Here is a 55,063-nt window from a genome sequence, read left to right on the forward strand (position 1 = left end):
ACATTATTGTATTTATTAAAAAAAAAAAATTAAAATAAGCATCTTGAAAAAAAAAGTTGTATAATTTTTTTTAAAAATCAACATATTTCTATAAGAATGAATTTTGATAAAAAAATATTTATATATATATTTATATTTAATATCGTAAGATCGAAAATTCGTATATCGGATATTATCCGGGTATGCTATTATACCTGGATATTATGCTTTTGTTCTGGCACATAAAGAAATCACACAAAATGCATTGAAATTGCAATAATTTTTGGCGTGACCCAATACCTAATGATCTAATACCTGTCCTTAGTATGGTCATTTTATATCATATCATTAATGCTACAAAATGTACAATAGATAACTATATGCACAGATTATAAACCTCAGTTCTAAAACACAGATTGTTCAGTCAAGGCAGTTGTAATAATAGGCATCACAGTGTCAAATACATATAATACAACTGAAAATATTGGCCATTTATGATTTTGATATATTTTTCATTCATTAAAATCATCATAGAAGTTCTGATCAAAGTTTTCCTCCATATAGGGTTCTTCTACCATCTCCACTTCAGGATCTGCACTATCTGAGACTTGTCCACTTCCACTCCCCGTAGTCCCGTGGTATTCCTTCTGCTGAATGAATAAGGTGAAGTTTTGATATTTTTCATTGATTATTTCTTCTACTATCTGCTGTATGGCGACTCTTTGTTCGGCAATTTCCATATTTTTTATATCCGAGACATCTTCGCTTTCGTGTTTCTTCTCCAATAATTTTTTCAATACTTCGTCCACGATTTCTTGAATGGAAGTATTTTGAAGATAATTTTTAAAATCGTTTTCTTTTAATGTCGAATCTCCTACCCCTTCTGAATCTGCGTGATGCGTATATTTGTCTACACCGCTACCTCCGTTATCTTTGAAAGTATCCACACTTTTGAATTCTTTCTTCGTTTCCACATTCAGTTTCTTGGGTACAGAGTCATCTACTTTAGTGAGGATGTGCTGATGAATGGTCTGCTGTTTATGGCTTATAATAAGTTCCTTAAGTTTCTGTTTTGCCGAAGCCATTAATTTCTTTTTGGCCTTTTCCGACGGCCACTTTTTTCGTAGTTGTTTTCGCGGATACTCATTACTGCCGGCTTGAGTCTCGTTTATGTCTTTGGTTAGCAAGCCTGGCAACTTGACATCTTCATCATCCAATTCATCAATATCCTTATATTTTTCGATAATGTTTTTGATATTATCTCGAACATGAACAGTTGTATCCGGAGTAGTTTCTACAGGCTCCTTGACTTCATCATCTGAACTCTCTCCATCCTGCGAAATGTCATCTTCAAACTGATCTGTCATTTCTTCCATAGAATTGTCGCCAAATTCTATATCACGAAGATGTTTGAAATGTTCTGGAAGTTCTAGATCCATATTGAGAGGTTCATCTCTCCAAGATATCCTTTCCAAAATGAACAAATAAGGTTTTGTTCTCACTTTGAATGGTGGAATGCTCTGGTAATTGAAGTTGATGTGCGAAAATCCTTCGATAGAATCCAGGACTGCGTGGGTTTCGATGAAAGGTTTTAATTTAGAAGAGTATTTGCTCTTACCTTCAATTATTAAATGAGAAAATCTGTACAAATCCTCAGGCTGAAGGTGTTCAGTTTTGTTATAAATCCAGTTATCGTTTAATTGGGTGAATCTTGTAACGCCAGTTTGCGCCGCCAAGTTATCTATATGAACATTTATAAATGGTTGTCCTTTTAAAAGTCGATGGAATCTGGAAAACAATAACAAACATACATGTATAACAATCTGCCAAAGGTCCATTTATTTAAAATATATTGTAAAAATCAGAATAATTAAAACTTAAATAATATTTTGGGTAATCACCTTGATACAGCAGTGCCTCCGGGATAATTAACACCAGCCACGGTCAGGAAAGCTAGTAACAGGACAATATTTCCCAACAGACAACCCACAGCACCCCATGAAAGTGTCGCAAATAAAACTGTCTTTCCTCTCCGCTCCCACCTACAATGTAATGTGCAAAATTTTCATTCCCGAGATTAAACACCCATACAGGAGAAATCACACTCATATTGCAATATTGAGACTCACATGTAATTGCAAGCAGCGGCCGCAGAAATATTGAAAAGGGGGAAAACATAAATAATAAACCGGAGTTCCTTGTGTGGTAACAAGGAAAATAAAGTTACAAAGATGACTGATGGTACCAAAAATGCTAAAGTTCTTCTGTCAAAATAGGCTCCGATCGGAATCAGCAATAGACTCGGGCCCAAACCTCGAGGTAGGGCAGAATACCAATACCACAGGAATGGTGATGTCTTATCCAAATGTTAAGGAAAACCTCAAATAACAGAAATGCAAATTTGTACGAGCAATCATGTTATTACCCTAAGTATAAAAATTTTCAGCATTATATTCCCTTTAGGGGTTAGAGAAGTACTTTGCTTTAGCATGATGCAGGATGAAAAGTGTAAATTTTACCGAGTTGTGTAAATTTCACTGGTATAAATACAAATCAACATTTTTACATTGTGTATCGTCAATTCCATAGGGAAGTTTATGCATTAATTGTAGTCAGGACTTTTTTTTCCATTTTACGCGGTGGAATAGTATTGTATTCATTCCAAACTCAGGGAAAGTGTAAAATTTATACTTTTTCACAAGTGGTAGAATTTCAGATAGAGAAGTTTAAATAAAACAATATGTTCTCTTTTACTTGGGCATCAGAACATCAATGGGTTGTCAAGATCTATAAATCAAGGTTTATAAATCTGCAGCTGTGTATTTTTAGCCATTTTTACGACTGCTAATTTCGTAATACCAAAGTAATAAAAGAACATTAACTTTATGTGTCAAAGTATGTTCTAGAAACAGGGTAGTGCTAGTGTTACTTGGCTTAGTGATTGAACAAAAGCAAAAAGGATACTCCCCACTGGGAACTCTTATTAAGCACAGTGTTAAACCAAAAGACCTCCGCTTCTGGCCAAGTCAAACGAGACCAAAATATAGAATCAACGGCCACTGTTATTGTAACTAAAACACAAGCTGCTGGAATGGAAATTTTTAATAATCTGAAATAAAAGAAAGTATGTATGAAAATATAATTATGCAACGTAAAATAACATATTTATAGCAGACATTTTGTCACAGGCAAACAAACATTAAATGTAACATATTTCTTTTATAATGAATTTTAATTATATTTAAACTAGTTATTTTTTTATAAATACACATACAAAAGTGTACAAAATATACCTTAGTCTATTTTAACATAATTTTTAAACAACACAGTCTTACAAAATAATGTGATACTCTTTTTACATATATTTTTTTGTTCAACTTTTGTAAACTTAAACTTCAAAAACACTTTTTTCTTCAATTTATGTATCCACATATCTATATTTTGAGTGCGTTAATTTTTTTTATTATAATTGCTGCTATATATTTTTTTACATATTATTACAGGAATATACATTACCCTGTGTAAAAACAGAATTAGGTGCAGTAAAAGGAAACAAATATATCAATATTATTTAGGCGTACAAATATTTTACCTGAGAAATGAAATCCTTTTCAAATAAAGGTCATAAAGTAAGAATTGTCCCAAGAGTAAAGCAACCTCCGCTCTAAATATAATAATAGCTGCTCCGGATATACAAATAAAGTGTGTATGTTTTCCTTTCACCCAGTTCTCTAATGCCAAGAGTACTGAAATATAAAACCAAATCAGAGTATGAGAAGCGGTAGATATAGCACGGTCAAAAGTGAAAATAGGGTGGTCACATCGCACAAATTTAATGTGACAGATCTGATGGGCACAAACTAACATGCAGCAAGGTATTTAGGTGAGGAAAGCAAAGGATTTGACAAACAAGTACATGTACACACATATGTATAGCGATAATATTGACAATTAGTACCATTTCTTTATATTTTATTGAGTTGGCTATATACTTGTTCGAAAATCACTGTGAATTCCTCTTCTAAATACCTGATGCATACTTTTCTGCACTATAAGGTTCAGTGCAGCACTGGAATATGCAGAAAATCTTCTAAACAAGATTATATTTTTGTATTTAATGTTGTAAAATTATTTTTTCCTTAGACCCGTATCGGCACCTAAATGGTGCAAAGAGCACCACATCAAATTGGCACGGTGCTAACTCGAATATTAATTATAATTTAATGGCATATACAATCAATTTCTGTAGTAATTACCTAGTGGGAGCGCAATTATATTTGGCAAAGGTCGGCTGAGATAAAACATGAAATGGTACTGGGTAACAGTTAATGCTGTAAACCACCAACTAAATGTTCCTCCGAATATTGTTCTCAAACTGTCTCTTAGTCGACACCAGGATATGATAACACACGCTGCCAGGCAAAATCGAACTGAAAGTTTTATAATTTTTCACACATTATGGAACAATTCAATAAATAAATAACTAAATATACAATTTGTCAAACTCCGTTACCTATGTACTGGGCCCAAAACTTATTTATTTCTAAAAGTTGGACTAAAAATACAACAGGTGAAGAGAGAGCAGAAATAATCAAAGGACCCAGGAAGCTCCTCGGAACTACACCCGGAAATTCATGGTGATCGTACTGTGAAAAAATAAACAACATTTATTCTTCACAATACTTCAGCGATATCTATGTGCCGTGTTAAAAATAGAAATGTATACCAGCGAAAGGTTATGTCTATAATACAAGATATCATGCATTGCCTGGATATTAAAACTTTCCTCCACTTTTGTAAAAGGACAGTAAATTAAATGCACTCCGGCAAACAATAGCAATAATTGAGCCATAATCTCTATTTTTACATATCGCCAATTTTATATAACAAAAAAAAAACAGAACCCGGGAAACGTCAAGTCGTCGAGTATTCAAAAATAAAAATATCCAGCTCGAAAACGATGTCGATGATACGTACAGCTGACAGAAATACATTTATGGCTATTAAGTAATGTTTATTTTAGGGTAGGTACTTAATATTTATTTTATATGGCAATGTTTTATTTTTTAATCTGGCAGTTACAAATATTAACTGTCACATTTGACAAAAAGATTTGTTTTATTTTGGTTTTATTTTGTGTCCGGAGCGAGTCATTTCAGTGTTTTCAAATACCGAACAAATCTTATAAGTGATGTATTATTCTATAAAGGTAATAAATAATTTCAAAAGCATTTTTTTGAATAATTTTGCAAAACGACGTTTGAGTACGACTTCCTTGCATAATAACAAAAATGTATTGCAACGGTTGGAGAACCGAAGTCTCATCGGAGTTACTGGCGAGGAAGTTGTCCCGTATTTACAAGGTCTCATAACTAACGACATGAGACATCTAGAAGATGGAGCCGGAAGTATGTACTCCATGTTTTTAAATACCAAAGGAAGAGTTGTGTACGATTCGATAATCTACAGAACAGAAGATCCGAAGACTTTTCTCATAGAATGTGATAGTACAGTAATAAGCATTTTTCAAAAGCATCTTAAAATGTTCAAGGTCAAAAGAAGAATCGATATAGATGTCCATTCTTATAATATCTGGGTTTTATTTAAGTCGACATTGAATTCGGTAGATCATACTAAACTTGAATCTTTGAGTAGCAGCAATCCAAATCCGAAATTTGACACAAAAGAGAATCTCCAGCTGTACAAAGATCCCAGAACAAATTTACTAGGTACAAGAATACTATGCGACTCTTCGGTCAATCGCGAATGTATTATAAAAACATTGGATGTTGAAAATGTTCAACAGACTGATGAAGATTTGTATAGAACATACCGCTACCACTTGGGGGTTGGAGAAGGGGTGCACGACCTTCCCCCTGGAAATTGCTTTCCTTTAGAAGCCAACGCAGACTTCCTCCACGGTGTTAGTTTTCACAAAGGCTGTTACATCGGACAAGAACTCACAGCTAGAACACATCACACAGGCGTCGTTAGAAAGAGACTGATGCCTATCATTTTTGAAAACTGTTTAAATTCCGTAATACCCAATGAAACCGGCGTTTACAGTCCAAACGACAGTAAAACGTCGATTGGAAAAGTTAGAGGAGCAATGGACAGAGTGGGGCTCGGGTTGCTGAGAGTAGCTCAAGCGTTAGAGGTGCCCTCTCTTAATATATCGGGACATAATGCAAAAACTTACCGCCCACACTGGTGGCCCGCTGAAGCGCCTAAGGAAAAGAACACCTTGACTCAAGACAAATAATCTACCAGACACTTCTGATGTATTTCTTTCTGATCGTATAAATATTCAGAACCCACCATGTCAGGTACACCTGTACATTGAGATAGTCAAATAACTGTAATTTATTGACCAATTTAAATATCATTTTGTTATTTCAGATTTAAAATGGAACCAACACAAAAAGATGGCCAAAGCGATGAAAAGCCCGAAAATAACTTGATAATGTTTGAGTGTTTTAAATGTAAAATGCGTGAAAATGTTCACTACAAAGGAAAAAAACCTCCTTTTGCCAAGGAAATAATGCTGAAAGAAGAAAGTTACGTATTGAAAGACCCTTTTAGTGAAAGCGGCCGCGGGCAGATACTAGTTGTTGGGAACGACTGCTGTTCTTGCAATAGAATGTTTTGCTTGGGAAAAGAGTGTAGTATTTTCTATGTAAAAACGTTTTGTCTCGAGTGTGCTACTGAAAATTTAGACTCTTTACCTAGTGCAATCAAAAATAAACTTCAGCAGTGTAATAAATAATAGTGAAAATATTGTTTTATTTTGTATTTCTCAAATAAAATGTATACCACACTTTTTTTTCTTCTACATTTGTATTAATTGCATGTAAGTCCTATCTTGATCTTAAATTAATTACAGTTCTACTGTAATATTCAAACAGGAAATATTCATAATTTATAATTATAGGAAATGACTTAAGGCCTTGCTCGCAAACATAGAATTTAGTAAGTGGCCAGATGCGCGAGAGGCCACACGTCTACACATCCAATTGTTTTTAAAGAATATATATTGGCATTTGTTTTTTTTTAAGAATATACAGTGAAACCTCTATTTATCGTTCCTCGAATAATCGTTTACCCGGATGTGTCGTTTATTTCTTCTACCCCGAATTCATTTCATACAAAAATAGATCGCATCGATCGTTTTTATCCATCATTTTACCGCATTCATCGTTTGAATTATGCTACATATTTGATATAATTTGTCTGTTTTTTTACTTTTTTTTTAAACTTTCTCAATATTTCAACGTGTGGGATACAGACTATCAAAAGCTTGTGTGATGGATATAGCAGAAGAGGTCTGAAGATCTTTGGGTTCTGTTCAACTTTGTATTTTTTTTTAATAAATACATTTATTAACATCTAAAACTTGTATTCGTGAAATTTCCACCTACTAATGGTTATGCAGATTGGGAGGATGGTATCTTTACTCGATCGTATCTCCTTGTGTATTGACTTCTTTATCCCGCATTCATTGTTTTCCCGCATTCATTGTTTTCCCGCATTCATAGTTTATTTCAATAGGTCCCTTTAAAAACGATAGATAGAGGTTTCACAACCTAACCTAACCTAACCTGTATATACAAAAAAAATTATATAACTCTTTACCTTTCAATAACTATTTTTTTTAAAACCCACATAATTATTTCAAAGAAAAATTCAGTTTTTCAATACCAAAATGGTGTTTTAAAAAAGAAAAAAACAATTACGTTAAATGTTACCGGATTTAAAGAAAATTAAGATGCGGATTATTGATTACTGGACCTTAAGACAGGTTTCATATTATTTTCCACCCAACATATAAAATTAAGTGTTCATTCATATGATGATAATTCTAATTTTACTATAATTCAAACAACATTAGGGAATTATGGACCACCATATGATTTTTATACAAAACATCTGATATTTTTGCTATTTAAGATAAATAAAAGAATGTATTAAAAAATAATCATAAGTTTTTTCCCTTTATGAAAATAGCCAGTAAAAGTTTTTTTTAATCTGATATATTTACCAATCTTGGTTCTATCATTTCCTAATTCACCTGCGTTTACTGTAAAACATTATTTTGCATATTAACTAAAGACAAGAGTTCAAATTGCACTGTTTCCAGACTTATACTTTTACCCTAAATAACATGATGCAAAATTTACAAAAAAAGTCGTATTCTCTTTTTTAATGTGAAAGATTCCAACCTCATTAAATTCAATATTATCAGAAAAGATAAGTTCTAAGCTGGATTGGAGTAAATAAAAATACATATTTTTTATGTGGTTTATTTTGGTCAGTAATAGAAACATCACATTTACAAAAGAAAATGTGTTATACATTACAGTAGCATTGCATTCTTTAGTTTTGAAAATATGCCGACGAATTATCATAATTTAATTTCTTTTAGAAAAAACCAAACTCGGATAAGTTTTTTAATTATCAAATATTTTGGAATGGTATAAAAATTTAAATAAAAAATTATTTTTAGTAATTTCTTTATCTCAAATGGAGATTCAATAAAATTATATATTATTATGAAAATTTTTAACAAGACAATAATATTGTTAAAAAGGTGGCAGGCATCGACTATTATAATTATATTATTGTATCCGATGAGATTAACAATACCTAATATATATGTACTTAGGCAGGCAGAACAGAATTTATCACTACAAGCCGCAAGATGAGTCGTCTCAGTTGACCGTATATTATCCCTTGTACCATTAGAAATGTATAAACTCAGTGCGAAACTTTAGAAATAAGCAATGCGAAGGTCGGTGATTGGTAAAATATTCATACTATAATGTACACAAATAAAAAAGGGCGAATTCTTTCTATTACAAATAAAGCTTTATATAATCGGTTTTACAAAATATTTAACACAATATTACAATCTAAATACACTTTAAATTTCTATATATTAATAATATAATCAGTCACAGACATTTTTTAAACTGAAAATCGAATGATTTCCAAGTATTTTGAATGACCATGTTTGTTAATGGGCAGATCACTCTACAGATTGAGCATTACGGTTGCCTACCAGTCTACTGTAGTAATATGTATTCTTATTATTCTCGCTAGCGAAGCGATCCCCGAACGTAATCGCTTAATCAAAGTCCCAAAAGCAAAAAATTTAATATTTTTTATCAGAAAATAAAGTTAAAAGCGGACTATCCTATTCAAACACCAACAATAAGATATGGTAGCCGCAACAGCAAATAAAAAGAAACAACGCAAACTTACTTTTACTTAAATTCAAACTTTAATAGACATTCAATATCCATCTCTATTTACAATCCTTTCAAAGATACGTATCACACATAAACACGAGACATTAATATGTAAAAATGAGTCTCTGGGAATTATTTCTAGTTAACACGAACGTGGATAAACTAGCTGCTTGAGAAGCACCAGTACGGATAGTCTGGGTGAGGGCGCTCCCACTCTACGCGTTGTCCTCCATGATCTGCAGCAGCTGCTGCGCAGCCGTGTGCAGCATGCTGCAGTACGAGGGCGCCGGCACCGGGGACGGGGTGAGGGCGGGCGAGGGGGACAGGGATGGGGACGGGGACGGGGACCCCTCCCCGAGAGCCATTGCCTCTGCCCCCTCCGCCCCCTCCGCGCCCTCCACCCCCTCCGCCTCACCCGGAGATTCCGAACAATCACCATCCACCGCTACGCTGACTTTTTCAATTTCCTTTTCAGCACCTAAAAAAAATAGATCATATGGAAATAGTATTTTTTTAATACTGGTAAAAGAGTTGCAAAGAGGATAAATGTAATTTTTCAGTGAAACCTTGATTTTTATCATTTAAAGCTAAAAATCAAAGGAGGTAAAATAAAGCTTTATTTTCTGGTTTTTATGTGTCAAATATATCATCACTGAAAATGAGGATGAATTTTTAGGATATTATTATATATTTTCAAAATACAAAAACCAATTTATGAAACCACCTATGATCTTTCGTTATAATTATAAGCTTACTTACGAGTTACCTAGTTGCAGTAATTAACCCGCAGTATAATTGTGGTTTTACTGTATGTATATGTATATAAATAAATTGTGACAATAGTAAAAAAAAACCGACTAAGATATTTTTTAGTAGTATTAAACACTGAGTTGGGTCATTAAATTGACTGAAAATTGAAACTAGAAGAAAAAATATCGTGAAATTCCTTACTTGTAATAGTTTCCTGGTCGGGCTCACATTGAGCTGTCCTCTTGGTGATGTTGAGTAGAGTGGCCTTGAGGGTGGCCAGCATCTGGTCGCGCTGGGAGAGCTTGGCCTTCGGCAACAGCACCTGCAGCGTCCTGATGTCCCCGAGGGCCGGCCCCTCCGTAGTGCTCACCTCCTCGCCCTTGGACTCCAGCTCGGCGATCAGTCCACCCACCGCCTTCAGGGCCTTGCACCCTTCCACCTGGAGATGTTGCACGCATTTACATTACGGCAATGGATGCTAACAAGCTTCGAGCTTCAAACTCGGTCAAAACCTTTGAGGGATTGTTTTTAAGATATTATAGAGCATAGGTATATCCGGGTATGGTCTCTATCACATAAAAATACACATACATAAATGGAGGTTCCAAAAATCAGAAAAAACATGGTCTATTAATCATGGGATCACTTAAACCAACTGATGACAGGTGAATTTCCAGACTCCCGAATTCCCTTCTCAAAACAAACTTTTTCATTTCTGATGAGATATTTACTACAACCTCTCAAATCATGTTACAGAGAGGTCTCTCTCGGTACCTCACGGGGTAATCAAGTAGACTCTTCGATATGACCTGTCGATTCAAGCTCTATTTCAGTCTATAAGCAAAAATATCGAAGCTTATAAGTATAAAATGTGGTTAAGTATAAAATGTGGTTTTAAGTATAAAATGTGGTTATACTATAGTTTCAATCAGGTTATTTCTCTGTTTTAAATTCATTTGGTTTCATTATAACTACTTTAATGTTTCAACCATTTAGGATTTAGTCAATCATCAAAAAATCATAAAAACCTGAAAAATTAATTACCTTGGGAAAATATTCCAAGAAGAACTGATGAACGTTATCGTTTATTAAGGTTTCCCGTTCATCTAATAACACCAGATCCATGTAATCGACAAGATAACTGCATTCCAGCAGCATTCCTGAATATTTCCGGTCCACATCCTGCAACATACAAAACATTAGTATATTTGTCACTCTGAGAAAGTCTTAAGGCGGAGACTGACTGGAGCATTTCGTCGTAACGTAACATGTTACGATGCGAGCATTCAGGCAGTCAGTACACCGAGCCGAGCTGCTCGCCGCTCGTTCCGAATGCTCCATCCGAAGTCGGATGCAATTTTAGGTTAGTACAGGGTTGCCAATCTGTGAGAAATTCCCCAAACTGCGGGGAATTTGTGGTGATTGGCACTATATATTTTTTTTTCTTCATTTGGAGTAAGCAGTAATTTATTAAAATCACAGAACCAAGAATCACGTCTTCGTCGTCCGACATTTTAACTACAGTACCAAATGCAATGTTGCAAAGATTCATACAGATTTTGGGTTATTGATTCAGATTTTCAGATTTTTTGGTGTGACATATGGCAACACTGAGCACGAGGCCACTAGCGAGCACTGATCGCTGTCAGTCAGCAATGCCGTAACGTCATAACGTAACATGCTCGCTGCGAGCGATGTTACAATGTTTTGTTACGACGAAATGCTCCGGTCAGTCTCCGCCTTTAGTGCCTAGTAATAAGCAGTAATATGGAATTCCCCACAGAGATAACATTGCTAGCAGAACAAAGGTGGACAAACAAGAGGACATTGGATGTGCAGAAACACATTTTGGTGTTAGGATGAACAGGAAGACATGGAAGAAACCATTAACTTTTAAACAGCAAGCGAAAACTCACAAGGACGGTGGTGAACTTGTAGGCGGTCGTGACTTTCAACGGAAATATTATGACGCTCACACAGTGACTCGTTGGATTGTCTTGTTATCGTTGTCTCAAAACCCTATTTACATTAGACCATCATTGGCTTAGCTCATCAGAATTTCTAAATCATTTACATGACAGGCGCCGTGGCGTAGTTGGGTAGACGTTCGACTGCAAAACTGGTGTTACGGGTTCGATTCCCGCCAATTGAAAAATAAATTTAAGCGAGATGTATATTCAATTGGTCTGGGTGTTTGTGATGTATTTTTTACATTAACCTTCCCTATCCTTACTATCCAATCTGCAGATAAGTCTCTAAACACAGAGGTTTTGCGGGTTATTCCTTAAAAAATTCACAATTTCTAGGAATATGATATTGAAAAAAATAAACATATTGTTAGGAATGTGGGTATATTGCTGACACAGTGGTGACAATAACTACCTGCAACTGTGTGAATACCCACATAGTCTGGCAAGCGTCAATCTAGATTAGTCCTTCCTTAAAAACAGTCACTCACTTAGAGCTCCCAGTAACTTAAATATAATAATAATAATAATAAAACCCTTATCTGCACCCCAATGGTGCATAGGGCACAGCGTCATATAAACGCAGTGTTATCTTGATCGTTTACACATGAAGGAAAGGTGATCAGCCCTCCGCTTCAGGTACCAGTCCAGGGTAATATTAAATAAATATTACAGTGAAAAAATCACTTATATTTATTTTACCCCCCTTGGGAATCGAACCCGGGACCTCCAGAACGGTAGCCGAACGTGCTGACCATTACACTACGGAGGCGGACTTAAATATAAAATAAACCAAATTCAAAGAACTAGCAATCTTTTGCTGTTAATCTTCCACCACCTGAACACGTAATCATTTTCCGGACAAGCAATGGCGTTACCTCGGACACGTAGATCTCGTGCCACAGAGTGGGGAAGAGGGTGAAGCGCAGCGGGGCGGCCTCGCATGCGGCCATGGTGGCCAGCGTGAGCAGCTGCGGGGTGCAGCAGCCGCGCTCCACCCCCAGCCGGCACATGGCGTCCAGCAGAGAGTGGTACGGCAGGTAGAACTCGCTCAGGGCGTTGTCGTACTCTGGATCCACGCCCTGACACAAGACACAAACCAATTACAAATATTCTTTTTTAATTAATATTTTACTTAGTAAATACCACTATTTCTTAAAATCTACCGTGACACGTGTTTCGATGGTAGCCGAGCGTGCTGACCATAACACTATGAAAGCGGACATACACAGTACAGTTAGTATAATATATAAACAATATTGTAACATTTATGCGTACCTATTATATTACAGAACACCAAAGTTATACCGAGGCTACAATATAACGCTTCGCTATATTACCGATGATTTGTTATATTTTTGACAGACGTTTGGCGTAATTTGCCGAAATGGATTTGGATCCATGTTTTTTTGGAACATGATCCATGGATTTTTCCCATGTTCCGCATCATTTTCAAACACCGTATGTGAAGCTAATTCTAAATTTTAGAGTTGGGTCCTTGGGACGTTGAAGGTTGAAGAGGGGGTAGTAGCTGTTTCTTATTTTTATTTATTAATTTAATTTTTGTTTCTTTTCAGTGGGAACAAAGACAAAAGGGAGGAGGCTTTAGTCATTGTCATATTGTTAATTATGGGTTTATTGTTATTTATATTTTTATGAATTTCTATTGTTTCAAAATGTTGCAGTTTATGGCTTTTCGTATTAATTATTTTTAGGATTTCTACGTTAGAAATATTCTTACATTTCATCTGGCAGATGTATAATTTTTGTAATGTGCTAGGAATTTCAAAAGGAAAATTTTTAATTTTAAATATTTATATCAACAGTAGTTTGATAATGCCCTAACAAGGCAAAACAGTTATCCCAAGGAATTATTTTTTATATTTAAAATAATATAGACCCTAGAGATCAGTGTATGATTTTAATATTTAAAAATATAAATTTTAGAGCTCTACAAATAAAACGCGAAATCAGTAAATAAAAATTGTTATGATTTTTATGAAACATTGCAGTTTTGGTTTTCATGGAAAAAATACATATTTATGTATATATACACCCTGTTAAAATTATCATTTCCACTTCCACTAATGAATGTTTCTAGCACCGCGTTCTGCCCTTTAACAGCATAGCGACATTTCTGTGCGAAACATATGCAACTTTGTTTTTTTTTAATAGTATGAACCTACTTCAAATGAATTATTGTTTTTTTAAATATTTTTTTTCTTTACTAAGAGTAAGTACTGCTGTGAATTTTTACATGTATACAGGTAAAAATTAGGTAGGTACTATAAAAAAAATCTATTAAAAATAGCATAAATAAATTATCAACATATATTATTCATGATATATCGTAGTCATACAGGAGAAAGTGACCAAGTGCATTTTTTTACAAAACCGTGATCATTGACTATTTGATATCTTACTAGCTTAATATTGCCCTGAAAAAATTGATTTTAAACTTGGAAGTATAATATATTGACTTGTTAGAAATGACTAAATGCGTTGATGTTTATTTCGTTGCCAAGCAAAAGTGACTTAAATGGCCCTCCTGAACATTTTACGTTTTGGTAGTTGGTCACTTTCTCCTGTACGACTAGGATATATTTATTCATGATAGCGGAATCCGTCTTCTGTACTATGATAGATTGCTCACCTTGCGGGCTTGCAGTTGTGCGTGTGGGACGCACATCTGCACCATGGGGCGGAAGGGCCGCACGGCCGAGCCCTTGGTGTCGGGCGGGGAGCGCGAGGGGAAGTGCGGGCCGGGGGGCACGGCGTTGCGCGTGTCCTGGAAGGCGGCGTGGCAGTGGGACAACAGCGGCACCAGCACCGCTAGCGCCGCGCCGCCTAGCAGCAGCAGCAACTCCTTTATCAGGGCTGCGAGCAAATAATACCCAATCAATCATAATCAACTCGCTAGTGACCTCTGCTAATATGTATCAACATAGAACATTTTAAAATTCAAACAAATTTTATTTCAGGACGCAAGCTGTGGATGCTCCGCATCCCTTGCATTTAAGAGTAAAAAGATTTAAACTTCTATCCTGAAACAGCAATACTGCAATTTAAATATTTTGATATTTCTACAGCGACCATATTATGTTATTTTTTTACAAAAACAGCGCTGTGTAAAATCATACAAATATTATTATTATAAAATAACGTGCATATATCGTCCCGTCTCAGCGTACGCGCAACGAACGACACAATACAAAGATTGCGGGCGATTCTAAATACACATACATTCTCAAATACTGTGAAACGAGTAAAAAGCACGTAAACAAGCAATACTGGATGCGATTTGACGTACAAAAAACGTCATTAATACTAATGTGTATAATGAACAGAATCACATACTCTATTGGATTGTTCTTAAAGAGCGCGTTGCTTTGACAGTTTGCTTTTAAGCTTAAAGACTTAAGTTAAATGTTATTGAATATTATTAACCTGCGATTAACTTAATAATTTAAATAAATAAAAATGATTTGATAATATTTTGTATCTGTAATGATTGAGTTTTGGATTTATGGAGATGGCGTCTAGATGTGCATATTTGATATCTAGTACGTAGTAAGTACGAGTATAAATATTTGATGTCCAGCATCCCTTCTACAAAAAGTCACCGACCGCCACTGGTCCCTACCTATGGCCAGGTTGCGGATGTCGGCCGGGTTGTAGGTGTTGAGCAGCGTGGCGAGGCGGCGCAGCGCCTCGGGCCAGTCCTTGCAGGCGTGCAGCGCGGCGCGCGCCTCCTTGCAGTCCCGGCAGCAGCGCAGCGAGCGGCACAGCTCCCCGCCCAGCGCCAGCAGCTCACGCAGGTCCCCGCCCGCTCCACCCGCGCCGCCCACCTCGTGGTACATGGCGTGCAGCGTGTGCAGCGCCTGCGACATTAACACAACCACGCTCATTCACATACCTCCAAGCGATCACCGGCAAGCTGTGTGTTGTTTTATTTATTTTGAATTTAAGTTTTACTTGGTGAATGCAACTATTTCTTAACACACTAAGGACAGGAAAGGTATTTCTACCCGTTCAGTCGATTGATGCTTAAGGGCGGGAAGTGTAATTTTACATTCTGCGGCGGCCTAATTTCAAAGTCAGAAAAGAAGATCTAAACCATTTATACACAATTATCAAATCCCGTCGCCAGCAGTCTGTAGGCATAAAAAAACACCCATCCGAAATGTGACACGTGTTTGGATGCATTCTGCATAATTTTTGAACACCGTATGTGAAGCCAAGTCTTAATTTTACAGTTGTGTCTTTGGGACATTGAAAGTTGAAGAGAAGGGTAGGAGCTGTTTCTTATTTTTATTTATTTATTATTTTTAATTAGGAATAATACAAACCTCAAATGCTAATTGCAGTCCACCATTATAAACTATGTACAATCTATCATCATCGGTTTCCACAAGAGTACGGAATGCTGATATCAAAGTGGTCCAACACGTTCTGCCATTTAATCCTAAAGCAGAAAGATTTACATAGATTATTATACTGTCTGACAGAATGATTGAATGTCATATTAACTGACTTACATAGTGGTTCGTGTGACGCAGGAAAATGCGCATTGTCAAAAGTGTATTCCTTGTCTAGCGGTAATTTACATGGTAATGTTTTAATGCAAAACGCACACCTCACCCACAGTCTTTCGTTTGATTTATCATGAGCAAAAGGATGAAGAGCACTAATCAAGTGATAATGGACTCTTTATACGAGGCCAATTATTAAGGTATTTCACTAAGCCAACATAAGCGTCAAGTAAATAGGCATTGCAATGAGTCAAGTTTTCAAGATTTTGAGGGGGGTAGAAACTGAATACATAGATCGCATCATCGGCCATGTCATTGGATGACTTATGATATGCAAGTAACTAATAAATAATTTGTTGAACAAGAAAAGTATTATAAAATGTGCCCTCGACATGGGAAAACTCAAAGAGTGACACATTGTTGTAACTTTAAAATTGAAAATATGTGTACGACAAAAATAATCAAATAAACTTTGTAGAACGCTTTCAGTGCCCCAGTAGCTTCTTCCACTATTTGTTTGTTGGATCGGCTAACTGCAAATACGCATTCCTAGCCAGTCAATTATTATAAATGCCGGACCATTTATTTCAGTTCAAATGTATCTATTGAAAGGGTATAGGATGGGATGGTACCTTGCAGGTAGGCGGTGAGTGTAGTTCTGCGGAAGGAGTTGACCTCCCGAAGCTCCTGCTCGCTGGCGTCGCGCGAGCGAGCCGCAAACAGCTGCATGAGGCGGAACAGCTCCTCCACAGCGGCCGCGTACAGCGCAGGGTGCGGCGTGATGTTCTTGAAGGCCCAGTGGATGTTCTGGTGCTGAGACAGCGTGCGTGTGAAGGCCCCCGAGGCCTGACAGCATAGGCGCAGCAGCCCGTAGTACGAGGGCAGCATCACGCGGTTGTACGCCACCACCTCCCCATCCTCATGGTCAGCCCTAGATTTTAAACAAAGTGCACACATTCAATTACAACTTTTCTTCATGTTTCCATGCTCATACAGAATATCTGTGTTTATTTATACAATTTTCATAGTCATTTTACTACCTAAGTTCACGTGTTTTTGACAATATTGGAAGATGAAGAGACATTTTAAACGTCATATGATTATTTATGACGCGATGGAACGGCGTTCCAGCACCTTTATTCACGGATATAGATATATTTTTTAAAATATTTTAAAATCAATTAGACAAAGCAATGTTTGCACTTATGTAATTACAATCTATATTTATATAATTCATCAAAATGATGAAATATGGTATTGTCATGAATATTTAAATGAAATTTAAATAAATAAAAGAAATTAAGTAAAAAGCTTGAGATGAAGTGCGTTCCGGGACCTATTATTTTTAAAAAGAGCCCTGCATACTGATATGTTATAACCCAAATATAGATAAAACACACAGCAGGCAGGAATGTCAGAGAAGGTTGGAATCTTTCGTCAAAGTGTAAAAAAAATAAACGAAGAGGAATATGTAGATATCTAGATAACATCCACTCACAGGATATAGTTGAAGGCGATGTGCTTGACCACGGAGGGGTTGGACACAATGAGCTGCACATTCTCTTGGCAGTCAGTGCAGATGGCCTGCCAGAAGGCCAGGAGCGCCTGCTTGTTGGGATTCACCGCCACACTGGGCTCACTGAGTCCCGGATGAAACAGCTCCCAGAGGTCGTTGAAGTATTGCCCCAACTAGAAAATTATACAACTTGTGAAAGGGTGCGGTTGAAAAATAGTTACAAGGGATCAACACTGAGCTTTGGTTCTTTGAACCTAGGAGAAAAATATATTTAAAGAGACACAGATGACACAAGTGAAACTCAGGGTCAAGAACGTTACTAATCTATTTTAAAGAAAATGGAGAAGTAATAAATAGTACATATCATTAATTAAAAAGAGAAAAAAGGGAGTAGTAGCAATGGCTAGGGCATTTGTGGTTCCATATCTGTACCTTTACAAACTTGTGTAAGTTGAACTAGTGACTGCTATTACGTGCAAGTTTTTTTATTTGTGTGAACTAATTTTAGTAGGTTTAAATAGTTATATTCAAATGCACTGGAAGTATTTAGTGGTGTGAACTCACCATTATTTTCTCCATTCTGGAAACCAGGCAGTAGGACATGACACCGAAGTAAGCAGTAAGCTTCATGGGACCATGTAGACTCACATCGATGTACTTTTTGGCAGCCTTTAATTTTCCCAGCAGTATCACATACACCTGAAAATATCCTGTTTTAGTTTTGATGAATTTATTAAAAAACCAATTAGTTAAACTAAATATGTATTGAATACGCATGGGTTTTGATTCAAATTAATGAATTTTTTATTTAGCTCCAAATAAGTGGGAATTAAATACAATATTTTTATTAAGTAAATGCTACTGTCGATAAATTTACAATTTCCGGGCAAAAAATTGTAAACACCAGATCTTTTGGTTTTAGTTAATCAGTTCAAACTAAATTTACGCATGATTTTGAAAAACATCGTACACTTTGGAAAAAGCCTTGGATAAAGTATATAATCTTTTCCAGATCAAACATATCTGTATATAGCAGATTTTTACCTAATAGTTTTTTTTTTTTTAATAAAAATATAAAATCCACTTATTAACATGTTAAACGCCAATACTAAAATTTGTCAATTTTGAACTTTTCTGTAATTTACATATTTTAATAATATAATGTAATCCATTTAGTTTTTAATTTTTTTGATTTGATGTTGGGTTCCACAGTTAAAGCATTTTTAATATAGCTCATCATTGAGGTCACTGGTGCCCCGCATGGCATTGCGGTCCAACACAGGTGAGGTCACTGGTGCCCCCTGGTGGCGTTTAACGTGTTAAAAGTGAAATAAATAAATATTTAGAATTGAGCCAAACAAAATTACTTGGTGCAGGACGACAAAGGCGTCTTCCCCCAGGAGGATATCTTTGTAGGTGGGGATGCAGCGCATGTTGGAGCGGTAGCCCTGGCGGAAGTGCGCCGAGGGCACGAGGGACACGAGCAGGAAGGCGGCGGCGGAGCGCACGCGCTGGTTAGCGTGCGCCAGCAGGTACGTCTCCACCCAACTGTCGGCGCTCTGCAGCACGCACGTGTGCACCATCTTGTTTCGAGGCACCTACACAAACAGATCATGTTTATTCATTTTTTAAATTAACGCTTTAAAGGTATTAATATGGCTGCACCCAGTAGGCCCTTTACAGGTATTTACAGGGCTTATGACCAGTCATAGGCTAATTCAAGTGGTCACTTTAAAATGTATAACATTCACCATTCTACCCATGATTACCACACCACTCCAATTTCGGAAGTTGTATTTATGCTTCAATAGACACCTTCTTTTACATGCTAGTTCTCGCACCATCTATGACCGGTCGTAAGCCCTGTAAATACCCATACATCCATATTTTTCTTCATCTATGTTGAGATATCAACAAAAATAACTCCCAAGTAGGCAAACCCAGATTTGAGAACAAAGATATGGACACACTCAAAAACGTGTTTTAAGAATTGCATAAGATGTTTTCTATTAAAAACCAAATACAAATATTTACCTGCAGAGCGAGCCATTCTATAGCAGCGTGAGGACAAGTCTCCGCCGCATCCCAGACTCGGTGCAGGGCCAGCTGTGTGAAGCAGGGCAGCCCCGATGGAGAGCCGCCCCCACTTTCCACTAGCAATGAAAGCAGTTTGAAGAATGGCTGGCAACTCTGAAAAAATCAAACATTTATGTATTCATATTATTTCATGTCTTAAAATAAAAGAAAAATATTTTTTTACCAAAGTTACTCATATTATATTTCCATTGTAAAAGTGCATAAAGCATACATAATTCTACTATGGAAATAATACTAATTTTCAATATACAATATCTCCACTGTGAAAAGGTCAAACATGTAGCGCTCTGCCCAACTGTACTGTACTGTAGAGTGTACAATATCAAACACTTCTTTGTATCACATTCTGAAAACTTTTCAGATTAACCTATTCACATTGTCATGTAAATACGAGAATTCGATAATTAGTCACCACACAATAAAATTAATTTAATATGATACAAACCTCAGTATGCTTTGTTATGGCTTGGAAGATCATGGAAATGATGTGCTGGGCAAGTCTCTCATTCCAGCGACACATGGCATGGATGAGGGTCTTAGTTTGCTGCAAGTTCAGACAATCCCGAGTCTGCTGGTAAAGGAATGGGAAACCCTGAAATATAAAGGGATCGGTTAGAGGCTTCTCTCCAATTCTTTTTCGTCTTCGTTGTGCTCAGTGTTGAGCATCATGGCTACCTGGGATGTAGGGGATTTAGTGCATGGCTCAACTTCTTTCCTTTTTATCCGGAGGATCCTCACAACTCCTTTATTTGGTTAAGCGGCGGTATTTAGCTGTTTTTAAAATGATTACTTTTATCATGTATTTAGTTAAGAAACGATTTATTTTCCTAAACAAAAACGTTCAATGGGATTCATTGTGCCTTTTTGGTACTCTATAATACACTTGTGTCACATTATTCTTGAAATATATCGTAATATAAACAAATAAGATCGTAACATAAATAAATCAAAGCTCGCATCGTGTGTCACTCTTACCCACTGGCGATGCGTAGCGTCGAGAGTGAGACAGATATGGGGCATGATTATGGCGCGGACTAATTACCGAGCGCAAGAAAAATCAGGGATCTGTTATTTTATTTATCCTTGCGATGTTACAAATTATTAGTCAGATATTTCAACAATTAAATTGGAAAAAACAGTACTCCCTTATTATGCTTAATTTTATTATCTTATTTATATTTCTATTCATTTCATTCACTGCTTTAGTGATTTGAGTATCTTTCTTTTTACAAATATTAAAAATTTTAAACAACTTTGTAATTTTGGTTCCTTCAATTTCAAATAAAGGATATTTTTTTGTAATCATTAATTCTCAAATTGTCACATTGATTATATAGATAGTAGTATTCACGAATGTTCAGCACTGACCTTTCCACCTTGCAGAGCATTCTGGTCCTTGGAGGTAAGATTGAGGGACTTGTGAGAGTCCCTAGATCGCTCCACGAGCCCCGCAACAAGGGCCACCATCTTGTCCAAAGCGGCCGGACGCAGCTTGTCACCGCCGCCTTCATCCGACGAGGAACCATCGGCCTATCCCAAACATAATTTGTGAGAAAAAATTAATACCAATATTCTAATTTATAATTTATTTATTTCAACTTCATGTACAGAAAAGAAATAAGTACATTGACGGGCTTATTGCTAAAAAGCAATATCTTCCAACCAACCCAACACAGACTAGTGATATTCATCAAAACGTTTGATACCATATAAAGCTGTTTAAAATCAGAGGGTAGATAGTACTTGAACATAAAATAAAAACATTAATTACAAATTGATGATAATAAGGAAGATAAAGAAAAAAGGGAGTTCAGGGAAGGAGGTAGAGGGAAAAACTAAGGGACGAGGTTTGATGAGTTAGGATTCTAATGATAAATAGTAATGTCTCAGACGTCATTGACACCATTAATTTTTTTATACTAGGTTTACCATAGTTTAATTTAACATTTGCCTAAATATAGTATAACCTCAATATAACGAATCTCTATTTAACGAACTTCGGACGTAACGGACAAAAAATACGGTCAAATTATTGACTATTTGTCAGATATACAAAGCTCAACTGTATTATAAGCATTTTCATAATTTTAAAGAGTTGATTACAATAAATAAAAAAACATGAAAAAAGTGCAAAAGTGCAAACAAAACTTGATTCTTTCTTCAAAGCAGGATTACTGAAAACACCTGAGCAATATCAAACAGCAATGTCATTTCACAATGAGTGTCTGAAGACAATAAATAGAATTTTGTTTGAGTTTCGTTTAACATATGAAGTATTCCTGAAGAAGAAAAAAGGTCTGTTTTTTTTTATGCAGTTTGCTTCATTTCTAAATAGGCAATAGTAGTGTTACAAACATTGAAAGGAAGAATTTTATTTTACTGTTGGGAATTTATTACTGCAAGACACATACCGTTGAAGTGGAAGTGTGTCCCAAGTAGAAGGAGACCATCATGGAGATGGCATTAGCCTTCAGCAGGAACTGGCTCTCCTCTTCCCCCATCTTACTGAACTCGTACAGCAGACTGAAGTACTCGGTGAGGTGGCGCAGGTGAGCCTTGGCACCATTCTCCATCTGCGTGAATAGCATATTAATCATTTCAAAATATAAATATATATATATATGTTTTTTGCCTAATTAAAAATTTACTAACCAATATTAAAAATTTAAACATTTATCAATATAATATTGTAAATAAAATAACAGACAATTTCAATCCGCTACTCAAATAATAGATGAATTAATCTTTTTTTTACTATTTTTTAGTTGCGGATAAGGGTAAAATATTTTTACAATTACGAATTATCAAAAGCTTCGTATGAAAGTCGTGTAGAAATCGAAACATATATCAATATAATATTGTAAATAAAATAACAAAGAATTTCAATCCGCTACTAAGTAATGGATGAATTCATCAGCTTTTTAACTATTTTTTAGTTGCGGATAAGGGTAAAATATTTTTACAATTACGAATTATCAAAAGCTTTGTATGAAAGTGGTGTAGAATGCACCTGGATTCCATAAAAAGTTTAATTTATCATTGTTTGAACAAGTTTTTCTTGTATATGCATCATCTGAAAAAAAAAACATATATGTACTTTGGAGTGATCCAAGGATTGCCTTTTCCAACTTTTTCCAAGTTGTGCATAGATTCACTTTGAAAAAATAGATATTTACCAAAATAAATAAAATATAATAAAATGTCAATACATTTACCAAATCCAGCAGCATCTTGATAAATCTTGTTACACAAGAAGCTTCGCCTATTTCCGTGTCTATATCATCAGCATCATCACAGCCTTGCAAGTACAGTGTATAGTGACTAGTTCTGGAAGATAAGACTCAGGGTAAGGGAAAATGTACACTAGTGTAAAGTTATGTGTAATTCGTGACAATTATTATGTTCTTACCGTAATCTTTGAATGACGTGGATACATAGCCTCTGAAACATCTGGCGTACCATTTGGTTCGGGCATTTAATCAATACCTAGAAATTAATTTTTAAAAGTTAATATTTTTAGTGATAGATATAATGGTAACTGAAAGGACATAAACAAATTATTTGAAATTTCTTTATATGTATTCATTGTTGGAAAGTTGTTTGCTTGTGGGACCTTTGGTATCAAGGGCTCAGTACATCTCAATATTAAATATTATTTTTTTATACTTAAACTTGGTCAAACCAATAAAACAAAATTTTCTACAATTCTTGATAAAATAATAAAATTAAATAAATAATCAGAGTTATAATGAGTGAGATTTGTTTTTTGAAGAATCATTAAAAAAAGTGAATATTGTAAAATAGGCTTAGCTTTTTTTATTATGAAATACATATGTAACTTTTCCGCTCAAACGCCAGACTCAATATTGCATTAAAAAATATAGTCTTTTAGATTTAAAAAAATTACAATCACTGTTATCACTATGAAGTTATTGAATAAGAGTATGTTTCGACTTCTAACATTATTAATTACAATTTTAGAGTACAGAGTATGAAGGTAAACAAATAGGAAAATCATTTTTCGAATTTTAAAAACATTTCCTTGACAATGTATCGTAATATAAATATTTTGTAAATACGTTGAAATTGTCTGAAATCGTCCCAAATGATTAATCAAAACAGGGCTCCAATTCATTAATCAATTGTGTATTTAAATTCACTGTGTACTAATTTCAGACCGTCTTTATTAATTGGATTAGTTATATTGAGTGCCTAACAATGGTAAGTATTAATCAGTGTTTACCTGCATCGGCCACCAAGTGTCGCTAGCCATGTGACTCAGGAACCACTCAGAGGCAGCGGTAGACGCATTGAATTGCTTTGTGACTAGTTCTACCCACGACACCATGGTTGGCTGAAGTTTAAAACATATATTTAAGAAAGTATACTTATCGCTCACTCCTTTCAACAATGTCATATATCAAAAATTGACAATTTTCAGTTGTGCATGTTTTCGGAATGCCCAGAAAATGTAATATATCCCAGCAAAAGCGGCATATTTTAAACTTAATATCTACCCGCTACAGGGCAGAAAGTGTTGTTTTTGCATTTTGAAGAAAAGGTATTGTTTAATTTTTTTTTAAATAAACTAAATATTTTTCAAATGCAGAAAAAACATTCCGGTTTTACCTAAAAAGATCTGTTGCACAGTAAAAAGTTCAATAAGTGGCTTGATACTTATTTTTAACACATTTCATTACATTTTTAAACTTTAAAAACGATCTCCTAAAAAATCAAGTGTTTTTATATATATGACGTTGTTGAAAGGAGTGAGAGATATGTGTTTTGAATAATCACAATTCAATACTGAATTCTTATCAAATAAAGTCGAGAATGTTTGTAATAACATAAGTTATAATGTGCCTCACCTTTTCCTTGGCGTGAATAAATGTTTCGATGAAGAACGACGTGGAAAGTTGTGCAGCAATTTCTGTTATTTCCGGTTGAGATGTTAATAGAGATTGCGGTACGTAGCTACACATCTGCCCCATGAATCTATTGACAAAACATCAATTAATACACAGTTAAAACGTAAAACAGTATTCTGTGTTATAATAAACTTACATGGGATGCTGTTAAGACTTTTCAGTTTACTAGATTCTTAACAATGTATCGCAGACCTAATACAATAGTATCACTAATCAAATTAAATGTGAAACCCTTATAAATGTACCATTGTCTTGTGAGATTACTCCATAGTCATTTACAGTTCCACAATTATAGTTTTTTTAAATAAAAAAATTCAATATTTATTGTTCACATCCTGGAGTTGTTGAGTGCATCAAAACAGATACAAATCATTTAGTAATTAGTGAAATTTATAAAGTAAAAATACAGATCAATTAATTTTTTTAATGCTTTTTGAAGAGAAAAATAAAAATATATATTCATTGGATCTCTACATTGAACCAATAAGAAATATCTTTGATTATCATAGTTGTTATATGCCGATACTTTTTTTGAGACATGGAGTGGAGTGTTATTTGTCTTGACAGTGTTTATCTGTCTTGATTTGTTTTTTGAGAGATATCTGGTAAAAATAGATTCTAGAGTTAAAGTATGTAGTAACAACAAAAAACTTACGTAAAATAAGCATGTTGGAATATGTTTTTGTGATGAAGAAAATTCATATTATCTTCCCAAATCCAATTTTGTAGTAAGGGACTAAGTGTTATTGGAGGAGCTTCGTTAATCTTACATTCTGTGACATGGTCGGCCATTTCTAAAGTAGAAGGCTGTAAGGCAGAAAAAAAATATTGTAAATAATAAATAAAGAATATTGGTTGTAGCAAAAATACAAGATATTTTATTTGAACCTCTTTGTACTCAATTAATTTCCATTAATAAAAAGATTCTTAGTGCAAAAGTGTCTGAGCACAGTCTATTATTTTATGTGCACAGAATCAAATATATTTTGTCAGATATAAATTACATTTGATAAATGTTATTAATGAACATAGCAAAGAAATTCTTCATTATAAATATTCAATTGAAAAATGTATGAAGTACCTTAATTATATAAAAATGAAATAAAAATACGATGACCATCTGCGGTTTTGTATTTTCTACGCCACCAAACCTTATTTTACTCAATATACAACATAATAAATGGTAAAAATTATACTTTGATAGGAAAATATTCTTAATTAGGAGGTGAAGTTCTCTATTGAAATCTTTGTCAACATACATAAAGTACACAATATTCAAAGTAGGGTATGTTTTAGGTACAATTCCTCACCTGAACAGTGGGAGACTGTTGGGAAACAGTCTCATTGGGAGGTGAAGTTAATCTCTATTGAAATCTTTGTCAACATACATAAAGTACACAATATTCAAAGTAGGGTATGTTGTAGGTACAATTCCTCACCTGAACAGTGGGAGACTGTTGGGAAACAGTCTCATTGGGAGGTGAAGTTAATCTCTATTGAAATCTTTGTCAACATACATAAAGTACACAATATTCAAAGTAGGGTATGTTGTAGGTACAATTCCTCACCTGAACAGTGGGAGACTGTTGGGAAACAGTCTCATTGGGAGGTGAAGTTAATCTCTATTGAAATCTTTGTCAACATACATAAAGTACACAATATTCAAAGTAGGGTATGTTGTAGGTACAATTCCTCACCTGAACAGTGGGAGACTGTTGGGAAACAGTCTCGTTGGAAGATCCCCGAGAGTTCCTTTCATAAAACAACATGTACGCACTATTTGTTTTCTCAAAGCTGAAGTCCATAAACTTGTCCGTTACCGAGTCATATGTTTTACTCTGCAATTAAAAGAAGATGCAATGCTGATAGACTTTCGACCGTATTCTTAAAATCAATTAAAAGTTTAACGAAACATACAAAACAGTCATCCTTATATAAATATCTAAAAAAAAGTGACTTTCTCTAGAAAATTACCATGGTTCTATTTGTGTAAAAAAATATATAAGGGAATGGTTTAAAAAATATATATATAATTTTTTTTTATATGGCAATGTTATTCCATCTGCTAATGATTTGTTATTTTTAACTTACACTTCAATAGAACCTACTTCTGGAACAAATTTTAAAATGTTATAAATTGTCTTCAGTGTATCTGTTTTTGCTAGGTATCTTAACCTTAATTATTATTATTAAATATTACCATTTTTCAATTCCTGATAAATATTTCATGGGAAAAATATCCATCACTTTACAATATGAAAAGTAACAAATGACACCAGATGACAGTTGAGGGATATGTTTGTCGAGGTTTTTGGTTGGACATTGATCTGGCTAGTTGCGAAGCTATTCCTCAATACTAATTTTTCCCTGCCAATACCCTTTGCTTGATTCTCCTATACCACATACGGGCAAAAAAATAGGCCTCTGCGGATTTGCCCGTACCTGGTACGGGCACCCCGGCGAAGAAATATTCAAACTGATTTTTTTATTTTATGAGCTCTTTGTGTACAGACTATAGTGAACTCTATCCTCTAATGTCGGTATTATTCCCTATGTTTCAAATACGTCTGAATATCATATATTTGAAATTAAAAAATCTTCCTTTTTCCAAATAAAATCTTCATTAAAATTCATCAGTCAAAGGGTTAAAAAGTAAATAAAGAGGAGAAATTCATTACAGTCATTTCTCCGCCAAAGCACTCTGCTGCGATTTGCGCTGGATCAAAAGGTTTGACTTCAGCGTCGTTAAAGAGTAGCCATTTCTCTCTCGGACCGCTAAGACCCGAGCAGACACTACTATTACCGCCGAGGATGGAGCCAATTCGCTCCTTGATGAAAGAGTAATAGTGGCCTCCGTCAGCAGTGCCCGTGTGAACTGTGACACCTATTAACTCATACCTGAAAACAAATTTAAATTCATATAAGACGCATTTATAATAAAAGTCTTTTTCAAGAGTTTCTCATCAGAAAATTGGGAATGTCAATTTAACATCTCTGAAAGTGTGGACGAACCTTATCTTACAAACAAAATTAGTCCCAAAACAGTATGGATGGTAATATGTACTATGTCACTTTAAATAAGAAATTTTAGCATGTTTATCTAAAACCAATATCACAATTAAAATTTTTAATAAAAGATCTATTGAATTTGGAATTTATGAATGCCTAAAATACATTGTATTCTTGCATACATATAGAATAAAACCAAGTGTATTAGTAAATTATGCTCGATGATAAAGTAGTGTTTTTATTTTATCCTGTAAAGTAAGCCCAGGTCAAACAAATTTCAATTAAATTTATTATTAAAAACAAACCTATAATAAATAAAGATTATTTAAAACCTATTTAAAAAGTCAAGTCCAGCACCTCAATAAAAATATATTGTTTATGTATATATATATACACAATATATTAAAAATATATGTATATATATATATATACACGATATATACACAATATATCAAAAATATATTGTGTATATATCGTGAATATTGAAATAAAAACTCACTCATAATTTTCATTGAAGTCGTCATTATCTGGTACATCTGTAGAATCTTCGGAATCTCGTTTCATTTCTAGTTTTCGTTTTTCCTCTGAAACATTTTACAAATTTACATTGTGTACATTCATTTAAGTATCACAAAAAGAAATCAATATATATTAAGTTTCCATCTTTCCACTATCCAAAATTAATACATAATTGTAATTGATGATATATAAAATGACTAACTAGAAATAGAAATGACAAGCGGTTGACGCTTGCTTTATACATAATTGAATTATGTAATTTGTGAGTTTGGCAAAAAGTCACACAACACATTCATAAATTCAAGCATCAGCTTTTCGCCATGTTCGCTGCTAGGATAGTGTCATTTTTATGAGGCTAAGAGTGCAAAAACCCAATTTTTTTACTTCACATTCATATCTTAGTAGTTACCGGAGCGATGGGCAAATTATATCAACAATGTCGATAGAAAAGGGTGATCGAGGAAGAAAAGGAATGGTAGACATATAATGAGACCTGCATCCAGCAGTAGGTGTATACAGATTGGGAGAGAGGGAAAGAGAGTTACCTTCATAATGTGTTGGCATCAAGTGCTTCTCAACATATTCCGACATGTCTAACCTCATCGGAAATGAGAAATGTGTATTGACTTTTTCCTTCAACATTGTTACCATATTGAATGTATACCTCATCGTATTAAAACACAGAATATGTGGCAACTTTTTGAAACATGCCCTGAAAAAATTATTCATTTCGTTAAAGTCAATTTCAATTATGTAATTTTTTATTTCACTGATTATTTCATGGTGCAGCATTCACTGTAAAAATAATAAAACCTGAATAATCATTATCTTAAATATTAATATGGGATATTCAACCTTTTTTCAGCTCTGACTTTGGCACTGCACTGAGAACAGGTGTAGCAATTATCTCCTTCCAAGGTGTCTTTTACAGTCACTTCGTTTAGGCTCTGGTAGAGATTCCTCATATCGGCCACTTGACACCGCACCGTGTAGAACTCTTCCAGGGTTCGAGACACGTGATTGCAATCCTACACAAAAATCACATCATTCATTATTGAGGACAGACCAAAAACGTTTTAAAAACCTTCTTGATACTAAGCATAGTCTTAAGAGGATAGGAATAAGAGGGCAGATTTCGAAATCTCTTCTTCTGTCTCTTTTTTTAATTCTATGGATGCCAGTCTATTCACATTTTTCTATATATGTTGGTGAAACATAAGGATCACTCTATTTTAATATCTAAGTTGCATAGGGGGATCATAAAATAAAAGTAAAAGGATGAAATAGAATACAGGTTGATATCTGACTCACTAGAGAAACGACATTGTTGCTGAGCGTCCCGCAGAAAAGTGTCTTCACCAGTGTTTTGAGTTCAGGAGTCATCTCTTCTAATTTTGATACAAGATTAATAAAGAACTCCGCCATGTCTTTCTGCTCTCCAGTGTTTAATGGCTGATGGTCCATTTGATAAACTTTACAGAAGCTTCTAGGATTATAAGCTTTTCTTTCGCTCTCCTGTAAAAAACCAATATCATTACAACACATTCTACTTGGTATCGCTCAAATTTGAACGCTCTGCTGAAAGCAGTGATCAAGTTAGAATTTATTCACTACATTTTTAATCATCGGCTCTGTTCAGTAATTAAAATTATTAATACACTTCGGACTGGAAAGGTATTTCTACCCGTTCAGTCGATTGATGTTTAAGGACGGGAAGGGTATTTTTACCTTCTGTGCCAGCCTCATTTCAAAGGCAGAAAAGAAGGAATTCTTCGATGTTTTTATATGAATATTATATACCAATTTCTTTGTTAAGGCCTTAACTATATATACATAACTATCAAATCCCGTCGCCAGCGGTCCGCAGGCGTAAAAAAATACCTGTCCGAAATGAGTTAAATATACTTTTTTGAGTAAACTAAATCTCCCTACACATTTACGTATTAATTTTAAATCAAACACAGATTTTTTGAGTCTACCAAGTTGTATTTTATTAACAAAAACACATAAAAAATTCACAATATAATTTTTTTATGTGTTTTTGTTAATAAAATACAACTTTATGTTTGATTTAAAATTAATACAAAAATTAAAATGGAGTTCTCCAAATTAAACCCCAAACCAATAAATACTCCCTACACATATTTAGCCAGTGGGGAATCACAACATACCATCAAGTAGGCGAACATGCGCTGCATCTCGATGAGTGTGTGCTGGTGCTTGCTCTTGGTGGGGTCGGCCTGCAGGATGGCGGAGCGCGCCTGCGGCATCATGTACAGGTGCTGCATGCACGAGGCCATGTAGCAGGTGGCCCCCAGGTTGGTGAGCCCCACGTACCCGCACTCCGAGCGGCCCTCCTCGGCCGGCCAGTAGTCCCAGGGGTACGGAGAGTGGGGACCTGGCAATGTAGCCATTTATTTGTTAGTGCATAAGACATTAAGGAAAACGACATATCGCTCACTCCTTTCAAGAACGTCATAAATCAAAAAAATTGATTTTTCAGGAGAACGTTTTTAAAGTTTAAAAATATAACACAATGTATTAAAAATAAATATCAAGCCACTTATTGAACTTTTTACTGTGCAACAGATCTTTTAAGGTAAAACCTGAAGGTTTCTTCTCCATTTGAATAATATTTAGTAGATTCAAAAAAATTATTAAACAATACCTTTTCTTCAAAATGCAAAAACAACATTTTATGCCCTGTAGCAGGTAAATATTAAGTTAAAAATATGCCTCTTTTCTGGGATATAGTACATTTACTGGGCATTCCAAAAATATGCACAACTGAAAATTGACAATTTTCGATTTATGACGTTCTTGAAAGGAGTGAGAGATATATTATTAATATTTTTAATATTTGTAGCATTTACTTTATAATTACTCATTTTTACTTTTTATATCCACCTTCGTAGTGCAATGGTCAACACGCTTGGTTACCGTTCTAGAGGCCCCGGGTTCGATTCCCAGAGGGGTTAAATAAAATTGATTTTTTCATTCTAATATTTATTCAATATTATCCTGGACTGGTCGATCGAGATAACACTGCGTTTATGTGATGCAGTACCTTTGCAGCATAAGGGTTTGAAGAAGAAGACATTTTTACTTTTTTATATAAATCAAGGTTGAAAAATCATATGGTTATTATATGAAATATAATATATACCTGGTTGATGGTGATCCATAAGTTTGAGATGAAGAATCATGTAGTTTTCTGGAACTCCCTTGACTAGTTCTATGAGTAAATCATAAGCAGCAGCTCTCGACTTCTGAGATTTGCATTTGGGTAGGAGTCGCGCCGTGGATTTTGCCACATCAAACAAGAATCCAAAAACCTTTATACAAGCAAAAATAAACAATTAAGTTCATGAAATCATTGATTGTTAGATAGATGCACGTTAAATATTAATAAAATGAATAAGTTACCGAGTTGAGCAGCTTCTTAGCCCCTTCGCTGGTTTTAAATGGCAGTGGATGTTTCACTAGATGGGTGAGGAGGTTTAGTTGCCCAAATAAACCATCATCAGGAACTGACAGTTCATCTCTCCTTTCTATGATCTCCCGGGAATTGACGGACTCCGTGAGATGGAAACAAAGGGTGTTCAGGTCGAGGCCTGTTGACTCATCTGTGCCATTCTCTGAAAAGATGAATTACATATAAAACCATACGGAAACATAACCTTCGAGACAAGGGAGGCCTTTGTTTAATTCCTAAAAGACGTGATAAAGTTTTTGAAAGGATAGAGCAAATGAACACTCCAGCTTTTGTTACTACTTGTCGCACAAATAGTATTTATAACAACATATACAACAATTACCTTTGAGTATTTCTGATGACAAACCATCGACAAGCCTGCAGACTAACCAGAAGTAGTCTCGGCACGCTGGTCCATATGGCTCCTTGCCTTCTTCAGTAGCGTGATGATGCATCGCCTGAAATGTAACATAGAATTTAGTTGTGGTTCTATCAAAATTATAGTAGATTATCCAAATTTTTCAAACTAATGTTTAACTTTGATTGTTACACACAATCAAACAACCAATTTCCACATCTTTACTGATGATTTATTTTAATAATTATACTGGGGTGATTTTACAAACACATTAACTACATAATGTAGATAGTTATGCCTATATTTCTATACGGTAGGAAATTAAACTCATGAATGACTTGATTCAAAATGCCAAGTCATTACAAATAAAATCCAGAAAAAATGTTATCCACACTACTTTATACATAAAATGTTATACATCTCTCAGTTGGTGCAACAATGGTGTAATTACACTTTTAGAAATATTACAGGAGATGCCATTCAAACGTTGCAGCAACAGAAATGGCGCCATTTTACTCAATTCTACAATGACACTCGCACCCATCTTGTAGCGTTTCACCACAAAATCAATTCTGTCAATGTTTCTCCCGATGTAAATAGTTTCCGCATATTGTGACACATTTAACATGTTTTTTAAAAAAAAACCTGCCTTTCTTCTCCGCAGTCGCTCCACGGGGAATTCAACCAACCGCACTTGAAGAAGTTGGCATGGCCTGAATAAAGGGTAAAGTTACCTCAAGCTTGCACGGGCGCATGGTCTCGGCGCGCGGCAGGTGCTGCAGCAGATGCTGCAGCACGGCGGCCTGTATAGGCTGGCCGGCGCGGCCGAGCGTGAGGCGGTAGAGCGCGGAGCAGGCCTCGCGGCGCACCTGCGGCTGCGGGTCCTCCAGCAGCAGGCGGGGGAGCCAGTGCCGCACGCTGGGCGAGCACACCACGCTGGCCGAGGCGCCCGGGCGGCAGTGAGCCCAGCACACTACAAGCCACATGCAGTGTTGCACCACCTAAACACGATAGTACACCCATTATATCAATCCCTTTGCATACAGTCATACCTCGATAAATCTACTTAAAACCTGATAAATCTAACTAAACATCGCGCTGTTATTGTGAGAAATCATTTCATACAAAGAAACAAATGTGAATGGCTGTGAATGGAATTACTGACCACCGCAGTCAAGGAATAACTGGAGAAGAGTCATTGCTTCGACAAGGGTCACAACCTTCAGTAAACAGGACGGAGAAGAAGAATATTAAAAACTGTAGAGTTTTCAGTCTATGTAATTATTCTATTGAGTTGCAATCCGTCCCGGAATGACGATTTTTTAATTATATGCTTAACAAATGTTTACAATAAATTTGAAGATGTAAAATAATAAGAGGTTTACCTGCGCTCGTCCCCAAAATCCAGTTTTGTAAAGAGCCGGATCACGGGGGCGGGCCGCTTCAGACAAAATGCTCATCAGCCGGTTTGTAGTACTCTCCACTTCCATGAGTGATAACAGGGACTAAAACAACAAGTAAATCCATTCAAATATGTAATATCAAAAGGTTCTTATAATACCCAGACTATTCCTAGAACTAAACACTTTTTGTGGTTCGACTAATCTCGTGCCGAGTCGATATGTCGATTTTGGATTAGTTACAACAGACTATAGGTGTGACTAATGCGTAACTGTTATTTTTTCCATTACCCAATTGAGATAATATTTGTTAATTTTTCCCCAGTTATATTTCTTTCTAGCATATTTTTTAAATAGTAAATATATAAGGAGATAGAAGTTTGCAATATGGAACAAAATTTGTGCACTTATTGGCGTAAATAGCTTTAAATGATCAAATCCAAAAACCAAATTACAAAACAGCTTCTTTTAAAGAAATTATTATTGAATTTGTTTTTATTTTATTTGTTTGCCTATGTTTAATTCACAGGGTTTAAAACCTGTCATTGACTGGTTTAAGTCGTTGCTTTACATACTGACTAACATTCAGCATTCAACCCGTGATTGACAACCACAATATATTATTACAGTAATAACGCATTAAAAATAATTAACATAATTTCTTTAATAGATTCGTTATTTTATTTGTTTGCCTATGTTTAATTCACGGGGTTTAAAACCTGTCATTGACTGGTTTAAGTCGTTGCTTTCCATACTGACTAACATTCAGCATTCAACACGTGATTGACAATCACAATATATTATTACAGCAATAACGCATTAAAAATAATTAACATAATTTCATTAATAGATTCGTCAGACACTTTGTGGTATTATCTATCTATTATTTATTTTCAAAAAAATCACATACAGGGTTTGAAAATGATGCGGAATGCATGGAAACACGTGCCACAATAGATTTAAAGAAATAGTTGTATTTACCAAGTAAAATTTAAATGAAATAAAAAAAATTAACTATGAATTAGTAATTGGAAAAAATCTCTCATTTACGAGAGTATTGTCAAACAGTTTATGTGATTCACAAGTCGGTTAAGATTTATATTAGTAGAGGTAGATAATAGGTAGAGGAATCTATGCAGTCGATTAGTTATGTACCTCATGAAGTGTGGGGATGGAGAGTAGATCTGAAAGCTTAGAGGATGGCTGGCCGTCTGGGTTGCTACTGGACACCGTACCGAGATGTCCTATGAGCTTCAATAGCAGCACCAGACAATCTTGTCTCCATTCATTATCCTCACCGTCCTCGCTTTGCAGAACACCTAAACAGTAAATTAGTACAAAATAAAGATAGTCCGTTACTGCAAATTTGCATTTTATGAGTCATTGCAAATAAAATTTATTCAAGACCACTCAAACTTCAATAAATTTTACACCCATTCTATTATGGAGTTAAAATTATTGAGTTTAAGTTAATGGAAATCAGAATGACGAGAAAATGTTAACTCGCAGTATCGATAGTGTGAAGAATGGGAGCAAGTGAAAGTAGAAGGTATATAAATAAATTCAAACTGGAAACAGGGTAATTCTGCATCATTGGCTTGATTTTGCTAGGATGTGGTAGAAAAAATACCTATAAAGATCCGTACTATAAAAGTAATAAGCTGCGACTGCGTAAATATGTCTGCCTCCGTGGTGTAATGGTTAGCGTGTTTAGCTACCGTGTTGGAGGTCCCAGGTCCGATTCCCAGAGGGGGAAGGATTAAAGTATAAATATTAGTGATTTTACACTTTACCATTTTTTTTAATATTACCCTGGATTGGTTCCTGAGCGTAGGAGTGATCACCTTGCCTTAATGTAAGTAACGATCAAGATAACACTGCATTTATATGATAAAGCGCCCTATGCACCATCGGGTCCGAATAAGGGTTAGAAGAAGAAATTTTACACTCTAATATTTATTTAATATTACCCTGGACTGGTTCCTGAAGTGCAAGAGTGATCACATTGCCTTCATGTAAGTAACGTTCAAGAGAACACTGCATCAATACGAGAAGTGCCCTATGCACCATTGGGTGCGGATAAGGGTTAGAGAGAGAGAGAGAGGACATAAATATATTTAACACAATGTTAAACTTGCCAGACATGAGGATATCGAATAGGTGTCGCAGACCCCCATTCCTGATGAAGAGCTGGCTCCAGGACTCCTTCTCCTCGGCGGGCTCCTCGGGCTCGTCGGGCGGCGGCGCGGCCTTGAGCGTGGGCCCACGGCGCGGGGGGGCGGGGGCGCTGGCGCTCAGCTTGTCCACGATATGCAGCGCGTACATGAGGTGCTGCGGGCTGGCGGGGTCCAGCAGCTCGGCCAGCTGCGCCTCGGAGGGCGAGCTGAACGCCTCCAGCAAGGCCGGGTTCTGCGGCACTGCGTGCAGGATGTCCCACACGCGCCGAGACAGCAACTGGGCCTTCATGTGTGCCACACGCTCCTAGACACAAATAACATTTTACATTATAACAACCATCTCCGACGGCGCAAAACTCATGCACCATTAAGTGAGAATAAAGCTAAAGGAAGAAGAAAATATTTTAAAATATCAATCTAAAAATATATTTATAGATTTGGCGTTTAATTTGTAGAAGTCCATTTTAATTTATATATTAAAATCAAACACCGAGTTTACTAAATTGTATTTTATTATTAAAAACACCTCCAAAAAAAATGTTTCACCTTGTTATGGCATTTTTCAACTACTGTCGTTCGAAAATCAGTGTTTGATTTTAATATTTACTATATAAATATGTATACATTTTATAATCTTTATAAAATACAACTATTTTGTATTTAACCGCTTTTTATTGGTTCTTTTTTCCAAACCCGTTTCGACAAGACATGTAGTATTGCTAGTAAAAAATATTTATGTTACCAGTATGATAATATTGCATTTATGGTTTTCAACTGAATAATTTTTTTTTTTTTTTAAATCTATTTAAGTAGGTCCTTGTGTAAAAGTTATTTTGTGATTGCCATTCATATTCAAATCTTCAATTACACATGACAAACAAACGTGCAACCTACCATGGACTGTCTTGTTGGCAAACAGATAAGTCCATCCAGTATGAGTGGTCAAGAAACCTATTGGCTTCTTAAGCTTATCGTAATATTTAAATTGTTGCCGTTGTGTAAATGCTGTATTTGGGTAAAGAACTAATTATTTCCATTTTGAAAAACATATAAAATCTACCAATTAGTAATATTTAATCCATCAATGGCTTGATTTTTTTTCACCAATTATTGAAAAGCATGTACTAAAGACAAACAATATTCCCATTTCATTATCTCATATAAATAATTAACCATATATATATTACTGTTAAATAAAAAGTTTAAAAAGTTAAAATAGGAGACCACTTGGGGATAAAAACTAAACAAGTAAAATGCAGGAAAACATTTTTTTTTTAATAGCGATTTATCATGAAATTAAAATGAATATTTAAAAAAGTATTTTACTGTTTGATAACATAAAAGCTAAAAATTCCTCACCCCTTTACTCCCTGGCATTGTCATCTGGCCGAGGGTCTGCATGAGGGCAAACAAGCGGTGGAAGTACTGCGGCTTGAGCAGCAGCAGCGTGGGCAGCAGGGAGCGGGGGGGAGGGGGCTGCTGGGACGGCCACTCCGCCCCCCGCCCTGCCCGAGCCCCCGCTACGCCCACAGACACAAATACCAACTGGAATAGACAATTTTCATTATTTCATTTGAATACTTGGACTTATTTTTTAAGGCGATTTTGAAAAAAAATCATGAAAAGGTTGTGTAACGGTAATGTTACACAACAATTTATGACCTTCCAACTTTTATTATTTTTTTGTTACATCATTTTGGAATCAAGTAATAGATACGAAGAGTGTATTTCCAAAATCTGGTGACTCAGTTAATTTAGTTACACAGTCAATTTAGTTGTCAGGTTATTTAAAATACAAAGAAAATTGCAATAAACCTAAAATTAATTAATAATTTTTTTTTTATAAATTATTCAGGAACTCCTGAAGGCCCGTCAATTTAAAAAAAAATTAATAAACTATTGGTTAACACTATGTATACTGCATGGAAAACATGTCATATCGACACAGGCCCATCTTATACTTAAGTCTAGATGTAAAAAAAAAAAAAAAAAAATTGTACTTCAAACATTGATTTATAAAAAAATAAAATTTCCATATTTCATTGAACTTATGAATTATATTTAAATAATTCCTATTTAAACATTTTCATTTCTATATTTGACTTACTTGATTATCCTTAAAACTCATGTCGTAGAGGGTCCTCTCATCATAATCAATAATCAACTCCTGGCCCTGAGTAATCAATCTGATAGGCCCGTCTGTTACCAATGACGTTGCCCCATCTTCTCCGTGTGCCTTAAACAAAAAATAACAGAATCAAATACAAACAAGTTTTTATAATGTTGAAAGAGCTGTGTTCACGGATGGCCCATGTATTGTAACACGCCAGTCCAAGCACTGCTCATGTGTTTCCACTTGTTTGCTCGTTGTTGTTGAGCTCGCCAGTTGTCATTTGATGCTTTTTATTGGAATTTATTGGAAATTCTTCAATAAACAATATTTTATCTATTTTTATTATTTAAGTATATTTTATACTCTAGTTCTTTTGCAGACTTGTATTATTTTTTTATAATAGGTTATATTTTGTTCCATTTTTTTTTACTTCTGTTTTGTTTTTTTATGAACTAGACAACTTTTAAATCTGTGAAATGTAAACTCTTCAAATAAAAAAGAAAGCTGCCAGGTCAGCAGTCGAAATAATCGACAGTTATGTATGAGGAGATGTATGAATGTGGAGGATTCGAAGAATGTTTGCAAAGACAGGGTGGTTTGGCGTTCTATTCTCTCTACTATGGTTAGTTAAAATAACCTGTCATTTTTAGTTCTATTTTTGTGAAAAAAAAACAGCATTAAGTGGTTAATTATTGTTTCTTAAAAAATATTAGATTGATCACTACAGAACCAACGATGGCGATGGTATTTATATTGATAAATAAGAATTTTAGGCATTCATAGGGTTTACGACCATAGGCAAAATCAACGTATGACTGGTCATAAGCCCTGTAAATACTTTGACTTCGATACTCTTCTTTGTCTATGTTGAGATAACAATGTATAAGATTACCTGTTGCTCCCACCAGTAGGTGACTTGGGCTCGCAAGTCCGCCACATAATCAGTGTTGTGCATGTTCAGTGTAGCCTTGAGATTGATTCCTCCAGTTTGCAAGATGACTTTTAGTGGAGCTCCGTCGATATTCGAACCGCAAACTGAATTGCCGGTTAAAGTCCACCGACGCAAGTGATACGCATACCTGCATTAAAAACATTGTCGAGACACAATTAAGAAAGTACAGATTTATTTATTTTTTCATTAGAGGGGTCATGACTAATTTTCATTTTTTTTTTTAAAGTTAAACTTCTCTAGGTGCAGTAGGGCAAATTGGCCTGGATCAGGCAATCCCCTTCTCTGAATTCAACCGGAGTCGAAAGGAAAGAGTTTGAGAATTGTATCTGTTCTCTCCATAGGATACGTCGTAGACAGTCTACACGCATGCGCCGCGTGTACTGTGTACTGTGATGCGGTGTCTCTCGTTATTTAAAAAAAATTGCAATCTATAATATTTGTATCAAACTTCAGCTATAAATAAGACCATAATTTCTTTTTTAGAGTATGAATTAATAGAAATTGATGAATATTTGTATTTTATATTAAAACTTTTAATCTATTTGTATTTTGGATATCTATTGTATTCTTTCCAGTACCTTTAAGTAAATCCTACTAATAAAATGTATACCCACACACAAAGAATATTTTTGGGCTTGTAATTATATTATATATATTGTGAAATGCAAAAAATAAAAATAAAAAATAAAAATTATAATTTGAGATTTTCTTGAATTAAATTCTAAATAACCATTGTCTAATCCTGAAATAATAATATCGTCAACAAATGAAAAGAGAGTAATGCATAATATGAACTGTTTCTAGAACCTAAAAAATTTCACTTCAAACCCGCGACTTTCACAGATATATATATTTTTTTCTTTTTCTTCGACTCTTATCACACCCATATGGTTCATGAAGCACCAAATTGGATGTATGCACTGTGAACTTGATCGTTATTAAACGAAAACAAGATTATCAGTTCTGTGCTACAGATTCTCAGAAAACATTTTATAAGATATGGATGATGAAAGTGAAGGAGCTCAGGGTGTAGTGAAGAATATTATTGCTATATGGGAAAGAAAATGAATAAGGAATAAATAGGAGAATGCAAATAGCAGCAATAACTCGGGGATGCATACCTGTACTCGTACTAGCTTATAAAAGTTAATACTGCTAATGTGTCACTTTTACAGTATTAGTTACTTGAAAATATAACTCCCAGCTTTGGTATTTAATTTGGTATTTAATAAGATAGGCATCCAAGCAAGTACTTTGCTTATAAGATATTTTGTCTATGGAGAATTCATTAATTCGAAGTAAAACCCTCCCCCTCTGTATACGTAAGTGTAACGCGTCTGTCATGCAGCTCAAAAAACCACAGATCTCTATGTGAATGCTTTTATGAACAGACCGTATAGTCAGGCGATAGGCATTTGTCAATTTGTCATGAGTTTTTAGGTAGGTACTTAAAAAAATACTTTTCAAAATAATATTTCATGAAAAATTCAAATTCGAAATAAGAATGTATTTATTTTTGTTTGATTGATGGGGGGGGGGGAGAAGATTGCAATAAGTGGTATTTTTTTGTGTGTTTATTAAATTTAAATGGCTACAAACCTGCGTCTAAAAGTATCCAAATGAGTTTTCAAAAGCAGCAGGGCTCTTTGAATACACTGCAAAGAAGCTTCTTCTGTAGAATGATCAAGGGATTGGCTTTTTACTTTCTTTGGACCGCCGATATTGACAGATTCACCAGCATTAGAGGTTGTTTGTTCTGTATCCTTCTCATCTAACTCGGGCGACGGTTTGACTTCTTCTTCTTCTGGGTGAGTTCTTTCTCTGAGTTCGTTGATATCACATTGCTTGGGCGCCTGTCCCAATCCCTCGGCAGCCGTGTCCAAGTGGCACATGCACTTGGAAACAAAGTCTTCTTCTTGATGAAGATGCTGGCCCATGTAATAACTATTCAAGTATTGAATTGCTCCCATCGAAACATCTGGGAAAAAAACATAATTTTATGCATCATACCGTTTCTCTAAGGGGCGGACAGAGTTGATAAAATGCCACACGCTTCGGCCCTAATATACACTTTTAACTTTCTCAACTTCTATACACCTAGTTACAAATGTCCTCTAATTGGGAAGACTTTTTACATGTCCACGGGTTCTGATTGATTTAATCATGCTGTATCTTTCTTGACTAACTTCATCAACATCATCTACTTTTTCATTTTCAGTTACTAAGTATAATTTCTTATTCAATTTACATGCCCAAATCATGTCAGAGACATTTTAAAAAACCTTTTGAATATTACAATGTTCTAACTCAACCTTTACATTCCTTTGTAGATTAATTTAATTTGTGACTCTATATCCCATACATTAATTCATTTTCAAAATTAATTATCTACACATTCATACAATTTTAGATTTAAAGTGAATAAAAACTTTGATTTTCTACCTGTATTATTCGCTTTTAAAGCAATTTTCCACAGATGGTCCATGGCAAGTACATGGGGATGATTTTGGTCTTTAGTATCTAAACCTCCTTGACCCAAAGCCATCCGAGCGAGATTGCATAATTGTTGATATAAACTGAGGCCCATAATACTGATAGTCTGAAAATACATTTATGTTAGTACTTATCATGAAAATACATTTATCAAGCTAGTTTAAATACAAATAATACTAAATAACTAAATAAATATACAGTTTTTTCCACATATATTTTGTTTAACCAGTTTCGTCATTACCAACATCATCAGGCTGGTGGGAGGCTAGACGAAATTCTTGTATACACAACAAGGCAGAAGAAATCAACCATGATTTTGTATAAATTTTTCAGACAAAATGAATTTAAATTGAGTAAATTTAAGTAGTGTATTACAATAATAATTACATATACATTATGGTAAGGGTTTAAAAACTAATTTTGGATGAATTTAGACAGAAAATAACATTACGAAGTAATTCTCTTTGTTTTATAAATATATTTAGTTATAATTGAAGCACTTTACTAATCTGTAAATAATAAATTTGCAAATAATGTGGAATAACTGCACTTTACAGGAGAAAAATCTTTGGTATCGTTTAGTGTAAAAATTAAATACATACATGGCAGTCATTGTTAAGACTTTAAATATTTATATAGTAGTTAAAAAATATTGTTTCAAAACATACAAGAAAAATGTAAAAGAATAAATAAAAAAAATTACCAATATTGAAAATTTTAAATGAAGCTAGAAAAAAATTAGTTTTTCTTACCTCTGGATTTAGAGTAGGCATTTTTTCAATATACAGGTACTTGAGTGCGTCTATTCCGAGAGCATGCTGGTCGGTAGACTTGGTGTGGCTCAGAAGCCACGAAAACAGGCAGTCACTACATTCTGGATCATGAGCTAAACATGTCCATAATGTATCTACTTGTTCTAACGTTAACCTGAAATACAAATAATTCAATAATCAAAAAACTAATCATGGAGAAAAAAGAAATTACAAAAAACTTATATGTAATAAAAAATCAATAAAAACATCATGCTCTACAATTAAATAATTTTTATTAAGATTTTTAAAAATCTTCTTTGGAGTTTTTTGTTTTCATCAAAATATTTACAGCAGAGCAGCATTTAAATTATTTTTCCATTTAGAAATCAAATCAAATTTTCTTTAAAAGAACACTCCAATGCTACAGCAGAAATAATGAATCCCCCGAATAACATCAAATAGCAATCTTTGACCTTGCAATTCAAATTGATTGATGACCCTCTGATTCTCAGTGCTATAAGATTTAGAATACTGCCTTGTGGAGCACCGAGAATTTAAAGACTAATTTAAGACTAAAAGTGGTCAAAATAAAAATATTTTTTTTTACTTTATTCCGTGTTCGCATTCAATCTAAAATGGTAAAGAGAGATCTAGGCCACCCTATGTACTTGATCAGATGATCGATCAAAATATTTTGACAATTTTATTGTTTCATAGCTATAAAAAAATCACATTCTCCCTTTCCTCCACTAGCGTACAATGAGGTTAAGTTAATGATTATGTTTCTTACATAAAATTATTCACTTTTAACTATAACAATCAACTGACGAAATCTGTTCCCTATTACTGCGGAAACATACTAGCATTTTGAAGCAGTAAGGGTCAACTGTTTCAAGCTGCCGCAGTTGTTCATCCTGCAGTTTCAATACAAAAATCTTATTCTGAGCACTCAATTGTAAGTTAACTAGGTCTGTCAATTATGACTGCAAGCCAACTGCTCAAAAGTCCAGTGCGTGCGGAATGAGATATTTATATTGAAACTGCAGAATAACTAAACTCAGGTAGCTTGAAGCAATTTAACCACAGGTGCCTCAAGCTGCTAGTGTATTTCCAGAATTATCTTAAATTATGTTCCTTACCTAAAATTATTTGGTGACCCTAATGGTGAAAATATTGTAGTCAAGAACTGCAGTCGGACTGTTATTTCCGAGATATGTGAGAAAAGCGGGGAGATGAGGCCAGTTTGGGCGAGGAGGAGGTTGGCTTGGATGAGAGCCCCGGGAGACTGGTCTGAGCCACTCTTGGGGGGCGGAGTGCTAACAAAATTGTTCATGTAATGTTTCAAGTCATTAAAGAACAATTCCATCATTTTGTGTTCCCGTTCTGCCCACAATACAACCTGTAATCAAATAAAATAATTTTATACATTGGTAAAAATAAACCTGTGAGATTTAAATTGCCATAATTAAAAAATATCATTAAATTTGGTCCGTCCAATGCATTTTTCATGTGAAATTTTAGAAAAAACCTAATATGTAGTTCGATAATACAAAAATTCCAAAAAAATACAAGAAATATGTGAAAACTTTATGTGAAAAAAAAAAACTGTTTTAAGTTATTGATATCATCTTTTCTACCTCCGCAGCGTAGTGGTTAGCGCATTTGGCTACCATGCCGAAGGTCTCGGTCTCGATTCCCAGGAGAGTCAAAAAACTGGAAGTTAGAAACTCTCTATTTCTAACCTCAAGAACAAGGTAACATTGTTTGTTATTTTATGAAGAAAAATAAAACAATATTTTTAAAATACACATCATAAGCAGAATGATCCATTCAATTTCAAATTATCGGGTTTGTACTATAATAATTAATTATACTAATTAATGTGCACTTTGAGTGTTTATTTAAAAAAAATATATATATACCTGATGCATATCCATTCCTCGAAGTTGTTGAAATGAAGAAAATAACTTGGGCAACAAGCGTAGCGAAACTGCCACAGACCTATACAAACATTCATATTAATAAAAACATGTTTACATTTATGTATCTATATTATCTGTATAAGGCGTGTCTTATTTTCTCCATTAATATGAAAGAGTGATGTTAAATTACAAATGCGAGGTAATTTATTACAGCGTACCTGTGATTTGCTAAATTGTCCAAGCACCCTTCAATGAACTTGAAGCGGATAAATTTATCAGTATTGTATCCTAGCAATGTACACAAAGCTTTCTCTGCCTCGAGTGCCAAATCTTCTCCAAGTTGTTTCTGTTTATAAATATTTAAAAATATATTAAAAAGGTAAAATTTTAAAATAAAATAAAATAAAAAAACTATCTTTTTTTACCTGTCAAGTTACAGAGACTTATCAATCAAAGAAAATTAGTCCCAAATTAAGAATAAAAGAGCTGCAAAATTTATCATAAAAATATAACTTGATCTGTTAACTTTTATGCATAGGTTTTCAAAAATCACCAGTGAAACCAATATCAAAATGTTTAATAAAATACTTCTTTGTTTTGGCAACACCAATGGTTAAAAAAAATATACTAAAACCAGCTAATCTATAATCAGTGGTGGGATTCAGCCGGTTCGAACCGGTGCCTAAATTTTTTAGAGTTTGCCGAATCAGTCCTTAACCCTTTGTTGTCACACAGTATTCCGATTGAGATCGCGTATCTGAGCACGCTCGGCTTACTTGGTCAGCCACATTGTAAAAATATTTGAACCTCACAAAGAGAAAAAAATATTGGAAAGTTAAAAAAAAAAGTAGTGGAACAATCCAGTTAAGTTATTGCACTTATTAAAAAGAATATCATGAAAGATATACGCTTCAGTATTTGGAGTATTCTCAGTTATTATGTGAAATACAAATAAATGAGGGGGGGTAGGGGTATACCTAAAGGGTGAACCAGTTCTTGAAAATTTTGAATCCCATCACTGTCTATACTGTATAATAAAATGAAAGAAAAGGAATTGGATAGTTTAGTTTGTAAGAACTCACTCGCCAACATTATTAATATCCATATATTTGTACTCACAATGCACTGATCTTGCAACAAATCCCAGAGCAGGGTGTTCCCGGGCTTACAGACATGGTCCATCTTGAGGTTGAAGTGCAGCGTGTGAGCGTCGTGCTCGCGGTGCTTGGCATAACTGGCCAAGCAGTCCGCCGTGTCCAGCCCCGGATTGTGCGAGCACACCGGATTGTGCTGCATGCTGCGGAAACTTAACCCCGAGTAGCCTGGCTCTATCATCCCGGTCAGGCCGGGATTAACACGATAGCCGCCCATGCAGTGAGCCTGTTCAATTGTTCATCAATCATTAGTATATTAAGTATCGAATTTTACTACTTTTACTATTCTACTTAACAATATAAATTTTGTTTTAAATTTAAGTTTAATTAGTAAATACCAATATTTCTTAAAATCTATTGTGACACGTGTTTCGATGCATTCCGCATCATTTTCAAATACCGTATGTGAAGCTAAGTCTAAATTTTAGAGTTGTGTCTTTGGGACGTTGAAGGTTGAAGAAGAAATAGCGGTATTTACTAAGTAAAACTTAAATTAAAAATGGATAGATTTTACCACAAACTCCACATCAATCAACGATTTTTTGTTTTGTTTTTTGAACTACTGTTTTTTTTTTTCATTTTAAGTATTTATGTAATTTTTTATACATAAAAAGTAGAGATATTCAAAATAATCATACCTGCGAGGCAAGCTTGGCTAATTCTTCTTCAAGACCCGACTCTTCACCATCAAAATCAGCCATATTTTTATCCGACTTATTTGTCATAGCGGAGGACAAACTGGCTTCCCCATCATCTCCACTCATCTGTTCCATTAATTGCCTGGAAGAAGATAGCATTTTAATAACCAACCTGACACCAGAGATAATAGAAGCAAATATAGTCATAATTCCTAATGTGATAACTCCATCTAGGTGTACTTTACTGAAGAGAGTAATAACATCATAATTTATCAATTAAGAGAATGATCAATTCCAAAAATGCACTTTGTTGTGTTCTTGTGTGTGTAGAAATATAATAATATATATTTTAAGAATCTATAAATTGACTCCTCTTCTGTAAATCAAACCTTGAATAAAGTTTAAAAACTTTACAGGTTAAGCTGATTATATACCCAAAATCTTAAATCTAAGAATCTGAGGCACAAGACTGATTTTCATACCTTTGTATCATTAACAATCAACTAAAAACCACATTGAATGGATGGACCATTGAGTGCAGAAAGTAGTCTTAGGAAGTTTTCATTATTATTCAAAAAGGTTTATAGGTTATATACCTAGCATCAATAGAATCACAGAGCGCCGGGCACTGATGGATATTCTGGCCACAGCTGCCTTCTCCCTTGAGCAGAGCCACCGCATCCCGTCCGCTGGTTCTACGGAGCGTGGCTCCCGTGGGAAGCTGGCAGACCTCGGCTTCACTTCCGGAAGTCTCCTCCTCGGCGTCAGATATGGACTCGATCAGCTCGCCAAGTTCTACTTTGGCAATATCACCTGCAAAAGTTAACCAATTTATGTTCGAAAAGCTATGGCACCTATCATAACATTAAAAAGGCGCAAAAAGATTCGCGAACAAGTAGCACCGTGTGATAGCTACTAGCGTTTACATTCACTTACTCCGAGAACGTAATGCCGGACAATGAGCTATTTCAATATATTTTTACAGGCAATGTTACTGAGGAGCATGATTTTTCACGATGTAGTGAAAACCCAGCTTTACAATTTTTCATTAGATATCTTTTAGAAGCATGTATACAAAGCTATTTTAACAGGTAAGAACCAAATGATCTTATTAAAAACTGTGTAAATTTATTAGAGAAAAAAATAAAATACATTTCTGTACGCCTATTATTTTCATTTCAAATATTTTGTTGTTTCACATGTATTTTTTATATAGTGATTGTTATAAAAAGTACCTCGTCGAGTATTTTTCCTTTTTTTGAGGATTTTTTTCTTTGGAGGTCTTCTTATATCTTCCACACCACTGCTGATACTGCCAGAACTAGCACCATCGTCTTTAGCACGTCTAAAAACACAATTTGCTTATAAAGAGCACATAAATGTATAAATGAAGTGTCATATTTCATCAACAGGTAAACTAACATTGTGTAATCGATTCCTTCCAAATATTAAAAAAGTATTTGTAATATATGAGCATAATCAACAAATTTACTTACTTTTGTGAAACTTTTGAATTTTCCCCTTCTTTCTTCCCAGTATTCTCAGGTTCCCGGAGCCACTTTTGATCAGCAGCTATTTTAAAAACAAAATATAAATATAAAAACTAGGTTGCAATGCATTATAAAAGTGATATTGAAGCATGGCATTTGATTACCTGAATTTAGAGTCTGTTGCTTCAACTGCTTTCTAGGTGTTGGTCCAGTCTCTTCACCTGATGAACTTAATTCTTCACACTGTGAAAAAATATTTGAACATTCAAAAGTGGGTTCTCTCAATCGTTTAGTAGTGTTTTATTATGAATATTTAAGCTTAATAATGTTTGGAAAGCTATTTATTTAGAGCATTATGCACAGCAAGTAAAAATAAAATTGGCTTGTATGCGACTTAGGATAGTTCTGCATTCAGGTGACAAAAGTATACTTGATTGCCTGACCACCTCGGCTGTCCAAACTCAAAACACAGTAAGGGACATTTTTTTGTAGTTTGTTTTTTTTTGCATTATGGACTAAGTAGATTCTACTTAATCCAAAAATTAAAAAAAAAACATACTACAAAAAAAATGTCCTTTACTGTGTTTTATGTTTCGACAGCCGACCTGTTAAAATAGATGATTTTTTGTTTGTCAAATGGGTGTCACCCTATAAAGAGTTAAGAAGCGATAACTAAATTTTTCAACTATTAAAAATATCTAACTTGCAGACAAATACATTAAAAAATTATTATAAAAAGTAGAATGGTAGATAAACTTACTGGGTCCTCATCGGAGTTGGTAGGATCCATACTGACGCTGGCCTCAGAGGAAGAGTCGTGATGAAGGAGGGAGCACGGGGGCACGTGGACGTGCGAGTGGGGCAGGACTGTAGCTTGGGACGACCGATTTTCCAGGCCGGCTCCGGCGAGAGCTGCAGCAGCCTGGGAGCTGCGAGACCACATCACTCGCATCAAAGCGGATGCCAAGTACAGACTCTGGAAAAGTAAATAAGTATTATACACCAGTTATTAACCCATTTATCCCCGTCTGAAGAAAATAGATCCATTACATCAACCGTCTATCAGAACCTAGATTATTGTTTAAAAGGCTTTTAACAGCTGTGAAATGTGTAGACATCTTAGCCCACTCCAGTATACATCAATAAAAAAACATAATGGCATTATTAACTCTCCTGATTTATAAACACCGGTAAACTTAAATGTCCATCACGGCTTACACCTTTATTCTGTTATAAAATTCAACACTAACGTCGGCATGGAATCTCGGCTTAATAGAGCAATTACTACATTCACATTCAATTCTAAACATAGATGTCAATTTAAAAAGAAAATTAACATTTCTCTATAACTCTAAAATTTTATGTTTTTATTTTATACTGTTTTATTTTGAGGTTAGAATAAAATAAAACTATGGTATCACTAACCACGAGCTTTGTGTTTTATCGTGTTAAAGTTTACTTCCACTCGAAATCTCATTTTGACTGGAAGTAAACTTTTACATGACTAGATAGACTCCAAACTTTTGTTTGTAGTCTATGTCCACACACATGTAATTTACTACATATACTAATAACAAATTTAATAAAATTAATAATTTTATTTTAAATCCAATTATTTTTAAAATTATATCCAAGTTTTTTAAGTCAATATGTAACAGGAATGCGTAATATCATTGTAGCTGTTTAATCTATACTTGGATAATGGCATGAAAGAAAAGAATGGTTTAAATATAAGAGTTAAAATAATCTATTTGACTGTCTGCTGCCTTATGTATGCTGCTGATGCTGTGCTTCTTGCCGATAATAGAGAAGATCTGCAGGAGCTGGTGTTAAAGGTGTATAATGCAGGCAGGGAAAGTGATTTGTCGATGAATGTTGAGAAATCCAAAGTTAGTTAGATGGTTAGTCAGTTAGTTATTTGGATTATAACAAATATATTCCTTAGTTTTATTTATAAGCAGAGTTATGTTATAATTATGTTAATGATTAAGAAATAATAGACACAATAAGAAATAATAGACACATTAAGAAATAGTAGACTTTACCTGCTCGCTATGTTCCCGGGGAGGTAAACTACACAATAACTGGTATAGGTGGGAACAAGGCCCGGCTGCTAGGTTCTTTATGAAGCCAGGAAGTAAGTCATACACCTGTTTACTACAGTGCTTCAACTGCGCCGCCTGCCATATCAGATCAATATGATCATTTGTGATTCTGTTCTCAACAGCGAGAAATTTCAGAATTATGTGAGCTTGCTTGATGACCTAAAAAATATATTTTTAAAAACAGCACAGTTAAACATGGATAATTTTATTGAAAAAAGTGACATTAACATATTTACATGCATTCCTTTGCTATAGTATCTAATTGGTTCTTAAAATGAGTATGAAAATCAAGATGTACTAGGATAAAGTTAGGAAAAAAAATCATTCATTAGTAAAAAAAGTATATATGGCATTATTTAAAATGTGTGAATATTCCTCTATTATTTATTAATTGGTATTTTGTTTATTAATTTATCAAAAAAATATTGAAATCTTCCTCCGTTTTTCTTTCTTGGTTTAGGGTTTTGCAGTACGGTATATTTTTTCTATTGGTTTTCATACATTGGATATTCGATCTCCGTTGAAATTACATTATTTAATGATAGTAAAAAATGGCAAACGTGCATTTGCATGAAGGCGCCTTTCTTAATGTAAATATTAATATTTCAAATTCCATACCTCCACATGAAGATTGGGACCAAAAAGATGCTGCATTATTTGGTTAGTACATAGCCACTGGGCCAATTGCTGCCCCACAGAATCCGCCTCCATCACAGGCTCGCTGGCACACATTTCATTGAACATTGAGATTTGCGTGTTTATTTGTGTGATACCAGCCAGTCTCATAGTCAAAGTGGAACTGCTAAAGTATTTGAACGCCAAATCCAACCCATCGCTGTCAAATGAGATTGGAGAATCCATCGGATCCTTTACGGCACCCCACATGAAATCTGACCAAAATAATTAATTGAGTTTTTTTAATAAATTAATTTACAATATTAAGCTACATCTTTACTATATTTTATTTATTGTTTCGGCATTAACTTTGTGGTAAGACATGTTACAATAATTAAAGAAAACACTTTGTTTTTTACCACTTGAGTTTTTATTAAAGACTACATGTTTCAGAAGTTAAACTTCCATCATTCAGGTCTGTATAATAACTAATAGTTATTATACAGACCTGAATGATGGAAGTTTAACTTCTGAAACATGTAGTCTTTAATAAAAACTCAAGTGGTAAAAAACAAAGTGTTTTCTTTAATTATTGTTACATTTTTACTACATCATCACTTTACTTTTAGTTACATCTAAAAACTACGTTCATCTATCGAAGGTTTTATTACTTTCACAACATCATTAGACTGGCTCACAAAAATAATATCTATACAGTAGAACCTAGCATAACCAATATATCTGGTTAAGAACAACAACAACAACAACAAAAAATGCTTTAAAAAACAGAATATAAGACCACAAAAAAAAATCGGTTAGTACAATTTCACTGATTTAGATCACCACGGAAGAACTGGAACAGTTTCATAATGAGCAGCAGGACGGTACGGATAATATAGACATTAGGATAATAATAAAAATTTTAATAAATATATTCAATGATTCTGCCACGTTTTCATCTTACAGGTTTTTATTGAAATAGAAACTTGATGAGATTTTGCATCTGATGATTTTATGGAAAAGAAATAGCTTTCTATTATTTACATTTTTATGTACGATAAAATAAGTTGAAACACAATCAAATTGTTATTTTTAAACATAAGTTAATTCAGTTTTAGATGGGGTTGTAAATTTTTATTGTTTTATATAAGAATTTCATTTAAATTTACGTCTATAAGGGGTCATATATTGTAAAGGTCCAAATAGTATTAATCCATTTTATATTGTTTCTTATGGGAATATTTGTGTCGAGTTACGAACCATTCAGGTTAAACATTCTTGCAGAACAAATTAATTTGGTAACCTAAGATTATTTTAAGTATGATTTTTCAAAAATAATTTACAAAGAATAAAAATAAATAATTAAATAGGCAAATTAAGTTATAGAAACTAGTTTGGTAATATTGTTTTATGCAATAAATTTCCTTAGAAAATTTCCACTAAATAAATTGAGCATTCAATGAAGTTCAAAGTTAGGTGGTAGTGAAAGGCAAATAAAATAAATCAAAATTACTAGTCAGAGATTAGCTTTCCATCACATATGAAAATATATAACATACAATGAAAGATTTGGAGTGTCTAAATAATGTGGTGAATGTAACATCTTCGTCTTCTTTAAACGCTTATCCGCACCCGATGGTGCATAGGGCACTGCATCATATAAACACAGTATAATCATGATTGTTGACACACAAAGGAAAGGTGATCAGCCCTCCGCTTCAGGTTCCAGTCCAGGGTAATATTGAATAAATATTCGAGTGAAAAACTCACATTTATTTGACCCCCCCCCCTGGGTATCGAACCCGGGACCTCCAGTATGGTAGCCGAGCTTGCTGACCATTTCACTACGGAGGCGGACTAAATGTAATATACTCATAAATAAGTATGAAATAATTCTTGATTTTTGCGTTAATAAATGACTCATTACAATCAGAACTTACCAGCCATAGTTTTGACCCCAGCCAGTCTTAATTCCTTATCTTCTAGACTACACATGTACTTCAACACTTTGCTACGGAGGGGAAGGAAGAACTGAGTCATGGCTCGGTAGTTTAGCCACAACTTGAGATCCCCCACCGCGGACACGATGGCGTGCGCCATGGACACTGGCAAGTTTTCTGACGTGGCAGTCTCAAACACAGACATCATGGCGCAGATGCCCCCCGTTTTACAAAATAAGTTCACATTCCGGAGCAGGTAAACCGGAATCTCCGTGTCGTGCAAATCACAGAAGCAACTGAGATTGGTTATTTCTTGAGGCGATAAATCGTCTAGTCTACTAAAGGCCGAATGTTTACAAGCTATGTATAGGGGAAAATTTAATAAAAATATTTTTGATACTAAGTGCATGAGCTTTTCTTTATGTTCCATCGACCAAGAATCTGTTTCCTCCGACCCCTCACTCGCCACACTCTCCCGGCCGACGGAGTTCTCATTAATAACTTCGGAAGTGGAAGGGGTATCGACTTCTTTCGCGGCGGCTGCTTCTTCACTCTCGATGCTATCCGACGGTTTTGCCGGAGTATCGTCATCTTGAGGAGTTTTCGCATCGGTCGCTGTACTACCGGCCGTATCTGGCGATGATTCATCGACCTTTTTCTCTTTGCTCTGAGAAGTTACTAGAAGTTCACTTTTGAGAAATTTCAATTGGCACACGGAAAGGTAAAGAATGCTCTGTACGACTAAATTAAACCGGTCGAAATTTTTCATATCCTCCCGGTAGAAGCACATACATTGCCTGAAAGACAAAAATAAACGTTATGTTCGGGTATTTCATAATTTTAATGTTGAAATGAGAACAATGTAACCCAAATACTGAAATTATTGGCAGAGTACCACTTGCCTTTCACAGCAAAACCAAGAATAAAAATGTCAACAAAATAGTTGTTTCAACTAAAATATTGCACACATTACCTCTGAGGCCATGATAAGACGTAGGATGAGACGATATCCACTTCCGATTTACTTAATAGAGGGTACTGAGAAACATCAGCATTTAATCTTGCCTCACCTGCAACGAATATTTATTAAACTCATGCGCGTATACATAACAACAGATTATTTCGAAGATATTCTTTACATTTTGATAGGTTAATGCATTCAGAACTAAGCACAAAATAATGAAAATTCACGTTAAAGAATATTGAACAACAATATTTCTTACATGTCACTAGCAGCTGTGAAAACTCGGAACAAGCTTCACACATTTTATAAAACAATCGCATAAATAAATGAATATTTCACGATTGTCATTGAACTTCTTCTAGCACTTGTACTTCATTTTTATTTTATTTTGTTTATTGTCGTAGTACTACAAATTCACTCAAACGTCAAATACCATTGGTAATCCACCATTGTTGTCAAATATTCTTTTTCGAGGTTGTTATACCTGATTTTAGAGGTGGCCTACTCCCACACTGGGTAGGGTGTAAGTTCCTACTTACATAAAATATCTTCATAAAATGTTCTACACACACTTTTAATTGTGCCAAGAGGTTTTATGTGTAAATTTATAGATTTTTATCATAAATAGCTTGCATTCTCAAGCAAATTACGAAAAAAAATCTCTTTAACATGTTTTCGGGTTTTCCAGAGTTATTACGGCTCAAAAAATTACTGAGTCAGTTGATTCGAACAGTATACTTCGACTCAAACAATATGCATTTGATGTTTGATCAAAATTGTAAAAACTTTCTCCATTTTAGGGTTTAAAAATGTTCTAACGACGGGAACGTAATATTCTAATAGATTTTTTTGTATCAAGAAAACACTTTTCCCCTTAAATCATTTCTATTCACCTCATTTGAATTAATCAGCGGAAAAGCAGGCCATGTGCAGTGAAAATAGGAACAAAAAAAGCGATATGCAGGCGATTGCGAATTGCGTTTGAATTAATGTTCATTTATTATCAGGACTTTTTTCGTTTACTGCATAGCACTGATTATAACTTGGATAATCAGACGTCCCACTTTGACTGGGACAGTCCAGGTTTTCAGATAAAATCCCAGTGTCCCGGAATGTTTATTTCACGTTTTATTTTATATTTGTGGCATTTATCATTATTCCTGGTTTAGGTTTCTAATCAGTAACCATTTATTCATAGCATTGACAATAAAATCCTCTAAAACATCCTAAAAATCCGATAAGGGTGTGGACATTTGAATACCCGCGACGCCAGGTGCATTCTGATGTCCCAGTTCAACAATTCAGAAATCTGACAAGCCTAGTTTTAAAAGCTTTTTTTTTTGAAAAATCATATTTACAAACCATACCAATTGATGCAGACTATACTTATCTGTAGAATTATATTAAAATTGAATTTGAGGTAAGTTATAAATATCACTTGGTAAAAGCAATTAACTTAAACCAAGCAACTTTATTTACCTATGTAAAATTGCATAGGACTAAAAACTTGACTTGCCGGCTCTTGGTGGTTAATGTGTTAACATACTTTATGTACAAAAGGATTTTTATGATATTCATAATTTTAATGCAAAATCGATTTCTTTGATTTTTAAGTCATTTATTGAAAAACAGCATTTTGCTATACATATTATCAAATTACTGCATCATCACATACTGTATCTATTTTGATGTTTTTGAACCAACGATTTCTTCAATGAGTATATTTAATAATTCTAGAAGACAGAATCTGTCTAAACAATGCAAACAATGTTAGATAGGTTTTGTAAATCCCACCAAAAAAAGGGATAATAATACTCACTGATAACAGAAATCCTTTTTGGAAGGCGGACTTCATTCTACATACATATACATAATGTGTTTGTAGTTGTAACGGCATACAAAAAGGATTTGTGTTTGTTTCCTAAAAGTGCTCCTTACTCCTGATTCATTTCTTTGCGTTTTCTTTATTG

General features: G+C 34.7%; 2 protein-coding genes and 1 long non-coding RNA gene across 6 annotated transcripts; 1 reads left to right on the forward strand and 2 right to left on the reverse strand.

Moving 5' to 3' along the window:
- Positions 1-352: 352 nt before the first annotated feature.
- On the reverse strand, positions 353-4,927 carry LOC148310189 (dol-P-Man:Man(7)GlcNAc(2)-PP-Dol alpha-1,6-mannosyltransferase-like). Its single transcript, XM_088258785.1, has 8 exons — positions 4,706-4,927; positions 4,493-4,625; positions 4,236-4,409; positions 3,572-3,725; positions 2,944-3,088; positions 2,109-2,335; positions 1,881-2,021; positions 353-1,767 (listed from the first exon to the last, which is right to left on the reverse strand). Exons 1-8 carry the CDS (start codon positions 4,829-4,831, stop codon positions 492-494), a joined length of 2,376 nt encoding a protein of 791 aa, XP_088114911.1. The 5' UTR covers positions 4,832-4,927; the 3' UTR covers positions 353-491.
- A 148-nt stretch (positions 4,928-5,075) lies between these two features.
- Positions 5,076-6,796, forward strand: LOC148310190 (uncharacterized). Its single transcript, XR_015837423.1, has 2 exons — positions 5,076-6,305; positions 6,379-6,796. It is a non-coding gene; the product is annotated as an uncharacterized LOC148310190 (long non-coding RNA).
- A 2,152-nt stretch (positions 6,797-8,948) lies between these two features.
- On the reverse strand, positions 8,949-53,550 carry puf (ubiquitinyl hydrolase 1 puf). 4 transcript variants are annotated; one of them, XM_088258780.1, is made up of 55 exons: positions 53,353-53,550; positions 53,103-53,199; positions 52,130-52,926; positions 50,193-50,464; positions 49,515-49,733; positions 48,230-48,445; positions 47,634-47,712; positions 47,476-47,551; positions 47,215-47,324; positions 46,576-46,774; positions 45,980-46,121; positions 45,307-45,567; positions 44,406-44,533; positions 44,188-44,266; positions 43,405-43,664; positions 42,266-42,440; positions 41,463-41,619; positions 40,620-40,998; positions 38,961-39,147; positions 38,063-38,191; positions 37,315-37,500; positions 35,917-36,259; positions 34,934-35,097; positions 33,764-33,883; positions 33,113-33,379; positions 32,364-32,478; positions 31,972-32,183; positions 31,712-31,880; positions 30,717-30,943; positions 29,857-30,060; positions 29,401-29,573; positions 29,091-29,257; positions 28,526-28,610; positions 27,696-27,915; positions 26,715-26,855; positions 25,673-25,824; positions 24,958-25,084; positions 24,333-24,443; positions 23,499-23,575; positions 23,299-23,416; positions 22,501-22,662; positions 21,458-21,619; positions 20,535-20,681; positions 20,027-20,182; positions 19,360-19,590; positions 18,557-18,691; positions 17,975-18,165; positions 17,109-17,407; positions 16,294-16,409; positions 15,588-15,825; positions 14,598-14,821; positions 12,823-13,026; positions 11,022-11,159; positions 10,179-10,416; positions 8,949-9,705 (listed from the first exon to the last, which is right to left on the reverse strand). In XM_088258780.1, exons 1-55 carry the CDS (start codon positions 53,411-53,413, stop codon positions 9,443-9,445), a joined length of 10,305 nt encoding a protein of 3,434 aa, XP_088114906.1. In that variant the 5' UTR covers positions 53,414-53,550; the 3' UTR covers positions 8,949-9,442. The 4 variants fall into 4 exon arrangements, with proteins under 4 accessions (XP_088114906.1, XP_088114905.1, XP_088114904.1 ...); XM_088258779.1 differs by having other exon boundaries at positions 46,576-46,777; XM_088258778.1 differs by having other exon boundaries at positions 23,305-23,416; positions 46,576-46,792.
- Positions 53,551-55,063: the final 1,513 nt, after the last annotated feature.

Source organism: Brachycentrus maculatus, unplaced genomic scaffold, assembly GCF_059751285.1.
Source record: "Brachycentrus maculatus isolate JH-2025_06_01 unplaced genomic scaffold, ASM5975128v1 h1tg000104l, whole genome shotgun sequence".
NCBI classification, from domain to species: Eukaryota; Metazoa; Arthropoda; class Insecta; order Trichoptera; family Brachycentridae; genus Brachycentrus; species Brachycentrus maculatus.

Bases quoted from the DNA above. Each gene is read 5' to 3' on its own strand.
- puf (XM_088258777.1), bottom strand. From the start codon at position 53,413: ATGCGATTGTTTTATAAAATGTGTGAAGCTTGTTCCGAGTTTTCACAG. The intron at 47,325-47,475 runs GTAAGTAAATTT...TTGTGTTTTTAG, and splicing joins AATTCAAAAGTTTCACAAAA to ACGTGCTAAAGACGATGGTG. The intron at 25,085-25,672 runs GTAAGTTTTTTG...TTTTGTCAATAG, and splicing joins TTCCAACATGCTTATTTTAC to ATTCATGGGGCAGATGTGTA.
- LOC148310189 (XM_088258785.1), bottom strand. From the start codon at position 4,831: ATGGCTCAATTATTGCTATTGTTTGCCGGAGTGCATTTAATTTACTGT. The intron at 3,089-3,571 runs GTAAAATATTTG...CTTTTATTTCAG, and splicing joins AAAAGGATTTCATTTCTCAG to ATTATTAAAAATTTCCATTC. The intron at 2,336-2,943 runs GTATCCTTTTTG...CATTTGGATAAG, and splicing joins ATAAGAGTTCCCAGTGGGGA to ACATCACCATTCCTGTGGTA.